At 40.0% G+C, this 63,535-nt stretch overlaps 1 protein-coding gene across 1 annotated transcript; it reads left to right on the top strand.

The window, feature by feature from the left end:
• The first annotated feature begins 9,806 nt into the window (after positions 1–9,806).
• ccndbp1 (cyclin D-type binding-protein 1) lies at positions 9,807–36,464 on the top strand. The gene is made up of 11 exons (XM_060835978.1): positions 9,807–9,961; positions 14,336–14,395; positions 18,149–18,228; positions 18,316–18,397; positions 20,259–20,355; positions 23,115–23,188; positions 25,231–25,307; positions 28,356–28,606; positions 29,237–29,297; positions 30,249–30,295; positions 35,739–36,464. Exons 1-11 carry the CDS (start codon positions 9,844–9,846, stop codon positions 35,845–35,847), a joined length of 1,056 nt encoding a protein of 351 aa, XP_060691961.1. The 5' UTR covers positions 9,807–9,843; the 3' UTR covers positions 35,848–36,464.
• The last annotated feature ends 27,071 nt before the right edge of the window (positions 36,465–63,535 follow it).

Below are 63,535 nucleotides of genomic sequence, written 5' to 3'. Positions count from 1 at the left end.
TGTGCCCGAAACGTCGAATTTCCTGTTCCTTTGATGTTGCCTGACCTGCTGCGCTTTAACCAGCAACACATTTTCAGCTCTGGTTGTTAGATATGTTTCATTACAGTCCAAAGACTTAACTGTTTCATCAATGAGATACTAACCTTTCGTCATAAGGTGAAAAGTGGTAATGTCCACTGAAGATCATAAAATGTCCAATTCACGACTACTTGGATACCAAAATGCAAAAAGACTTGTAAAATTTTCAGGTGTAGATTGATTATTAAAACATAACAATCATGCCTCAGTTGCCAGGCACTGACTACTTCTGTGTGGAAAGTGTTACACCTCCTCGTGACATTCAATAACATTATCAGCCCTAAATTCTGTACCTACAATATTCTGAATGTCTTAGCGAGTTTTGAGGGGAAAAAAAACATATAAATGGAAAGCAGGAATCATGTACAGTGCTTCACCTGAGACCCACTGAAGATGTTACCTAGTAGCGTAACAGAATGTCTGGAAATGAACCTTCCAGCTCAGCGAGCAAACCTACATCCAAATTCTGAATGTCGTCCTTGACTAAAGCTTACCAAGACCAGCCATACTGTGGATACAAGGCATATCAGAGGCTAAGAATTCTGCACAAGTAATGCACCATCTGATTCATCTGAAAGCCTGTTCATGTACATGTGTGATGGACTACCCTCTGCTTGACTGGTTGAGTGCAGCTCCTTGATGCCACCCAGGAATAATAAAAGAGCCAACTTGTATGTCCCCCCACCCACACTTCAGCCACAGTATATAGTAGCTGCAAAGTACATTGGGAAATGTTTTGAAGAATTATCAAACACATGATTCCAGAAAGACAGGTCAGCAAGTGCATTGAAATATCACCTAGAATCTCTCCTCCATATCACCCATAATCTGAAATATATCACCATTGGTTCAAATCCTAAAACTTCTTCCTTAAAATGACTAGTTGTACCAATACCATTTGGGGTTTAGCAGTTGAAGAAGTTGGCTTACCCTCTCCTCATCAAGGACAATTATGAATGGGTAATAAATGCTGAATTTGTCAGCAACACCTATATCCCACAAGTGAATTTAGAAAAAATATTATCAGTCCTTAACAAATTACTGCATATTAGTAAGCAACTCCCAATGTTATCATTTCCCTCACTGTTACACCTACTTCTATGGTGTCAAGTTGCCTGTCTAACTTTAGGTTAATTGAGAAATTCCTCCACTTTAACATCTGGAAATAAAAAAAAACATTGCTTTCAGTTCCTACCAAAAACTCTACTACTTTATTATAGATTTTCTTCCCTTCTCTAGCTCCCTAACCGGAGCTGTGGGCAATCTTGGGATTGAAGCTGGAATTGAACCAAACTACTACTATGATGCTTGTAATCCCTGAACACAGCTACATTTTGGTCACTTCACTCACTTTAAAACATTGTGGCCAAAATGCTGACATCCACCTTTCTGATGTTTAGCCTCAATGATAAAGACTTTCAACTTTCTGTCAAGCCTAGCATGTTGGATTAGACCATATCCATTATATATTTTTTATCTGTTGAAATCAACATTATGGACAGCCTATCGTTGAGACCATGACTATTTTTCTTCTATTTTGAAAAGCAGCTTTTTTTTCCTAAAGAAAGGAAGAGAACAAAAGGTTGATGTTTGCTTTTAGGAACTGACTAAGAAAGAAAATTAATTAATTATTGAAGACACATTTCGGCACTGAGATGTTATGCTCAGCAACTGACAGCTGGTTAAATGTTGAACTGGTCAATCAAGGGAGGACCAACGCTGGCCAGCTAACCACAGAGAATGTTGAAAAAGAGAAAACAAGGAGAGAACTGGCTCTGACGGCTTTTTGGGCAGGAGGCAGTGATGACTTAGAAACTGCAGAACTGGGTTTTTTGATTTTGCTCTCTCTAGTTACTCTCTAGTTATCGACTTATTAAAAGTCCTGAGAAAACAAGTCCAGTCTATAAGAAATCAATAAAATTCTCATTGTTTACATTGACCAGTGACTTCAGAATTCAAGCAAAATCCTACATGCCTTTACTACAACCACTGGATTTCAGGGAGACTTGGTATTCATCATTTAAAATGGTTATCAGACAGAACTTATGAATCTTTTGTTTTAAAGAAAAATCTTGTAACTGTAACTGGTGGTATGTGAGTGGAAGTTGGTAATCAAAGAAGATTGGAGTTAGTTCATAGTTCAACTGTGTTCTGCTAAAGTTACATTTTTTCATAAAAAATTGTTAATTTTTGTTTAATTAAAAATTTGGTGTCGAAGATCAGTTGTTTGTAAAGGAGAACGTGAGGACTGCAGATACTGGAGATCAGAGCTGAAAATGTGTTGCTGGAAAAGCGCAGCAGGTCAGGCAGCATCCAAGGAGCAGGAGAGTCGACATTTCAGGCATGAGCCCTTCTTCAGAAGAAGGGCTCATGCCCGAAACGTCAATTCTCCTGCTCCTTGGATGCTGCCTGACCTGCTGCTCTTTTCCAGCAACACATTTTCAGCTCTGATCTTCAGCATCTGCAGACCTCACTTTATCCACTGTATTCTCTATAGACATGTAGTCTTGAGCTTGAAGAATAAAACTCCTCTTGAATTTAGTTCAAGAGTTTTGACTGTTTAGTTCACCAGAGTGAGTCTTCCAGTATCTTTTTAAACAAAATACTCTTCATTCCCAGCCTTTGAACATTATCAAATAAACTTCCCATTGCAAGGTAGTTCTACGATCACTGACTCTTCACAATATTGTTTCTCCAAATACTGATTGAAAAGGAGTCATATTCTCCTTCCTATGAGAGTAACACATGTTCTTCTTCCCAAAATCTCTTAGTCTAAGTACTTCTGAAGTCTTCAAACATGAAGAATGATAAGATATCCTAACCTGCAGTGTATTTTCAGTAGGTTTTATTCTGGGCTTCTGGCCCCATGACAGCCAGGTCACATGGCTTGTCTCCAAGCAGACTTTGTATTAAGTCAATTACAGAAATCATTGGCAAAACTCAGCAGGTCTGGCAGCATCTGTGTGGAGAAAGCAGAATTAAAGTTTTGAGTCCGGTATCTGTCCATCAGAACTCATATTAAGTTATGTAGGCTTGCCTTGGACATAGTCCTTCAAGGAGAAAGTGAGGACTGCAGATGCTGGAGATCAGAGCTGAAAATGTGTTGCTGGAAAAGCACAGCAGGTCAGGGAGCATCCAAAGAGCAGGAGAATCGACATTTCAGGTATGAGCCCTTCTTCAGGAATCAATCCTAAAATACTTAATTTGTCTTGAATAAATGAGACAATTACTGGCTTATAATGTCTGATGGTCACTACAGATTATAGATGTTGCAGCAATACCTGGCTTGAGGAAGAGTAGAAATGTGTGTTCAATATTTCTGGATAAGGTGTTTAGGAAAGGTAGGGAAGGAAAGAAAGGAGCTTGGTTAGGTAGTGCTAATTAAGGATAATATTATAATGCTATAGAAGAGGATGTCTTTGAGGATCATAGACAGAATCTGGTTGTTTATAGCTAATAAACAATAAAGAAGCCATTAAATTATTTTGTTTATTCTGCTCGTCATGGGATTAATAAAGAAACAAACTTGCATGGGAATTACAAAGAAATGCAACAACTACAAAGTAGTTATAATGGAAAGTATTATTTATGCTAATATATACTAGGTCAGTAGTAGTGTAAATGGAAGAGGGGCAAGGTGTTTATGGCATGCGATCAGGAGAATTTTCTAAACCAGTTCTTACCTGGTGCAAATTAGGTAAAACATATGACTGGATTTTGTTCTGGGAAATTCTATGGCAAGTGGATCAAGTGTCAATGGAGGAACATTTAGGGGAGATTGATCATTGGATTACAAGGATTATAAGGTGTAGATCATTCATGAAAAAGGTCAATCAGCAATCCAAACTAAAAATAATAATTTGGATGGTTAGTCAACTTCAATGGGTTGGAATAGATCTAACCAAGAAAAATTGAAGTAATAGATGATTAGCAGAGTTCTAAAGGAACAATGAGCTTGTCTGTTTGCATTAAGGAAATAGTTCAATTGCAATTGAGGTGCATTCCCACATTGGGCAAAAGGTTGGATAATTGGGAGGATAATGGGGGATTTCTTTGGGAACAGTGACCACAATTCTGTGAGTTTTACAATACTTGTAGATAAAGAAGAGAGTGTCCCTAAGGGAAGAGTGCTAAACTGGGCCAAGGCCAATTATATCAAAATTAGGGTTAGGATTGGACACAGCTATTTGAAGGGAAATCCACATTTGAGATGTGGGAGGCTTTCAAAGATAGATTAACGGCAGTGCAGGATAGGCATGTCATGTTGAAGGAAAAGGATAGGAAGGGCAAGATTCGTGAACCGTGGATGACAGGATAAATTGTATGACTAGCCAAGAGGAAAAAGGGAAGCGTACATAAGGTCTAGGTAGCTGAGAACAGAACAGGCCCTGGAGGAATATCGGAAGAGTAGGACAAGTCTTAAACAACGAATCAAGCGGGCTAAAGGGGGTCATGAAATAGCTTTAACAACAGAATTAAGGAAAATCCCAAAGCATTTTATTCTTATACAAGAAGCAAGCGAGTAACTAGAGAAAGGATTGGTCCACTAAAAGATAATGAAGGAAGGCTGTGTGCCGAACCTGAGAGAATGGGTGAGATTCTGAATGATTGATTTGCATCAGTGTTCACTGAGGAGAGGAACATGATGAATCTTGAGATTAGAGATAGAAGTTTAATTAGTCTGGATCACATTGGCATAAATAGGGAAGATGTGTTGGGTATGCTAGAGGTTATTAAGGTGTACAAATCCCCAGGACCGGATGGGATCTATCCCAGGTTGCTGAGGGAGACGAGAGAGGAAATAGCTGGGGCCCTGACAGATATTTTTGTGGCATCCTTAAATACAAGTGAGGTGCTGGAGGACTGGAAGGTTGCTCATGTTGTCCCCCTGTACAAGAAGGGTAGTAGGGATATTCCGGGTAACTGGTGGTAGGGAAGTTGCTGGAGAGGGTACTGAGGGATAGGATCTATTTATATTTGGAAAGGAATGAGCTTATCGGTGATGGGCAACATGTTTTTGTGCGGGGGAGATCGTGCCTTACCAACTTGATATAGCTCTTCAAGGAAGTGACCAAGTTGTTGATGTCATATACATGGACTTTAGTAAGGCGTTTGATAAGGTTCCCCATTGTAGACTAATGGAGAAAGTGAAGTCACATGGTGTGCAGGGTGTTCTAGCTAGGTGGATAAAAAACTGGTTGATCAACAGGAGACAGAGAGTAGTAGTTGAAGGGAGTTTCTCGAAATGGAGAAAGGTGACCAGTGGTGTTCCACAGGGGTCAATAATGGGGCCACTGTTATTTGTAATACACATAAATGATCTAGAAGATGGCACTGTTGGTATGATCAGCAAGTTTGCAGATGACACAAAGATTGGTGGAGTGGCAGAAAGCAGAAGGGACTGTCAGAGAATACAGGAGGATACAGATAGACTGGAGAGTTGGGCGGAAAAGTGGCAGATGGCTTTCAATCCAGACAAATGTGAGGTGATGAATTTAGACAAGTCTAATTCGAGAGCAAATTATACAATGAACGGAAGAGCCTTGGGAAAAGTTGATGGGCAGAGAGATCTGGGAGTGCAGGTCCACTGTACCCTGAAGGTTGCTGCACAGGTGGATAGAGTGGTCAAGAAGGCATATAGTATGCTTGCCTTCATCGGACAGGATATTTAGTATAAGAGCTGGCAAATCATGTTAAAATTGTGCGAGACATTCGGCTGGATTTAGAATACGTGTACAGTTCGGGGCGCCACATTACCAAAAGGATGTGGACGCTTTGGAGAGGGTGCAGAGAAGGTTTACGAAGATGTTGTCTGAAATGGAAGGTGCTAGCTGGGAAGAGAGGTTGAGTAGGTTAGGTTTATTTTCACTAGAAAAAAGGAGATTGAGGGGGAACATGATTGAGGTTTACAAAATCATGAAGGGTATAGACAGGGTGGATAGGGACAGTCTTTTACCCAGGGTGAAGGATTCAATAATGAGAGGTCAAGCTTTCAAAGTGAGACGTGGAAAGTTTAAGGGGGATACACGCAATAAGTACTTCACACAGAGGGTGGTGGGTGTTTGGAACGCGTTGCCAGCAGAGGTGGTAGAGGCAGGCACGGTAGATTCATTTAAGATGCGTCTGGACAGATGCATGAGTAGGAGGGGAGCAGAGGGATACAGATGCTTAGGAATTGACCGGCAGGTTTAGACAATACATTTGGATCGGCTCAGGCTCGGAGAGCCGAAGGGCCTGTTCCTGGGCTGCAAATTTACTTTGTTCTTTCTTTGTTCTATAATAATAAACATGAAGACAATTTAAGTAGGGTGGTGGAACATGTGGATGTAATGTGCAGAAGTGTAAAGCCACTCAAATATGTAGGAAAATTGAAGAAATGTATGGTAAAATAAAAGGGACAATTCTGAAGGGACCGCAGAAATAGAGAGGTCCTGAGATATATTTGTACAAATCCTTGAACATTACAGTGCATGTTGAAGAGTGATTCATTAAGTATGAGGAATACTAGAATATATAATAGGTTAAGTAAAAAAGTAAGGAAGTTATCATCAATCCGTACGAAACTCTGGTTCAGCCTCAAGTGGAATGTTGTATTCCATCCTATGCACCACACTTTATGAAGGATGTAAGACATTTGATTTGGTGCAAAATGATTCCAGGGATGTAGAATTTTTAGCTATGTGGATAAAATAGAGAAGCTGGGTCTGTACTCCTTGGAGAAGAGATGAAGAAGATTCAACAAAAGTTTTCAAAATCACAAATTGTATGAACCGAACAGAACGGAAAATCTTTAAGATGAAAAGCAAAACACTATTGTGATGAGTTTTGTTTTAATGTAGCAGATGCTTATGACCTGCAATGCAATGTACTTGATTCAGTTGAGACTTGGAAAAGAGAAGCATTTTAGTGTTATGGGGAAAATAAGTTTGAAGTTAAAATGCCAGAGATGGAGAATATGGTAGAGAGAGCTCTGTTGAATGCTGAAGCCAGTGAGGGGGGAGGTAAAGTCAAGATATGTTTTCCCAGTCGAAGTGGTGTCCTTCCTCCTCAGTATGTAAGGATGCTAGTGAGAGATGGTCATGTTGTTTTGTGGCTAGTTGATGTTCATGTATCCCGTAGCTAATTTTCTGAATTGTTTGTCCAATGTAGTGTTTGTTACAGTCCTTGCACAGTATTTTGAAAATAACTTTAGTTTTGTGTATGTCTGTATCGGATCTTTCAAGTTCATTAGCTGCTGTTTTAGTGTGTTGGTGGTTTTGTGGCCAGGTTAATGTTGATTGATGTAAACAGGGCTGTTACATCAAAGGAGACCATTATTTCATCCTCTTCTATCTTACTCTTTTTGATGGTCTTCAGGAATTCTTGGGTGGAGTGAATGGAGTGGCCTGAGTGTTCTACTGAGTGTTTTCATCTTTGGTGTAGCTGGCCAATCTGTAACTTGGTATTCCAGGTAGCAAGACAGTAGGGCTGTGATTTGGTTCTCTAGTTGTGGGGTCGGGTCGATCACCACTTGTTGGTACGTGTTGGTATCTGTAAGTAGTATGTTCGCTTTTTCAATATAGTCTCTTTGATTTAGAATGACTGTCAAACATACTTTGTCTGTAGGTAGGATAAAAAATGAGGTCTGCAGATGCTGGAGATCACAGCTGAAAATGTGTTGCTGGTTAAAGCACAGCAGGTTAGGCAGCATCCAAGGAACTGGAAATTCGACGTTTCGGGCATAAGCCCTTCATCAGGATAACAATGGTTTTATGTTTTTAGTCTTTCCAGTGCTTTCCTTTCTTGTGTACTGAATGTGTTCCCTTCCTTTTTTCTGCTTAATGTTGGTTCCACTGCCTGTCTGATCGTTTGCTGGGTTTATTCTGTGACTTGGTTTTCTTTTAGTGTTGTTTCTAATGCTGCTAAGAAATCTTTTTTGTCCATATCCTGGCAGTTGTAATTTAATCCTCTAAGATGGCTTTTTCAGTGTCTGTTAGGGGTCGGTCAGATAAGTTTTTTTATCCATGCTTCTGTGTTGTCAGTGTTGTTACTTTGTGTAAGTTTGTCTGGTTTTTTTCTATAGGTCTAGTTTTTTTTTCATTTTCTGTGTTGTCGCTGGATAATATCTGCGGCTTGCTTTACTGTGTCCATTCATGGTCTGTTTCATGAGTGAGTAAAGATTTTTGGTGCAAGATTTCCCGGTTGTATTTACCCAGTCTGTTTTGGGCATCATTCATCATTTCTCTAAGCACTCTGCAGCCATTTTGCTCTGATATCCTTTTGGCTCATGGGGTGAAAATGGGAATAAGCAGAATCATTCCCAAAAACTGGAAACAGAAACTTTCTTTCTTTCTCTCTCTCTCCCACCGAACACTATTTGAATGTTTTTTTTATTTCAGATTTTCAGCATTCACTTTTCAATAAATTCTTGGCTACACCCCACACCCTGGACATAACACTGGCCCCATCCTCATCACCTTGCCCGACCCCTAGTCCCTCTCAAGGTGGCAGCGGGATACGATGCTCCACTTGGAGCGCCTCCACTCGCCAGTACCTATTCCTTTTTTTAATCCCCACTGTGCAGTTTAGAACAATACAGCGCAGTACAGGCCCTTCGGCCCTCGATGTTGCGCCGACCAAAGTCTACCTAACCTACACTAGCCCAATAACCTCCATATGCTTATCCAATGCCCGCTTAAATGACCATAAAGAGGGAGAGTTCACCACTGCTACTGGCAGGGCATTCCATGAACTCACTCCCCACCTCACCAAACAACCCAGCCCACCCGGCCCACCTTTTCACTTCCCCTACCTGGAGAAGGGAGTCGAGGGACACAGGTCGCACCCGGGAGCTGAGCGCGTGCGCCGTGAGCCGCAGCGGCAGCAGAGTGAGCGCGAGCCATGTCCCAGAGCGATGTCAGCGGGAGGACTCCTGCTCCCGCATGAGGTGAAGCTAACCCCAGCACGGCGCAACTTGTGGCTGCTGAGTGGCGGTTAGGAGTGGGCTGGAGCTGCAATTTAAACCCACTATATCAATGTTTAAACTGCCTCACATCTCTCCTTCATTCTCAGAAGTAATGTTACTGCTTTCCTTTTAAATCCTCCTTTGCATAATATCACAATATTTTTCTACTTCTGTGAGTTTTATACCTAGGTACTTGAACCGAACATGGCACCATTAAAAGGTAGCCATTGTAAAAACTTTTCACTGTCTTCCTGTAATAGAGTACAAATGACAATTCCTGATGAAGGGCTTTTGCCCGAAACATTGATTTCGCTGCTCATTGGATGCTGCCTGAACTGCTATGCTCTTCCAGCACCACTGATCCAGAATCTGGGTTCCAGCATCTGCAGTCATTGTTTTTACCTCTGTCCTCTCAACTCAGGCCCCGCCCCACACCTGAACAAACACTAGGCCCCGCCCTGAACACTTTGCTCCGCCCCGCGGTCCTGCACTTTCCTCTTTGGCACCGCCCCCATCACCTTGCCCCGCCCCGCGATCCTGCAACCTCCCCTTTGGCACCGCCCCCATCACTTTGCCCCGCCCAGTAGTCCTGCACCCTCCACTACGCTACCGCCCCCATCTTCGTGCCCCGCCCCGCGATCCAGATACCTCCTCTTTGGCACCGCCCCGTCTCCTTGCCCCGCCCCGCGGTTCTGCTCCCTGCACCGAGCCCCCCCCCCCACACATCTGCCTTGCGCCCCCCCTTCCCACAATCCCGTCCACTCCGCCCTAGCCCCGCCCACTCCGCTTGTTTGCCCTGCACGCTCCGCCCCGACGACAAGATGGAGGAGCTGCTTTCGGCTGCGGCTGACAGCATCGACTCGGAGGCGAGCGACGACGTGCGGCTGCCGTTGCGGAACCTGGTGAACGGTCTGAGGGAGGTGGTGTCACAGCTGCGAGGTGAGTTCGAGTGGCTCTGCGAGAGCAGGACTCAGGATCCTCCGATAGGACCCGATCCCGCAGTAAGGGGAGAGGGCTGCGGAGCCCGGGCAGGCCCTGGAGTCGAGGGTCCCTCCACTCTATCCGGACACGTCCAGGGTACTACCCCAGTGATAGTGAAGGGAGCTGTAAAAGGGGGCGAGAACCGGCTGTAGCAGCCCAGAGCCAGTGGAGGTAGCTGGAACAATCTGACATTCAGGTGTAGACACCTAGTTGATGCCTCCAGGCTGGGTTCCAGTACAGTAGAGGGGCTCTTCAGTTGTCTCACTGATCCAACCTCAACCTCAGTGGATTAATTCATCCCTATGCTTCCTCCAGGCTGTTTCTGCAGACCTCCTATCTCCTTTCTGTACCTATCTCTTCCCCCCCAGCTCCAAATCTGAATTAATCAAAAACGCAGTTCATAGAGTCATAGAGATGTACAGCACGGAAACAGACCCTTCGGTCCAACCCAATCTAGTCCCACCTGCCAGCATCTGACCCATATCCCTCCAAACCTCCTATTCATATACCCATCCAGATGCCTTTTAAATTCTGTATTTGTACCAGCGTCCACCACTTCCTCTGGAAGCTCATTGCATATACACGTACCACTCTCTGTGAAAAAGTTGCCCCATTGGCCTGTTTTATATATTTCCCCTCTCACCCAAAACTAAGTCCTCTAGTTCTGGACTCCCCCACCACAGGAAAAAGACTTTGTCTATTTACCCTACCCATGCTCTTCATGACTTTAAAGAACTCTATAACGTCACCCCTTACCTCTGACGCTCAAGCATCCCTTAGAAGTAAATCCAAAAACAGAATCAAAAATTCTGAAACATAAAAACAGAAAATACTCAATGGTACAGCCTTGGTGAGAGGATCAGAGTTACTATGTCAGGTCTAGAATGATTATGAAAAACTACAGACCTGAAATGTTAACTATTTCTTTTCCCACTGTTGCTGCCAACGTGCTGTGTTTGCCAGTATTTTGGTTAATTTTGCATGAAGTTCTAATTGCTGCCTCCTTCCCTGTACTCAATTCATTAGCATCGGCTGCTGATATGTGCCTTGATTTGGTTTTAAATGAACATTCTAATTTTTGTGCCGAAATCGCTTCCGGGCTAAATGCCTCTGTACCTGTCACCTTCTCAAGCCTTTCAATCATAATTATGTGCTTTTCTAACTTTTGCATCATGTGCATTTTCGCAGACCATTGATGGGTTTACCTTAAGTTGGTTAGGTTGAAAATCTGGATCTAACAGTGTTGTGATTGCATCCACAATACATGGACTACAATGGTTTAAGAAGACAGCTTGTGCACATTTAGGGATGGGCAATAAATGCTTAGCCTTGCTGGCAATGCTCGCATCCCTGGAGTGAATCTCAAAAGAAAATCTGGAATTCCCTCCAATACTATGTGCCTCTTTTCCAATTATAAATAGAGATGTATAGCATGGAGACAGACCTTTCGGTCCAATTCATCCATGCCGACCAGATATCCTAAATTAATCTAGTCCCATTTGCCCACACTTGGCCCATGTCCCTCTAAACCCTTCCTATTCATATACCCATCCAGTTGCCTTTCAAATGTTAAAACTCACACAACGCAAGGTTATAGTTCAACAGATTTATTTGGAGGTGTTAGCTTTCAGAGCGCTGCTCCTTCACCAGGTAGACAGCTACCTAATGAAGGAGCAGCACTGCAAAAGCTCGTGCTTCCAAATCAACCTGTTGGACTATATCCTTGTGTTGTGTGATTTTTAACTTTGTCCATCTCAGTCCTTCTTCAGTTCCACCACATCATGGTTCTCAAATGTTATAATTGTACCAGCCTCCACTATTCCTCCAGCAGCTCATTCCATACATGCATCCCTTTGTATGAAAAAGTTGCCCTTTTTAAATCTTTTCCCTTCTCGCCTGAAACCTATGCCTTCTAGATCTAGACTCCCGCATCCCAGGGAAAAGACCTTGTCTATTTACCCTATCCATGCCCCTCATCGTTTTATGAACTTCCATAAGGTCAACCCTCAGTCACTTCTTTAGTCTGCTGATGTTGAATTATTTTGTCAAGTATGTAGATTATTTGTCCCAATATTATCTTAATGACTTAATGTCAAATTTTGTATGATTGCACTTCTCTGAATGTGTTGGGATGCTTTGCTGTGTTGAAGTTTCTACCTAAATGAGAGTTTATGTTATGTGTGCTCTTTTGCATGTGATCTACATTCGATTCCAATGTTCCCAGTTAGCTTTTCTTAGCTGAGAGAGACATACTCCAATGGTTGTCAATGTTGAAGCTTGGAACTGTTAAGATAAATCTTGGAAATTGTATATTTATTCAAGTGGAAAGTGGGATTTGGATCCACGACAATTTTCATTCCCTTTTAGGTAGTCCACGAAATTTTGTCTAAACTAGTGTGTGAAATGAGACTCTATTTGTGTGATTGTGTTTGTGTGGATACCTGAGAATTGGCAAGTGTAGTTCACTGCAATGTGAGGGGACTCCTCTGCAAAGGAAATTATGATGAAATTGGAGCATAGTGGAGTTTGAAACATAAGGAACCCTCTCATGGTTTTATGTAAACCTGGGAAATGGTTGGTTTGAGAATTAATCAAATGGTTTTGTTTTATTGTTAACCTGCCAGGCTTATTGTTGTAGTGAGGAATGGGTGTCTCTATAAATGTGCAAAATGAGTGCTGAAGCAGGCTATTTGATTCTCCCAGCCTACTCTGCCATTCGATAGAATCCCACCTGAAATGTTTGTGTTTTTAACTCAAAACCGTCCCTTTAACCCTGATGATTTTTGTCTAATGTCTAAAAACTGTCTCGACAGTTTGTTTTAAAAAAACTTCAACAACCTCTTCCTCCATCACCTTCTCAATGCTAAAAGAAAAACAATTCTCCTCTGTCTTGAAAGGGCAAGTCCTAATTTTAAACAGTACCCTGTGGCATTAGATTCACACCAAAGAGGAAGCTTTTTTTTCCACATCCAACTTGTCAGAGCCATTTAGAAGATCTTGCAGACTTCAGTCAATTCACCTTTCTCTCTTCTAACCTTCTGTGAAAACAAGCTCGGTTTGTCCAACCTCTTCTCATAAGACAATCTGCTATGTCCACGTTTCAGTTGAGTAGAACTCTGAACCACTTCCTTTGCATTTGCATTGTTAAATAAGGAGAGAAGGGTCATATGGTATTTAAGATGTGGTCTCACCAATGCACTGTGTAACTGAAGTTTATCATCTTTGCTTTTATGTTCAATTCTTCAGATAATAAAGGATTGCATTGCACTAATCATAATTACTTGCTGTACCTGTATACAAACTTTTTATGACTCACTAAAACAGCTAGATGCTGCTTCACCTTGGAACTCTGCAGTTATTTTTCTGTTTTAAATAATATTCTGCATTATTTGATATGTTAAAAGTTTTACCATTTTAAAAACTTTTGAATAAATTTGAGCCTGTCCATCTGCATCTTAAGTTCTTTTGAAATGCTTAGAATTAGATTTTTCTTTTCAAAATCTGTAAAGATACCATGCAATGTTTATTGGTGTGTTGACTACAATCTTGTTTTGCAGCCACACTGCAAATAAAGTATCTACACCTATGACCTGTATTTATTTTGTAGCTTTAATTTTATAGAATTCTGAGGATATTTGATTTTTTTTAAATCCTGAAGATTTAGCTTTACTTCAGCAAATATACTCTTTCCAAAGATTACTGTGTTGAAGGTCAGAGGTCACAGGTCTAAAATAATTGGCCGAAGGTACAGTGGTAAAACCAAGAAAATGTTAGTGGTCAGAATTTTAATTACAAGTACCTTTTTGTTTCTTGCCTTTCCGTTGTCCCATTAACACTGATCTCTGGGATCTAACAGTTAGCTGTTGCATCAGGATTTTATTGAAATCCTACATTTAAAAAAAAAACCTGTTTCATCCATTGCAAGCCTTCAATATGAAATTGAATAAAGACTTGAAGGAGAAGAGCTGTGTAGAAATATGGAGAGTGGAGTCAACCGGATTGCTGTCTGAATGTGCTGGCATAAACTCCAATTTGTCAAATGTCTACTTCCTGTGCTGTACTATTGTCAGGGTTTTATAGATTTTGTTTTATTTTAGTCATATATGTATTCTCTGCAATGGTTGCTGGACTGAGAGCCCTGACTGTTTGTTTATCCCAGTCTACCTTCTCACCTCACTTTCTCAGTTCGAATATAGAGTTCAACTTGTGCTGAACTATTCCAGTTGAAATTTGATAACTCAGCAAAAGTGGCTTTTAATGAGATGCACTTGTTCTCTTAATAATCTGCACAATCAAGCAATGTATTCATGGAAATATTTCTCTTTTTAACAGAGGGAGAATCGTTGTGGAAATCAGAAAATTTTGACTTGCAGCACTTCTGGAAAACTCTAGGTTTGGTTCTTGATCTATAAAGATGTGAGAAGACATTACTGAATGTTGACTGCCTAAGTAAACTGAAAAATGTGTTGCTGGAAAAGTGCAGCAGTTCAGGCAGCCTCAAAGGAGCAGGAGAATCGACGTTTCGGGCATAAGCTGCCTGACCTGCTCCGCAACAACACATTTTTCAGCTTTGATCTCCAGCATCTGCAGTCCTTACTTTCTCCTAGTTGATTTTTGCCTAAGTAAGCTGTAATGCTTATCAGATAGACTAAAATACGTTAAACGTAGATGGGGATGATTTTTCAAGTCATATTTGGATACGTAAAGGAGCTAAGGCCAGGAACTAGAAAATATACAATTTAAGATCTCTACTGTAATATTGACATTAATTTAGGATCATTTTACTTATTTGAATTTTTAGCTTCTGTAAATCGGTATTTGTCATTTGAAGAAATGCTTGTGTTGGGGAAGAAGGATGTTACTATGCATGTTGCAATACGGTAAATTTGCTATCTGTGCATGCACAGGATCAAGAACCAACTGTCAGAAGGTTGCGGTTGAAAAAATATAGAGGAAAGTAGCAAAACTGTTTACGTTTTCATTATCATTTAGAACATTATTAGTACCTTTCCTATCCCAACATTTGTGGCAATGTCACATGCCCTGTGACTGACTAGTATATTGGTAAACCCACTCATACCAATCTTGATAGAACATTTAAGTGCAGCACAGGCCCTTTGGCCCTCAATGCTGCCCTGACCTGTGGAACCAATCTGACGCCTATCCATCCTACACTGTTCCATTTTCATCCATATGTTTATCTAATGACCATTTAAATGCCTTTAAAATTGGCAAGTCTGCTACTGTTATCCCTACCACCAAGTAAAGAAACTACCTCTGACACCTGTCCTATATCTATCTCCCTTCAATTTAAAGCTATGTCCCCTTCTGCTAGCCATCTCCATCCCAGAAAAAGGGCTCTCACCATCCACCCTATCTTACCCTCTGATTATCTTAGATGTCTCAATTAAGTCACCTCTCAACCTTCTTCTCTCTAATGAAAACAGCCTCAAGTCTCTCAGCCTTTCCTCATAAGACCTTCCCTCCATACCAGGCAACATCCTTGTAAATCTCTGAACCCATTCCAAAGCTTCCACATCCTTCCTATAATACGATGACCAGAACTGTACGCTCTACTCCAAGAACAGTCGCACCAGAGTTTTGTACAGCTGCAGCTGACCTCGTGGCTCTGAAACTCAATCCTTCTACCAATAAAAGCTAACACACCATATGCCTTCTTAACAAGCATGTCAACCTGGGTGGCAACTTTCAGGGATCTATGTACATGGACGCAGAGATCTCTCTGCTCATCTACACTACCAAGAATTTTGCTATTAGCCCAGTGCCCTTTATTCCTGTTCTTCCTTGCAAAGTGAATCACCTCATACTTTTCTGCATTAAACTCCATTTGCCACCTCTCAGCTCAGCTCTGCAACTTATCCATGCACCCTCTATAACCTGCAACATCCTTCAGTGTCATCTGCAAATTTACTAACCCATCCTTCTTTGCCCTCATATAGGTCATTTATAAAAATGACAAACAGCAGTGGCCCCAAAACAGATCCTTGTGATACACTACTCGTAACTGAACTCCAGGATGAACATTTCCTATCAACCACCACCTATCAGCTGGTCAATTTCTGATCCAAACCACTAAATCATCCTCAAAATCATGCTTCTGTATTTTGTGCAATACCCTACTGTGGGGAACCTTATCAAATGCCTTACTGAAATCCGTTTACATCACATCAATCACTTTACCCTCATCCACCTGTTTGATCACCATTTCAAACAACTCAATAAGTTTTGTGAGGCAAGATCTACCCTTCACAAAACTGTGTTGACTATCCCCGATTAAGTTATTCCTTTCCAAATGATTATAAATCCTGTCTCTTATAACCTTTTCCAACACTTTATCCACAACCGAAGTAAGGCTCACTAGTCTGTAATTACCAGGAAGATCTCTACTCCCCCTCCTGAACTAGGGGACAACATTTGCTAACCTCCAGTCTTCTGGTACTATTCCTGTAGACGATGACGACATAAAGATAAAAGCCAAAGGCTTGGCAATCTCCTCTGTGGCTTCCCAGAGAATCCTAGAATAAATTTCATCTGCCCAGTGGACTTACCCAATCTCTGTCTTTCCAGAATTGCTAACATCTCTTTGTGAACCTCAAACCCGACTAGTCTAGTTGTCTGTGCCTCAGCATTCTTCTCAGCAACATTGTCTTTTTCCAGTGTGAATGCTAATGAAGAATATTCATTTAGCGCTTCCCCTATCATCTCTGACTCCACGCACAACATCCCACTAATATCCTTGATTGGACCTAATCTTTCTCTTGTCATTCTTTTATTCCTAATACACCTACAATAAGCTTTAGGGTTTTCCATGATTCTACCTGCCAACAACTTCTCATGTCCTCTCTTGACTCTTCGCTCTCTCTTTAGGTCTTTATAGGTCTGTAGGTTACTTGTAATCCTCAAGTGCCCTAACTGAGCCTCCACGTCTCACCCTAACATAAGTTGCCTTCTTCTTTTTAACAAGAGTTTCAACTTCTTTAGTAAATCCCTTGCTCGACCACTTCCTCCCTGTCTGACAGATACATACTTAAAAAGGACACACAGTAGCTGTTCCTTGAATAAGCTCCACATTTCAATGGTGCCCATCCCTTGCACTTACCTTCCTGATCCTATGCATCCTAAGTTTTGCCTATTTGTATCTTAATTGCCTTTCCTCCAGTGGTAACTCTTGCCTTGTGGTATATATGTATCCCTTTCCATCGTTAAAGTAAACATAACCAAATTGTGGTTGCTATCACCAAAGTGCTCATCTACCTCCAAATCTAACACCTTGCCAGGTTCATTATCGAGTACAAAATCCACAGTGGCCTCGGCCCTTGTTGACCAGTCTACATACTGTGTCAGGAAACCACCCTGCACCCATTGGACAAAAACTGACCCATCTAAAGTACTTGATCTATAACATTTCCAGTCAATATTTGGCAAGTTAAAGCCCCCATAGCAACTACCCTGTTACTCTCACTGCTATCCAGAGTTATCTTTGCTGTCCTTTCCTCTACACCTCTGCAACTATTCGGAGGCCTATAGAAAATTCCCAATACGGTGACCACTCCTTTCCTGTTTCTAACCTCAGCCCATACTACCTCAGTAGACAAGTCCTCAAATGTCCTTTCTGCCACCATAATATGTCCTTGACTAACAATGTCACACCTCCTCCTCCTTTACCATCTTCTCTGTTCTTATTGAATAAAGTAAAAGTTTATTCCTGAAAGTAAAACTTACGGTACTTAGGAGGTTGCGTGTTTAGCGTTATTTTGTTGTAATTCCAAAAAGACTTGTGATTGAAGAAAAGAACAATATTCATTCCAACCAATATCTGGCATTATTTTTATTATTTCACAGAATCAAAATTTCTATGAATTCATCGAAACTTTTGCCAATGTGATTGTACTAATGACTTCCATGAGGTTAACTTGTAGCGTTAAAAGCAAATACAATACAATAGGAAAAATTTTGCAGTAGCAATTTAAACTCTGCCGCCTCAATAAATTTTAGATTTCAGCTTATATTAGGCTTGGCTTATTCCACACTTTGTAGTTTCAGTTGTGGTCACTGTAACTACTTCCAGCTTTTATTTTATTTGTTTGAACTATTGCCTAGCTTATCTGAACATGTTTCTTTTAGGTGACTGCTTCAAAGCAATCTCACATGAAGCAACAAAGCTAAGTCTGGCCTTTTCAAAACCACCCTTACCATCTGTACAAGTAAGTATGCAACTTGCACTTCTGATTACAATTCTTGCACATGGTGAAGCAATACTGTATTTAAAGTATTTTTGTTTTCCATATTAGGACTGTCAGAAACTCACTGCAGACTTTCAGAAGAGCACCCTTAATTTAACCACTGTGTACTTCTGGTTACCCAAGAGTCAAGGCAAGTGCTACTGAAGCGCTACACATTTATCATTGGAATGAAAAAGGTTAAAAAGATACCATAGCTGTGAAAAATTAGCAAACATGTTGGATGGATGGTTATTTCTCTGTTGCATGAGATTAAATATGTCAATGACTTGGAATGTTGACCTTGCACAGCTTTAACCTTTTATAAACTGCTATTCCTCATGAACTGCATTTGAACCATAACTCAGTTCTGAAAGACGTTATTCAATTTTATGTTACAACTTGAATGTTTGAGTTGCCTTCTTGTTCTGTGTGGCTGAGTTGAGTGCAAACAACTTTACTTGGCCTTCCAAATAAGCCTACCAAGAGATCTCTGTAGGCAGTTCCAATTATCTGCATGTACTTCCTGTGAAACTGCATCATTTAATACAGTTTTGACCTTTTCAGTCCATGTTGGTGAAATGTAAGGCACCTTGAAATGCTTGTAGTGCTATGACTGTAATTTAACCATCTTAAACCTTGCAGCAATCAAATGGCGTTCCTGGCCAATGAAGATAAAAACAAAGTCACTTTTCTGCATCTTCTCAGTTTTTCATACCCCTCCTCTTAACTCCACCAGCCTTCCACATGCCCTTTTGTTTCCATCCCATAATTTGGAATCTTGTATTCTGTTTGATTTGAACGATTTTGCATGTTTCACAACCCCCTTTCCCATCACCAAAATCATGGATGTTGGTTCCTCGCATTCTTTGGTATTAATTTCAAGTCTTTGTTTTTACCTCCAAAGCTTTCTAGCCATGTCCCACTCTGCCTCAGAAAGCTCCTTTAACATCTTGACCAAGCTCACTGTCACTTCAGAAGGGAAAAGAAAATTACAACGTGTCTGATAATTTATAGGTCCCATTTTTAAAATAAAATCATTAATAGAATATTGTCATCACTTGCCAGGCCAGCATGTTTCACCCATATCTAGTTGTCCTTGAGAAAGTAGTGGTGGTCTGTCACCCTGAATTGCTGCAATAAATTTTGTGTAAGTATCCCCACAATGCCATTGCATCAGACTAAAAAGGAACGGGAGCAGGCTGTTCAGCTCATCAAGCCTGTTCTGCTATTCAGAAGGTTCAACACCCCTCACACCCTGTTCTTTCCATAATCCTCAATTCCACTATTGATCAAGGATCTAACTGTCTGGGCCTTAAATATATTTAAGGACTCTGCATCCACAGCTTTCTGTGGCAAAGAATTAGGAGAAAGTTCTAAGCTTTTGATCTAGTGACATTGAAAGAAAGGCAATATTTTCAAATCAGAATAAGAAGTGATTTTGGAGAGAACTTGTGGATTAGACATAAGTATGTGATATATCTAAACAACAGTCATAAAACTGATGGGCTGAAGTTCTGTTTTGGAAAATATAAGTTGTCACAATTTTATCCTGAAGAATAATTGTCACCAATAAGTGACAACTTTTCAAAGATTCTGGTGTTATCTGTGGACTCAGCATAGCTGCTAATGCACCCATTGTAATCACTTTTCTAGTGTATAATGCTTGGAAGAATGTTTCTGTGGTTATGCTGAAATTTGACAATGGTACATTTGGAAAGGTGATTTTGTATACTTAATGGGAAGTTTCTGTCAGTATTATACTTGACCATTCCTGCAACCATGAATTTCTTAGGATTTTTTTCAACATTTCTATTACGAATATATAATAGAAAGTTTTGCATTTTCTGTATTCTAATATTGTTCTTTTAAAAATTGATTTTGAATATGTTGTTCAAAAAGTATCTGAGTACATTGCGTTTAAGTGTGATATATTTTGTATCGACAAAAATTATGGATAGCAATCATTGATTGTGATGGTCAAGAGAAGGTAATGATTGTCTATTCTACTTCAGGTGTAACTCTACGACGATTAGTTCGAGATGCCACAGTGGACATAGTGGAAGGAGTCATTCAGCTTTTAAATGTGATACTGAGCACACCCCTTCAAAGGTGCAAAATTTCAGTTATGCAATTCATCTGACAATATAAAGCAAACTTGCATTGTTATTTAAAATCCAGTACTTAACAAAGCCTATGATACCTTCAGGAGAACAAGAAATGTTTTGCTCAGATATTCTTTTAAAACTGGTGAACTTTGCTATCTCTCTTTCCATGTTTAATCTTCAACTGTAAGTTTAATTCAGATATACAGTTCTCCATGAACACAATGTTACTATTATTTATAGGTGGCTGTTTACAGAATGGATTGTCAATGCAAAAGCGGCAGACACCCTATCATATGCACTGAACTACTGTTTGGAATGCCTCCAGTAGATCCTCCACACATTGCATTCAAAATCATTAATCTAAGCAAGCATGATAATGTTAGCGTTTTGTTTTTGTCTAACATTAAACAATTTGTGCATTACATGGTGCGAATGTGGTGGTAAAAGGAAAATAGGAAAGTATGTAGTAAATGGTTTGAAGTGAATCTGATTTTGGATTTTGCATTCTGTCACTGTCAGCTTTGTTGTTTTCCCCAAAATTTAAACAAAAAACAGTTTTCTGAAGGGTGAATTTGTGATGGACTCATGTTGAGATGAATAGAAAACTGGCAGAGAGGAAGCAGTAAGAATGAGTGGGTCCTTTTTCAAATTAGTAAGCAGTACCTGTAACTAGTGGGGTGCCACGAGGGTTATACAAATCATTAATATTTATTGTGAATTGCTGGGGTCCCAGCTTTCACAACAGATATTAATGATTTGGATGAAAGAACAAAATGTAACATATCAAAGTTTGCAGATAATACCAAGTTGGGTGGGAGGCTGAACTGTGACGTGGATGCAAAGATCCTTCAGCATGATCTGGACAGGTTGAGCGAGTGGACACATCAGTGGAATGATGCAGTATAATTTGGATAAGTGTGAGATTATTCACTTTAGAAGCAAAAACAAGAAGGCACGTAACTACCTTAATGGCTATACATTGGGCGAGGGGAGTGAGCAGCAGGACCTGGGTATCCTTGTGCACCAGTGGCTGAAGGTAAGCATGCAGGTGCAGCAGGTAGTAAAGAAGGCAAATGGTATGTTGGCCTTCATTGTGAGAGGTTTAGAGTACAGGAGCAGGGATGTGTTGTTGCAGGGCCTTGGTGAGATCATCCAAGAATATTGTGTGCAGTTTCTGTCTCCTTTTCTCGAGGGAGTGCAGCGAAGGTTTACCTGGCTGATCCTGGGGATGAAGGGGCTAATATGAGGAGAGATTGACTGACTCAGTTAGGATTATTTTTCCTGGAGTTCAGATGGGTTGAGGGGGATGGTGGTGGGGGTGGTGCGAAGGATATCTCATAGACACTTTTAGAATAGTCCTGTTGGAATTTTATTAGATCCCTCAAAGTTGCCACCCAGGTTGATATGGTTGTTAAGAAAATGTGTGGTGTATTAGCTCTCATTATCAGGGAGATTGTGTTTTAAGAGACACACGATTATACTACAGCTCTATAGGGTCCTAGTTAGACCACACTTGGAATATTGTGTTCACTTCTGGTCGCCTAATTATCAGAAGGATGTGGAAGCTGCAGAGGAGATGCTGCAGAGGAAATTTATTAGGATGCAGCCTGGACTGGAGGGCATGTCATGTAAAGATGATTTGAGGGAGCTAGGGCTTTTCTCATTGGAGTGAAGAAGGATGAACGGTGACTTGACAGAGGTATACAAGATGTTGAAAGGCGTAGATAGAGTGGATCGGCAGAGACTTATTCCCATGGTGGAAGTATCTATCATAAGGGGGCATAATTTTAATGTTATTAGAGGAAGATTCAAGGGTGATGTCAGAGGTAGGTTCTTAACTCAGAGAGTGGTGTGCGCGTGGAATGCACTACCAGCACGTTAGGGACATTAAGTGATTCTTAGATAGGCACATGGAAGTTAGTACATTGAAGGGTGTATAGGTTAGAGTAATCGAGGGCCAAAAGGCCTTTACTGTGCTGTACTGTTCTATGTTCTATGACTAGACCGCGTAGATGCAGGGGAGATGTTCCTGATGATAGATGTATCCAGAACCAAGGGTCACAGTTTAAGGGTTCAGGATAGACCATTTGGGACAGATATGAGGAGACATTTCTTCACCCAAAGAGTGGTGAGCCTGTAGAGTTCATTACCACGGGAAGCAGTTGATGCCAAAACATTGAGTGTATGCAAGAGGTGCCTAGATTTAGAACTTGCGACAAAAGGAATCAAAGGTTATGGGGAGAAAGCAGCTATTGAGTTGGGCGATCAACCATGATCAGGACAAATGGTGGGGCAGGCTCAAAGGGCTAAATAGCCACCTCCTGCTTCTATCTTCTGTGTTTCTGAGTAATCAGATTTTTGAAATACCTCAAGGTTTCATTTTAAGTTCAAGGATAAGATGAAAAGAGAGAATTAAAATTATGATCTCATTTTCTTTTAGCATGAATATAAATTCAAAGCAAACTTAGTAAAAAGATGACTGCAACTTTTAAGAAAACTTGTAATTGGCAATTCAGAATTTGATCAGTGTGGCCATGTGCTCATGAACTGACAGTGAAACCCACTTGATGAAATTCAGTTTGTCTTGAAGTCTGTTTTGATTTTTCTTTTTAAACTTTAGCACCATTTTAGCCCTGCGTGTTTATGTGCTGAAGAATTATTCTTCATAAGATAATTTTGATCTTAAAGCTTTGGCTATGATTGTACTCTTTTCTTCCCATGTAGATTTGCATGATTTGTATGTGACATTTCTTTTGGCTTCAGTTTATCACAGGGCCAACTGACATCCACAGGGGGAGTTTGGGAAGCTTGTGACAAGTTTTCTAAATTGCCAAAAGGTAATGTAGGTTTCAAAATATGTCATAAATTTCCTCTCTTCCATTTCCCCCTCACTCCTTTCTCCCTTCCCAATTCTCACTAACCCCACCAAAATTCCTTGTTTATCCGCCCTGTTCCCCCCCCCACCCCATTTTGCTCTCCCCACATTCACCTCTCATCTGTTTCTCCCATTCTGCTTTCTCTCCCCCTCTCCCATTCCTCACTCCCATTTCTCTTTTTCAACCACCTGTCGATTCCTCTATAAATATTCGTATTTTGATGTTTTTTGTATCAATAGTTAACCGTGGCTCATATAAAGTTTTGGAGGTGCTTTGGAATTGAAGAATTGGTTACTGAGCCTCTACCACTTCAAACCTTTTTTGCTAAGTGTCATGTATGATTGGATTAGAGTTACTCATGAGATTTGTCATTAACAAAATGTCGAGGTGATATTTTTTCTTTTACGTGTAATACATAGAACACAGAACATTACAATGTAGTACAGGCCTTTCGGCCCTCGATGGTTTCACAGGTTGGTGCGACAATCTGAAGCCCATCTAAGCTACACTATTCCATTCTTGTCCATGTGCCTATCCAATGACTATTTAAATGCCCTTAAAGTTGGTGAGTCTACTACTGTTGCAGGCAGTGCATTCCACGTCTCTACTTCTGAATAAAGAAAAGGGCACAGTGGTTAACACTGCTCTTCACAGCACCAGGGACCCAGGTTCGATTCCAGCCTCCGATGACTGTGCAAACGCCACACAGACATTTTCCCTGTGTCTGCGTGGGTTTCCTCCAGGTGCTCAGGTTTCCTCCAACAATCCAAAGATGTGCAGGTTAGGTGAATTGGCCATGCTAAATTGCCCATAGTATTAAGTGCATTAGTCAGAGGGAAATGGCTCTCGGTGGATTACTCTTCAGAGGGTCGGTGTCTACTTGTTGGGCCGAAGCTTGGTAATCTAATCTAAAAAAAACTACCTCTGGCATCTGTCCTATATCTGTCATCCCTCAATTTAAAACTATATTCCCTCGTGCTAGCCACCTCCATCCAAGGAAACAGGCTGTCACGATCCACCATGGTAACCCTCTGATTATCTCATCTGTCTCAATTGAGTCACCTATTAACCTTCTCTCTAATGAAAACAGCCTCAAGTCCCCCTGCCTTTCCTTGTAAGACATTACCTCTATACCAGGCAATATCCTAGTGAATCTCCCCTGAAACTTTTCCAAAATTTCCACATCCTTCCTATAATGTGGTGACCAGAACTGTATGCAAAACCCCTAGTGTGGCCGCACCAGAGTTTTGTACAGCTGCCGTATGACTTCATGGTTCTGAAACTCAATCCCTTTATCAATAAAAGCTAACACACCATATGCCTTCTTAATAACCTGATCAACCTAGGTGGCAACTTTCAAGGATCTATGCATCTGGACACCGAGATATCTCTGCTCGTCTATACTACCAAGAATTTTACTATTAGCCCAGTACTCTTTTTTTTCATTTATTATTCTTGTTACTCTTTCCTAGGTGAATCACCTCACACTTACCTGCATTAAACTCCATTTGCCACCTCTCAGCCCAGCTCTGCAGCTTACCAATGTCACTCTGTAACCCACAATATATTTTGTCACTATCTGCAACTCACCCAACCTTAATGTCATCCACAAATTTACTATCCCATCCTTCTATGCCCTCATCCAGGTTATTTATAAAAATGGACCCAAAACAGATCCTTGCGCTAGACCACTAGTAACTGAACTCGAGGATGAACACTTCCCATCAACCACCACTCCCTTCTTTCAGCTAGCCAGTTTCTGATATTTACAGAGCAACTTTGATTATCCAAACAGAACAGGTGGGGAGTATTTTGTTCTGATATGATCATAAACATAGGAAGCATTTACTGGAACTTGAGATCTTGTTTAGATAATCCAAAATTTGGATAATTGATGTTCAGGTAACAGAGGTGTTCTGAATTTGCCAAGCATCCCTAGTTACCTTTTCAAATTTTTATAGCAATAATAATGAATGACAGTCTGCCTGCTTTGTACTCAACAGATAACCAGGCAGCTGTTCTATCATTGATGTCTTCTTATGCAGCTATTGTGGAAGATGCTTTGGAAGAAATGGAACAGGTACAAAAGATAGAACATACAAACCAAGACTTAGTGTGTCTGTGAAATATTAGGAGCTTGATCTGCGCAGTATTGGATTCTGTTCTATTAGAAAGATTGTACAATGGTTGCAATGCTGATTTGATTTGAACATGTCAAGAATGAATAACTAATTAAGTCCTAGGAAAAAATGGTCGTTTTTCATTATAACCGAACAGAATGTTAGGAGGAGATGTAGATAACTGCTGACATGGACCAGTTGAGCTGAATAGCTGTGTCCATGTTGTAACTTTAAAGTGTCTCTATAATATTTTAATTTCATTGAGTAATACAGAATGCAGAGAGCATACAACCCTTTAAGAAGGAGGATGAGATCTTTCAGCCCCTCAAACCTGCTCTGCCATTTAATGTGATCATCATGGATTGAATATGCCAAAGTCTTTAATCCACATTGTCCACACAATACTTTACAGCATTTGTTATCACAAATCAATGAACTATTCGTTTAGCCATGCTCAAAGAAGTTTCCACAGCCCTGTGGGACAGAGAATTCCAAAACTTCCTAACCCCCTCGCAACCTGCTCCTAAATGACACCTGCCTTATGTTTAACTCATGGCTCCTAGTTATTGACACCCCACATGGGGAAACGTCACTTACACTTTCTATCTTGTTAAGTATTTGGTAGGTTTCAATGCGATCACCTCTCATTCTTGGAAACTCCAAAGGCTACAGGCTCAGTTGTCCTCATCTGTCTTCATAGGACAGCACTCACCACCCTGGGAAAAAATCTGGTGAATTTCCTTTGAATTCTTTCTATGGCTGTGACACCCTCTCTTGCATAGAGACCGAGTCACCTATAATACTCCAGCTATGATCTGACCAAGCTCCTATGCAAATGAAGCAAGGTTTCACTGCTCCTGTACTCCAATCCTCTTGTATTAAAGGCTAACATTCCATTAGCTTTCCTAATAGCTTGCTGCACCTGCATGTTAGCCTTCACTTTCTTATTCATAAAGACACTCTGGTCTCTTTTAACATCTGCAATTTCCAACCTCTTGCCATTTGAGGTATATGTTAGATGTGCTCCTGTAAAGGAATGTGGGTGACCTTACATTTTTCTATATTATCTTCTATCTGCCATGTTCTTGCCCACTGATTAAATGTGTCCAAACCTTCCTAACGCTGTTTTACATCCTCTTCACAACATAGAATGCTGCTTAGTTTTGTACCATCTGCAAATGTGGAAATATATTTAGATGCTAATCTGTCTGTATTTGTTCTGAATAAAGCTCTCAATTAGTCCTGTATCCCTGCCCTTTTCCTTTGGTCTGTACTCTTCTCTTCTAATGATTAACAAATTCCCTTTGTAAGTCACTATTGAAGCTAGGACTTCACTTCAAATCAAACTGTGCTGTGGAATGCAGTATCTGCACATTGTACCTCTGGCTCTTTTTCCAATTGCCTTCAAAAATGTGTCTTCTAATTACTGACCCTTCAGCCCACTGGATCAGTTTCTCCTTGTATAATCTGTCAAAAGCTATGTGACTGTCTCAACTCATCCTTTCTGTTCAAGTAGCTTTATCTTTGCATTCCCTTTAAAACTACATGATTTTGGTTATGATATTGTTGCTCATTCTTTCCATTGATATGTGTGAAATTGCATGTGACTACGGTTTCTTAATTTACCAGTTTGTTACAATCATCTTCACAGTTTACATTGTGGGGTAGGAAATTTCATCCAAAATAGCACAGAGCGCAGTGCACCTTTTTAAACAAAAATTACCAAAATACTAATAAAAGTGCTTTAAAAAAGTAACTTGTTTAAATGGAGATTCCATTTTAATTTTTTTTTGATGATCCAAATGTCAAAATGCAGTTAAGTATGGTTTGGTGATCTGATTCTATCACCTTATCACACATTTTCCCATTTGTTCTTTACCCAGGTTCCCTAATTTCTATTTGCTTCAAGTCTATCATATTTCCAACTTCTCTCCTTTCTGATGAAAGGTCATTGATTTGAAATTTGAATATTTTTCTCACCACACATGTTGCCTGAGTACTTCTGGCATTTTCTGTTTTTATTTGTCACATGTGCGACATTGGGCAAGGTAATCACATTGGTCAGAGCGGTTCTGTGGCATCTGAAGCGGGGCAAATTAGCTGCTGTCATTTTTATGAAAAATGTGGAAAGCAAATCAATATGTTCTTAAATAGTTTGACCAAAAGAAAATTGAACACTGTGCTTCCCATTTTGACCACTTGGTGGAAATGTAGATCACTGTTCTCATGAAAGGTAGTGGTTGCAAATAGTACCTGATCAGCTGAATATCCTGGCATTTTCTGTTCTTATTTAACCTCTCAATGCTTCAGTTTTATTTTTCATGTGTACATTCAGATGTCTGATTCAGCTTGAAAACTTTTCCAGTTGTGCCACATCACTGCACATTCTTTACTGAGCCTTTGCTTATTGTATAATCTGAGATTAGAGAGAGGTAGAAAAATGAAAACTTGCTAATAATTACAAGGCTTGTCAGTATGTTTTCTTCTCTTTACAAACTAACTGAATGAAGAAGTGGCACCTAAAATGATGATCCCACTTTCAGCTAAAATCAGCCAATAAGGACTTAAACCAGAAGTACAAAGACCACAGGCTAGGAAATCAACTTTCCTCTTCTTTTCTCACACCTAGTGATGGTTGAGGCAGACAAAAAACTTGTTTGTAACTGATTAGCCTGTCACCAGAAGTGGTAACTTGGACATATTCCATATCAAAAATGGTTGCCCCAAGCATGTCGTTGAAAACCATGAACTGGATGCTGGAAGTTTGAAACAAAAATACATTTCTGGAAAATCTCAAACTTTGACAGCATCTGTGGTAAGAAATCAGTGTTAATGTTTTAGGTCCAGTGGCTGACTTCCAAAGAAGTTAAGTTTAAGCTTTCAATGCTGGAACAGAGGCACTGTCTAAGACTGATATTTGTAAGAGCTGACTATACTGAGCCATTTTAAGATAGTGGTAAATAAATTCTCTAGAAGCTGTGTAACAATAAGTTGCATGTATTTGGCAGGCTCAGAACGCAGACAATCCCGATCCATTCAGTGACATTTTTGATGATGCAGATTCTCGAGAAAATCGGGACACTTACTGGTCAGAAGCGGACAAGCAAATCATAGCTCCTTGCTTGGGACTAGTAAAAGCAGCTAAAGCCTGTTTGAAAAAGGTCTCTGGAGCAATGAAAACTCATGGGAAGATAGATAACTTACAACACATAACGCAGTTGGATGATTTGGGTGACATTACCACTGAAATTAGCCCCAGGTGAGTGTGGTATTACTATAAAATGCAAACCTGTCTGCGACAGATCTTTTACATCTGTGGGATAGGCAAATATGGTTGGGTTGGGTTGGGTTTGAACTTGACTTTTATTTTCCTTTTAATCAAATATTAGCTCCTGTGAACAACTCCAGCTTGAGCTATCATTAGGCAATAGTGAGCAGGGATCTACACTATCCAAGCTGCCACCTTTGGTGGAAGATGTTAAAGCAGAGACCCTGATAGTGGACAAGATCCCATGGCATTATTTGAGAAAGTGTAAGGTGATTTCTTGGGCTGCCATGCCCGACATCATTCCTAAAATAACATGGCTAAAAGTGGTTATCGATCATTTAGTTCAATGTGGTTTACAAATTAGCTGACACATTTGCTGGAATAACATTTATTACAGTTCAAAAATACTATTTCATCCATAAATTGCTTTGGACACTACAAAAATAAAAGTTCTTTTTAATGGATTCCTAATAAATTTTACACATTATGTTTCTATGAATATACATTTGGAGACAAGGGAGTCATTGTATTAATCTTGCCTGACTTGAATACCGTACTAACCTTACAAGCCATGACAGGTTTATAGGCGTTGTTGGTAAATGTATTGCTTACCTCTTCTAGTGTTGATGAATTGGTCTTGAGTCTTTACCCTCCAATGGACTACCTGACTGTGCGAACAAATGTGAGTATTTGCCTTGAAAAGCATTCAGCAGTGTTGCACTGTACTATGCTTGTCTTGATTCAAGCACAATGTAGGAATGGCAAGATGGCACTGTTTGTTTCTTTTGTATTTTGTTTAATGGTACGATGGAACTTGATTCCAGGAGCGCACAGTGTAGATTTGTACAGAAATACAAAATTAGAATGTTTTTATCCTCAACTTATTTCCTCGTACTTCATTGGGTGTACAAATAGATTTGTGGTGGAATCTGTTTATTTCTTGTTTCTTTAATTAAGTCATTTCTAGACAATGAGACAATATGCTGTGTGCCTGCTAATAAACACACAGGTTGGCCTCTGTCACCCACCATTTGTCTTTTTTTTCAGTATTTCTCTTTTTTGAAAAAGTGGTTTGTCTCCACTAAATCACTGCAGGGGTGACCTGGATGTGTACTCTGGAAATTTTAGGCATGGCACTATATAGATAGGAAGGAATGCTGATGAACTGATTTAAGCAGCATTTTTTTGTAGCATATCTTGATATATAGCCATGTGTAAGGTCCTGAGGAAAGGTTCTGACCTGAATCATTGACTCCCCTTCTCCTCTGATGCTGCTTGACCTGTTGTGCTTTTTCCAGCTCAACTTTTTATCCATGTGTTAGACATCCAAGCGTCATTAAAACAAAATGTTTGAGTCAGTGGCCTTTGCACCAATCAGACAGGTTGACTCCTTCAGTTTTTTCTTGAAGCGAAAGTTGTGATCAACTAATTTTTTTGATTTCTGCTATTTTCTTCTGGCCTATAGACCACTAAGAGAACTTTCAAACTGCCATGTGTTGGCCACTATTACTGTGCGTGATATATTTGATCACTTCTGCTCACCAGTAGAAAGTCAGAGATTTACTATTTGAATATTGTCAAAATGTTCTTTCTTTAATTATTTCAAAATAATTCAGATATTCTTGTGTTTCAGGCTGCAAATGTTGCTATGGTCTTGAACAAAGTTCTGGAAATAACCAAGTGAGTTAAATGATCTGCTGAGAAAACCTAAAATATTTTCTTTTTGGCATTTCTTGGTTTTTAATTTTTATTTCTAAAACACATTGCAGTGTACATACTGTATACTTTTCTTTTAATATCTGAATACTATCTATCGCACTTTCACATTTGCCTTCAAACATGAGCTATGCTCTAAACAGAGTCACACAGCTTTGGAAACAGACCCGTCGGTCCAACAAGTTCACGCTGACCATGTTCCCAAACTAAACTAGTCCCACCTGCCTGTGTTTGGCCCATATCCCTCCAAGCCTTTCCTATTCACATACTTAGTGAAATGTTGTCTTTTAATATTGTAACTATATCTGCATCTGCCCCTTCCTCTGGCTGTTCATTCTATACTCAAATCACTCTACATCTCTGCAAGGAATAGAGATCTAATGCAAGGTGTAAAGATAAAATTAAATGCTTTCTATGTACATATGAAATATGAATTAGGAGCAGAAGTGAACCATTTGTTCCCTCTCTCCTGCTTTGCTATTCAGTAAGGTTATTGCTGAATTGATTGTAGTCTAAACTCCACATTCTCCTCCTCCCATAATCTTAGACTCATCCATTTGTCAAGAAATTGTCGACCTCTGCCTTAAAAGTATTCAAATCATCCCACCTCCTTCAGTCTGTGGAGTAGAGAGTTCCAAAGACTTGTGACCCTCAGAACAGAACAAGACCTTGTCTTCTCTGTTTTCAATGGAAGAACTTAGTTTAAGAGTGTCCCCCTTGAGTTCTGGAATAGGCAGCATTCCTCTGTTCAATTGTGCACTGTCTGTCACTAGGTGGCGACAGTGTCCCTTGTCTAAATCTTGGCCTAACACCCTCCCATTGATTTGAAAGGGAAATGCGCTTGATCAGTACCTTAGTCTTTCTCCACCATTTGTTGAAATGAATGATCATTAATTTATATACCAGCTCCATTTATTTTGGCGCATTGTGAAATTTCAGACAATATTTTAACAACTTAAACACCAGTATTAAAGTGTCACCTCAACTCACATAACTTTTGGTGTTCTGAGTGTCGATTGTTTTTTTGCTTGATCAAATTACTGATTAAGCAACAATTTACTATTTCTGTGGGTGTGAGATCTGTATCTCAACCACCTGTTAGTAAAATTGTTTGCCAGCCCTTCCCTGAAGGTTTTGGCCCTGATTTTAAAGTTATGCCTTTTTATAACCTACATTCTCCCTGTCAGTGGGAAAAAAAAGCTGGTCTCTATCCAGCCAGTCAAATCACCATTTGATTCTCTATATTCCACAGAGTACAAATTGAGTTTATCTAATCTTGGAACCATGGTAACATGTTAGTGTATCTCTGTCAGGCTTCTTCCAAAGCTAGTATAATTTTTCAACAATGTGATGCGTAGAATTTTACACACTGCTCCAAATGTGATCCAGTAAGGACTTTGTACAGTTGTAGCAAACATTTCTCCTTTATATTCTAGCCTTAGATATAAAGGCCAAACTGCCAAAAAGAATTTTACTTTGTTTTGTTTTGATGATTGCTGTGACAAAATCTTTCTGAACTTTCATTATTCTTTACATGATTTTTAAAAAGTACCCATTCTCCCTTTCTTGTCCAAAATAATTTTGCACAGTAATGCCTACTCACTTCAGCTATATTTAAATTTCCAAATTAATGAATTTATTTTCAAAGTTTGGGAGAAGGTTTATAGCTCGGGTGCTCGTTGTTGTGGTTCTGTTTGCCGAGCTGGGAGTTTTTATTGCAAACGTTTCGTCCCCTTTGTAGGTGACATCCTCAGTGCTTGGGAGCCTCCTGTGAAGCGCTTCTGTCATGTTTCCTTCGGCATTTATAGTGGCTTGTCTCTGCCGCTTCCGGTTGTCAGTTGCTGTCTGCTGCAGTAGCCGGTATATTGGGTTCAGGTCGATGTGTTTGTTGATAGAATCAGTGGATGAGCAAAACCAACGTAGTTTACAAAATCCCATGCAAGGACTGCACAAAATACTACATAGGACAAACAGGAAGACAGCTAACAACCCGCATCCACGAACACCAACTAGCCACGAAACGACACGACCAGCTATCCTTAGTAGCCACACACACAGACGACAAACAACATGAATTCGACTGGGACAACACTACTATTATAGTGCAAGTCAAACAGAGAACATCAAACAGTCCTTGCATGGGATTTTGTAAACTACGTTGGTTTTGCTCATCCACTGATTCTATCAACAAACACATCGACCTGAACCCAATATACCGGCTACTGCAGCAGACAGCAACTGACAACCGGAAGCGGCAGAGACAAGCCACTATAAATGCCGAAGGAAACATGACAGAAGCGCTTCACAGGAGGCTCCCAAGCACTGAGGATGTCACCTACAAAGGGGACGAAACGTTTGCAAAAAAACTCCCAGCTCAGCGAACAGAACCACGCAATGAATTCATTTATTTTCTTTGAGTGTAGAGACTCTCTTGTTTGGGCAAGTGAAGCTAACCTATCCTTATGACTTCCACATATCATTTAGCATAGCATTTTTTTTAAAATTGGGGCCATATGCATCATTTTTATGATCATGTTTGTTATGTGTTGGACTGTAAGATATCGGAGCAGAATCGAGCCATTTGGCCCATGTCTGATATGTTTCTCAACCTCATTCTCCTGCCTTATCCCTGTAACCTTTGATCCCCATGCTAATCAAGAACCCAGCTGTCTCTGTCTTAAATACACTGTATGACTTGCCCTCCACAGTCTTCTGTGGTAATGAGTTCCATACAGTCACCACCCTCTGGCTGAAGAAATCCCTCCTGATTAACTGTTCTAAAGAATCACCCTTGACCCTGAGCTGTACCCTCTGATTCTAGTCACACATACTATTGGAAGCATCTTCTCCATATCCACTTTATCCAGACCCATTGGTATTCTGTAAGTTTGAATGAGAATTCCCTCCCACCACCACCACCCCCCCAATCCTTCTGAACTCTATTGAGTATTGACCCAGAACCCTCAATCGCTCCTCATATGACAAGCACTTAATTCTTCCTGTTTTTCTTTTGAACCTTCTCTGGGCCCTCCAAAGCCAGCATATCTTTCCTGAGATACAGGGTCCAAAATTGCTCACAGTATTCTAAATGCAGTCTGATCAGAATCTTGTGAAGCTTCAGCAGACCATCCTTGTAGTTGTATTGTAGCCCCCTCAAATTGAATGCCAACATTGCATTTGCCTTCCTAACTGCCAACTGGACCTGCTTGTTAATCTTGAGAGAATCCTGAGCCATGACTTCTAAGTCCCTTTGTGCTTCAGATTCGCAAAGCTTTTTCCCATTTAGAAAATAGTCTTTGCCTCTATTCTTCCTACCAAAGTGCATAACCCTCACACTTTCCCACATTGCTTTTCATCTGCCACTTCGTTACTCTCTATCCTAGTCTGTTGAAGTCCTTCTGCAGCCTCCATGCCTCCTCAGCACTTCCTGTCCCTACACCTATCTTTGTGTCATTTGCAAACTTAGCAACCACGCCTTCAGTTCCTTCATCTAGATCCTTAATGTATAACATGAATAGTTGCAGTCCCAACACTGCTCCCTGCAGAACTCCTAGTCACCAGCTGCCATCCTGAAAAAGACCACTTTATCTCTGCTCTCTACTTTCTGCCAGTACCTTGCCCCTAACATCATGGGTTCTTAGCTTACTTAGTGGCCTCCTGCATGGCACTTTGCCAAAGCCTTCTGGAAATCTAAATAAGTTATGTTCAGTGGCTCCTTTACCTATCATGCTTGTTACCTCAAATAATTCTATTGGATTTATCAGACATGGCATCTCTGACAAAACTGTGCTAACTCAGCCCATTTTTACTGTGCCTACTACTTCTGTTCCTACGTAGCATAGTTTAGGGTTCTAGAGTGTAGTGGTAGAGCCAGAGTGGGTGAAAAAGGCAAAGTGAAGATGAAAGAATTTCAGGGACCAGAAAATTTATCTTGTGATTTGGACTCTTCAGCATGTAATCTGCTTAACACATACATGATGAGAAACATTAAACAAAAAAAGTGTGTAGAGATAACACACCATATCAAACAATGAAAGGTTATGAGGTCTCTCTTGTTTCTTCCTGAATTATGTAGTTCCTAATGACTGAAATTCTTGATAAGGTTAGAAGTATGTTATTTTACTTCGGGGGAGTTGGAGATGTGGGGAAGTATGCACTGACAGCCCACATGTTTTAGCTCACTGCTATGTCATTTCACCAGTTTGTTTTTAATATGGTGCAGTAGAGAAGGCTGATTAGGTAAAGTATGAATACCAAACAAAGCAGGACAGATTCTGGCAATTTGAAATTAAAACAAAAATTGATGAAAGAGCAAGAGATGAGGAAGGTTTCAAGTGGAGTTTGGGAGAAGTGGGAATATCTTCATGCTCTTGCAGCAGGCGAGAGAGGGAGAGGCTGTAAGTGGTGGTGGAGGGTAAAACTGCAAGGATGTTGCAAGGTAAGAGAGTTAGCAAGTAGAATGTTTGGGTGAAGGGGGCTGTATGTGAAGGTGAGTGGGGGTGGAGCCTGCAGAAAAGTGTGAGAAAGCTGCAAGGGGAGGGCCACAAGAGTGTGTGTGGAAATTGGAGGGGGGAAATGGGAGGCTGCAAAGAATAGGGGATTAAGGGGAGGCTGATAAAGTGGTGACAGGCTGCCAGAAAGGGGGAGGTGGAGACTGCAAGAGGGAAGGCAGGCAGCAAAGAGAGAACAGTTTTTGAAATGTCAACAAAAAACAGCTCAGAGCAGGAAAATTTGAAATTGCTGAGGTAATGATTTCCTCAAATGGATAAGAATCTCAAAGGCAAGACAGCATATCTTCATAGTTATTATGGAAAAAAAGATATAGTCTATGCTTCTATTGTACTGAACACATAATTCTCAAATATTAAATCTAAGAAGCCTTAAAAAGTGTCAAATTACTATTTAATAATTATATTGTGTGCCCTACTTCATGTATTTGCATAACCAAGTGTCCCTACATACAGTTCTTGACAGTGAATGTAATGTTAAGCCAGGAATTAAAGATACTTATAAATATCCTGTAGACTATGAATCAAACTGTAATTCATTTTAAATTGTTACAGCATAGATTCTGTCTTGTGCGCTTGTAAGTTATTCTGTGAGAAGCTCTGCATATCCATATGTAGCCACTTGCATGCAGAACTCTGCTCAGAGCTGAAGAATTGGATTTCTAAAAAAGAACTAATCTGGGATGAATAGCTTCAGTATAAAAACACCATATGGCAGTACTGTAAATTACTTTTGACTTGAAAATGTTAAATATTCATCATTAATGTGTTTCTACAATGTAATTATCAAACTGTTTTAATTCCCGTTTTTGGAACTGACAAAATAAGCTGTCTGCACACTTTTTTTCTGCATTGTATAATACTGCCATTTCAAGTGCTGTTTTATTTTCTTTGTTTAGATCTAGTCACATGTGCCCTGAATCTGAGAACAGCTGGTTGCAATTTCTAAGTGGAGCAATTGAGCACAATATGGATAAAGTCAAGAATTTAACTCAGAGCAGTACATAAGTTTTCTATGGTGTTGTTTGGTGAAATCATCGACTATAGATTATTTAAGAAGCACACAGCATTGAATAAAAATAGTTGTAAACATTTTAGCAAATGAGTGAGTGTTTCTATATATAAGCCTACAATTTCTCTAGGTGAACATGTATTCTCAAAGCTGTTCACTATTCCTTTCCTTCAAGACACACTGGTCTCCTGACTTACTGATGTACTTGTGTGGATTTCAGCACTCATGTTTGAAAATTGCAGCAACATTTCACCATTAAATTGGATGGCTTTTTTTGGGGGGGAATAGTTGTGGCCTATGATTGTTTTCCTTCCATTGGAATAGAAGTCTCCCTGTTAAGCTAAAAGTTGCTTATGAAATATGTTTAGCACTCTTAGCCAGCTTTCATTACATGTACATTTATTACAAAGAATAAGGAATAATTGAATGCAAGTTGGTATTAATTTTGATTACTCTTTGTGCATATGAAGTAAATTATGGCACTTAATCTTTCATCTGGCTGAAGGGCAGCATTTGGGATACCTAAAAAGCTCTTCAAGTGAAATGATGTTTGCGTCAAAGGCAATTTTTTTGCTTGTTTTGAGTTTAATAAAGTCATTCTGCTCTTTATTAATGATTTGTTCTGGTGTCTTTTGTAAAATAACTGGCATCTGATATGAAATATGTGCTAGTTGACTCCTTTAACCTTGAATTCTGGTTCAGGTCTATTATTTGGTTGGTTACAAGCAATTCATTGATCAATCAGGTCGTTGTAAGTTTGAAGTTGGGCCCTAACACTGTTCTTTCAGGTGTCACGTTGGAAGCATCCCATCATTTGTATGCTTTAACAGTCCTGGTTGACACTCCTTTATTTCTGTGCTTTGTGGCAGGCATCTTTGATCCCTAGCCTTTGCTCTGTACTAACATACTCCTCTCCTTCCCCCTTTGCTCCCAACCCCTTCCAATCCTGTTCTAGTAGAACTCACTGAACAATAAACTGTTGCCTCACTTTTCCCATCTGTACAACCGGCCAATGATTCTGTTTTTGTCTTACTGCTATAATCAGTAGCAATTTTACTTAGGATGAAATGAGTTGTAACTTTCATCTGTAGAGAAAACTATTTGTTTTATGAGCATGATGTTAAACATCTCCAATCTAGTCCAACTCTAGGTAATTCAGACCAGAAATTGCCATAAGATTTCCCTGTTAAAGTATGGTAAAACAGATTAGATTAGACTTAGTGTGGAAACAGGCCCTTCGGCCCAACAAGTCCACACCAACCCCGCCGAAGCGCAACCCACCCATACCCCTACATTTACCCCTTACCTAACACTACGGGCAATTTAGCATGGCCAATTCACCTGACCCGCACATCTTTGGACTGTGGGAGGAAACCGGAGCACCCGGAGGAAACCCACGCAGACACGGGGAGAACGTGCAAACTCCACACAGACAGTCACCTGAGTCGGGAACTGAACCCGGGTCTCAGGCACTGAGAGACAACAGTGCTAACCACTGTGCCAATCTATCTGGAGAACTCTCATTCCCTTAGTCGAGTCCCATTTTGCCTTTACAACATCAAGCCAGGCATATCAGCAATGACTGATCTTAATTATTGTCAGCAAAATCAGATAAATTACATTACAAAAGTAAAAGTACTGCAAATATTGGAAATCTGGAAGTCAAGCCAAATGCTTATTATTTAACTAGCCACATAGCATCTTGGAGAGAGAAATGATGTTCAGATCATTTTACCTTTTTATCAGAATTGGATAAAGTTAGAAATGTATTTGGTTTTAAGCTGGTGAAATGGAGAAGAGTAAGAAGAAAAATGGACTGTGATATGTTTGGAAGACTGGTGAGCATAAGTGGCAAAAGAATGGATAATGTAGTGCTAGAAGAGTGACACTGGAAGAAGAAACAAAATATTTAGAGGTGTGAATAGCAGAATTGTGAACAACTGACATCTGTACAGCACCTAATGAGAAAAACAAAATGCACTGCCCCCCCCCTACTGGGCTTCATTGCATTTCTGACCTTGGACTATCGTGTTCCAATGATAATGAGGTGAAGAATGAAAATGATAAGCAACTAAAAGCTGGGAATCATACTGATAAACAGAATGGCAATGCCTTTGAGTGTTTATCCTGCTAATGTAGAGAAGACAGCATGTGACCAGTCACCACAGTTAAAGTAAAGCAAGTATAAGTAATTTGCTGCTGCCTGAAGAATGGAGCCTTGGAGAATGAGAAGGAAGGTCATAAAAGAGCAGGTGTTTGCAACTTCCTGCATTTGTGGAAAGGTTCTGCCAGAAAAGGAGGCTCTGTCTTGGGTGACTAAGGAGACAACTACCATATCAGTGAGGGAATGGTCCCTCCAGAGTACTGAGAGGGGAGATGATGATGGATGATGTGTTGCATATGAAGGCTGGTGAGGTGGAAGATGAAGAGAAACAAGACTGAAGGGAAAGGAAGGAGTAAGAAGGAAATGGAATGACTTTGGTCAAGGGCCCTCATTTGTGCCCACTGCTCACTCTATTTTATTTCTTTTTGAACTTGTGCTGTTCTCCCATGTGTAACCCTAAGATTTTCATCAAACCTGCTGCCGAGTGGTGCTATTGTTACCTTGAGAACTGACCTTAGCCAAAACACCCAATTAATAAGGATACCGTTTTATTGGTCCTGACTCGCCTACATCTACATCATGATTAGCTAATATACACACATGTATCTCTACAGCGAGGTAGCCATTTAATTCCACTCTCTCAGTCATTTGTCAGAGGCCTGAAATAATTTTTCTGCAAGTATATATATGCTAAGTACTTCCAGTCAATCTCGTTCAGGACTCTGGTGAATGAGTGTGAGTGAAACTAAATGGCTATCTTTCATGGAGCTGGACACAAATTAAGCTGATTAGTTTCCTGATCTGTTTCATTCTATGATTTTATGATCTTATGCAGATGAATAATTTCAATGAATTGAAGACATGATCAAGTGGCACGATGAGGTGTGAATAAGGTACTTTAGCAAAGGAATTTAAAACAACTGAAATCAGGTTATTAATCCCACCTGTAGTCAGTCTTTTTCTCACAGGCTGGAAATGACATGCTAGAGGCATTGGTTCAATTTGAGAAGGGAAAAGTTTAAGGGAGATGTATGAGGAAACCTTTTTACACATAGATTGGTCAGGTGCAATGTGCTGTAAGGGGAAGTGGTAGGAGTAGATATATCAGCAAAATTTAAGTTTGCATTTAGCATCTGTTTGTGTGTTGTACTGTTCTATGCTCTATGTTCTATCACCTTTTCCCACCTCAGTCTTACAAGATCCTCCCATTTTTCTTTCCATAAATATGAGAACATAGAGTCTAATTGACTGAATGTTTATATGTTTGCTAGTCAAAATGTAGATTTGTTTTGAGAACTGCCTAATTGTCGTCCTACCACAACGCTTATCTCTGTCATCTTCAAGTATGCCTACCACTTGACAGTCTTATGTCTCCTTATTCTCTTCTCTACAATGAAACCTTTTCAACATGTTAACGTGATATAACTGATTCTTCCTACAATCTGGTGTATTTACCAGATAAATTATATTACAAGCCTCTTAACGACTTTATGTAGATTGCTGAACTTTGCTTTCAGAGGTACAGTCAGTTCTGCTATGACGTGCCTTTTATTAACACAAATGAGCTGTAATGTGATTGGGTGAATAGGGAATGCTGTTTCTAAAACACAAATATTTAAAGTATGTATTGTCGATAATGCAATTACATCATCAACACTTTAAGTGTTTGTATTGTGCGATTTTTGTATAGCATGGTGTCGCACAGGAATATAACTATTGCGTTCTAGAATAAATGACTAACACCTTGCAAAGGCAACAGTACCAGTGGTTCATCTCTCACTTGAAACATTCTTGTTGCTAAATGCATATCTGCCTATTCTTTTATTCTGTCCTGTGGAATTTTCAAATGTTCCAATGCTACACTATGTGCTCCTGTAGGTCTTTCTATAAACATGAGCACGTAGTCCAACATTGAGGATTCATCTTTTTAGTTCAAGAGCTTCTCCTTAATCAATCTTAATGGACCTCTAGTCTCATGACCGCTAACTTCTCTGTCATCTTCAAGTGCTCTTACCACTTGACAGTCTTATGTCTCCTTATTCTCTTCCCTATGATGAAATCGTTTCAATATGTTAATGTGACATAACCGATACTTTCTACAATCTGATAATCAAATTCAAATGGGCTAAACCGAGTAGATGTATTTCGAGAAACTCTGGTAGAATATAGCAAAAAAAACTATTCCTTTTTCCAATTCTTGTGTATTTGTGACTATTTCTTAATCATGGTTTTGAGATTCTTATGGTACCTGTCTACAGATCCCTGTATTTCCTGATTGATAAAGTTAATGTCATCGTTTTATGCCCAAACTGCTAATGATGTCCTCAAACTTTGGACTTAAAGTTTGAACCCAGATCAGATTGTACCTCAACTGATGGCCCATAATGAATAAAGAAAAACAGTTAAACTTTCTGCCAATACCCTAACTTTAGTTGTCCTTAAAGGAATGGCTTCTGAAAATTGGATTGGAATATTCATAATTGTAAGGACATTGCAGTTTTCAATTATGGTCCTACACAATCCACTAACACTCAACTGAAAGGTTCTTCAAAGTTGCTAAAAGTAACAAAGTTGCTGGTTTAATTGATGTTTTTTGTACGATCTGACATATATGACACATTTTACAGAACCACTTTACACCTTTATGAAGTCCTGGCCATTAAAATATCTGTTTATTGATGCCTGCATTTTCCTTATTTGTATATATCTTACCATAGGAATTTCCTGTGCTATTTGCAATATTTCCTCACAATATCCAGTCAGCACCATTATCTGAAGAGCAACTATCCATTCTTCACTCACAGGTCTGTGAGGATGTCTCCACTTCTTTATCAGAACTGTTTCTAATATAATAATACTCTGAAACTCTTTAGTTTCAGTGTGAACTGTCTGTGCTAATTTACTTAACTCTGAATCTGATTCCTGAGCCTCAATTACCAAAGTTATGCCAAACATTTTGTTTGAACTATCCTCATTCGTAAACAGAGTTTCAGCTCTCCTAACATTTGCTTTTATATTATTCAGAGGTCATACGACACCAGGTTTATTTGAAATCGCAAGCTTTCAGAATGCTGCTCCTTCATCAGGTGAAGTGCTGTATTATTACAATCTGTGCTAATGGATTTTGCTGCTCTGGTTACTGCACATGATGGCAATGTAGCTGGAACTGTTGCATGTTTTCAGCCCCAGTTGGACTTTGTGATTATAGATGAAGCTATAATGTTGACTATTGGTATATCATTCACCAGAAGTAAATCAACTCCATCTTAATTATCCTGTCTAGCATTAGTCCAACTTTGTATAATTGAATCAGGATGTACTTTCCACCTCTCCCATTTACCAGCACTTTGGCTTTCATTGTCAAAACAAAAGTGCTGGTAAATGGGAAACCTAATCTTTCTCCAGTAAGAGAGTTTGCATACTGATATATCTCTTGATTATACCTATGGTTTGGACACTTCCTTTGAAGACATATGGGTTGTATTCCCTTTCGTCAAAAACACTTCATATTTCTCAACCATCCTATGGATTTCCTCTGCACTCATCAGTGTTTACCTCTTAGGTATACATTTTCTTTTTGAGTTTACTTTGGCTTTTTTTTTTATCAGCTCGAACTCTGAAGAGATTTCCTTGTAACTTCCAGTATACTGAACAAGCATGTCCCACCTTATTGAAAAGGAAACACCTCAACTTCTGACTTTCCCCTCGACCCTCAGAACATGCCTTTCTGACCTGAGGAAGGTTTAGTGAATTCTCAGCTACCCATTCTTTACTTTGGCTGCTTTACTTCTTTTCACTCGCCCAATTTCTATCCCTTTTGAATTTGAGCAACAGAAAAAGGTAGTTTTACGGAATAGCTTTTAATTATCATTATTGCTGCCTGTTCATTAGTTGCAACCAGTTAGTTCTTGATGTAGGTTCTTATTATGAAATGCAGTGCATTTGTAAATTCTTCTCAGAGAGCAACCTGTCTCAGTTCTCCATACAGCTTCTAATGTTAAAATTACTTTGCTTAACCCCTTTGAATTTAATGTAGATTTACTCCAGCTTTTTTCTTAAATTCAGGAAGCTTTGCCTATATGCCTTAGCCACTAACTTGTCTTTACAGAGTCACAATCCTGTGAAACTTTTTCTGACTGTGAAGAATGGAACTCGTGCTTTGCTCATGCAGAATAAGTTGACAAGTAATGTCCAGTCGTCTTTTCCCAATTCCTTTGTCTCGCTAATATTTCAAATGACATGAGTCATAGAGTTCTACAGCATGGAAACAGGCCCTTTTGCCCAAACTGGTCCATGCTGACCAAAATGTCCATCCACACTAACCCCATTTCCCTGCACTTGGCCCATATCCTTGTAAACCTTGCTTATCCATGTATTTGTTTAAATGCCTTTTAAACATTGGTAATGTACGTGCCTCAACCACTTCCGCTGGCAGCTCATTCCATATACATACCACCCTCTGTGTTTAAAAAAGATTGCCCCTCAGGTTCCCTTTTATTCTTGCTCCTCTAACCTTAAACTGATGCCCTCTTGTCTTTGATTCCCCAACCCTGGGAAAACGACTCAGTGCATTCACCTTATCCCTACCTCGCATGATCTTATCCACTTCTGTAAGATCTCCCCTTAGTCTCTTACGCTGTAAAGAAAAAAGCCTTAGCTTGTCTGATCTTTTCCTATAACTCAGACCATTGAGTCTTGGCAGCATCCTTGTAAATTTCTTCTGCACTCTTTAGTGTTTAATAATATCCTTCCGAAAGCAAGGTGACCAAAATTGAACACAATGCTTACCTAGCTTATCCAACCCCTTGCTATAACTCAGACCATTGACCTCCAGGCAACATCCTTGTAATTGTTTTCTGTACTCTTTCCAGTGTAATATCATCCTTCCTATAACAAGGTGACCAAAACTGAACACAATACTCTAAGTGTGGCCTCACCAATGTCCTATATAACTGCAACACAACTTCTATACTCAATGCCCTGACTGATGAAGGCCAGTGTGCCAAAAGCTGCCTTCACTGCCCTGTCTGCCTGTGACTCCACTTTCAGAGAACCGTGAACCTGAACTCCAAAGTCCCTCTGTTCCACTACACTCCTTAAGGCCCTACTATTCACCATGAAACTCGTACCTTGATTTGACTTTTCAAAATGCAACATCTCATACTTATCTACATTAAACACCATTTGTCATTTCTCGGCAAACATGAAGATTGCCACATTCTTTTCCTCAAATTGTGATAGGTCCTGTGCAGCCTCAAACATTTCTGAACTTCACATTGTGATTTATATTCTCCACAACAAAGCAAACACCAGCATCTGATGTTTCCTGTTTCATCAGCATAATTTAAGTCTGGCTTTCTCTTCTTTTGGCAATTTTAATTCTAGTTTCTCATTTCTATTTCCTGCTTTTTTAAATCCATTTCTTGTCTTCTTAATTCCATTTCCCTTTCCTTATCTTTCTCTGCATTTCCTTTGCCTTTTTCTGCTATCTCGAGTTCCTTCATTTTCCCTCATGCTCTAGCTATTTTAACCATAACTGAATAACATCTGATTCCAATGTTTCACCATCCAGAGTTACTGACCTCTCGTATTTTCTTTAAATCCAAGTGCCTTGCTAGTATATCAATCATCTCCATTTTCTTAGCTTTGTCAGGCAATGCTGCACCAAGTCAATCAACCTGGATCTTTGGAAGTTCTTAAGATTGGCAAGTAGACTGTACTGATCTGGGCGTGTTGTGGTCTCCTACACCTGTCTTATGGAAGGGAGTGAGTGAGCCTTCTCTGCATTAGCCTGGTCCAGGTCCCTGTCTGCAAAACAAACCACTAGTTTTCCCTTATCTTCCATATCTGGGCAAATGTGCAGTACAGTTCTGGACTGACAGTGTTTGATTTTATGCACAATAACCTTTCAAAGGTGTTGCCAGCACCAGGGATCCTGGGATATTACAGTGGTGCCAAGCACAACAAGTTAGTGAGTAGGAGAACTGGGCTCGCATTAGATTCCCTACAGTATGGAAACAGGCCCTTCGGCACAACAAGTCTATGCCGACCCTCCGAAGAGCAACCCACCCAGACCCACTCCCCCACCCTAAATTTACAAATGCACCTAACACTTTGGGCGATTTAGCATGGCCAAATCACCTGACTTGCATATCTTTGGATTGTGGGACGTAACCGGAGCACCCGGAGGAAACCCACGCAGACATGAGGAGAATATGCAAACTCCCCACAGACAGTCGCCCAAGGTCGGAATTGAACCCAGGTCCCTAGTGCTGTGAGGCTGCAGTGCGAGCCACCGTGCTGCCCTCCAATAGACAAATGGAATGCAAAACGAGCCAGGTATGTAGTTAATAATACAAGTTTGACATGATAACATGAGATAACTTGCTAGCCTCATGGAACGAAACCTTCTGTGAAACTGGACAAAAATCATATTTTTCCCAAATATGGTATGATTCAGTCCCTATATTTCAATGCAGATTTTTACTGATATGATGTAAAGACCTGGAATTTTTTTTAATGTCGTGCCAGACACAAGCCTTTTGCATTGTCACGCTAGATTGTGCAATGAACAAAATGGATACAAACTCTCAGTGACTTGTCGAGACTAGTAACCCGAATGTCTTTTCCTATGTAAAGATGCCTTTCTGTATGCTGTGCAAATATTCGTAGATAATTACTTCACCTGGGAATAAATTCTCAACCACTCCCATGAAGAACAAGCTATCTTCTTATTATGTTGTGGACTGGAATGTCAACAACTAGCAGATAATTTGAAGTTTCATTTTAGTATATCATGCCGCAACATCAAATAAGTGTCTGAAGAATGTGGCAGATGATTGTCGGCAGTTAGCTCTTTTACCAAATTCTTCAGAATTCAACTTTCAAAGTTACTTATATCAAGCTAAGTTTTAACAACAAATCATGTGTCGCCTATTTTAAATTTTTAGCATGATGGTAGCATAATCTGACAATGAAGATTTTTCAAAAATTCATTCATGGGATATAGATAGGTGCACATTTATTGCATGTCCCGAGTTGCCCTTGAGAGGATGGTAGCCAATATCCCCTTAAATTGAATGATCACATGGCCACGCAACCTCTGCAGATGTCGATTGGTGTGCTGACATACTGGTTTCCTCTTGTAGGAAGCATTGCCACGCACAGGCCTCAGAGTTCAACAGAGAAAAAAAATATTAGAGGGAATATTGGTGATAGCTGCATTCTTGAACCACTGCAGTTTGTAGCAAGTAGACACACAATTTTCTTAGGGACTGAGTTCTAGGATTTTGACTTAATGACACTGAAGAAGCGGCAACCTATTTCCAAGTAAGGATGGTGACTGGCTTGTCAAGGAACTTAACCGTGTTCGTGTTCCCATGTAACCACTGCCTTTGCCCTTCTAGATGGAAGAGATCGTAGGTTTGGAAATGCTGTTTAAGGAGTGTTGGGGAATGTCTGCAGTGCATTCTGTGGATGATACACAATATTGCTACTGAACATTGCTGGTGAAAGGCACAATTGTTTGTGATGCCAATCAATCAGTGTGCTTTGTCCTGGATGGTGTCAAGTGTCTTGAGTGTTCTTCAGAGCTGCATTTATCCTGGTAAGTGAGGAATATTCCATCACACTCCTGACTTTTGCCTGGTGGACAGGCTTTGGGGAGTCAGGTCAGTTATTCACTGAAACATTCTTAGTTCTGATCTGTTTTGGTACCCACAGTATTTATATGACTAGTCCAGTTTGGTTTCAGATCAATGGTGGCCTCCAGAATGTTGAAGTGGAAGATAGTGATGATAACACAATGGTGATGGTTGGATATGGTCTATTTGGAGATGTATATTGTGTCTCACTTGTATGGTATGTGTTACTTGCTATTTGTCAGTCCAGGCCAGAATATCATCCAGGTTTTCCTACATTACGACATGATGTGAGAGAGAGCTCCAACACAGAAAAAGACTCTTTAGCAGATTGAATCTGCAATGTTCAAGAACAAATGCATAACTATTCTAATCTGATTGTCCATAGACTTGAAAGGACTGCTTCAATGTCAGAGAGGTTATGAATGGTGCTAATCATTAGCAAATGTCTCCACCTCTGACTTACACTTCAACATAAGGTCATTGATGAAGAATCTGAAGACATTTGAGTCTGTGACGCTAGACTGAGGAACTGCTGCAAAGATGATCTGAACATGAGATGACTAATCAAGGCCAACCTTTAAAAGGCTTGTTGCCACTGTCCCAGTGAAGGCCGGCTGCTCTTTTCATTAGGCAGAAGTGAGGACTGCATATGCTGGTGATTAGAGTTAAGATTAGAATGGTGCTGGAAATGCATAGCAGGTCAGGTAGCATCCGAGGAGCAGGAAAATTGACGTTCTTGTTGAAGGGATCCTGCCTGAAATGTTGATTTTCCTGCTCCTTGGATGCTGCCTGACCTGCTGTGCACTTTTCATCACTTTTTAAAAACTTTACTAAAAATAAATGAGTGTTCAAAGTTTGGGAGAAGATTTGTAGCTCGGGTGCTCATTGTTGTGGTTCTGTTCGCCGAGCTGGGAATTTGTGTTGCAGGTGTTTCGTCCCCTGTCTAGGTGACGTCCTCAGTGCTTGGGAGCCTCCTGTGAAGCACTTCTGTGATATTTCCTCCGGCATTTATAGTGGTTTGTCTCTGCCGCTTCTGGTTGTCAGTTCCAGCTGTCCGCTGCAATGGCCGGTATATTGGGTCCAGGTCGATGTGTTTATTGATTGAATCAATAAGCAGACAGCTGGAACTGACAACTGGAAGCAGCAGAGACAAACCACTATAAATGCCTGAGAAAAGATCACAGAAGCGCTTCACAGGAGGCTCCCAAGCACTGAGGATGTCACCTAGACAGGGGATGAAACGTCTGCAACACAAATTCCCAGCTTGGCGAACAGAACCACAACAAATAAATGAGTGGACAACATGTTGAGTCACTCTAAGTTATTTATTGTGTACTGCAAAAGGGGTCGTCTCTGAAGCAGAAGTGTTGTTGATGGAGAGCCTGTTGCTACCCTTAATTGGAATGAATACCCATTTCCATGTCAATTAATGGCTCACCCATGTGGAAATGTTAACTTCAGTCTATTTCCCACTGCAGGCAGTTTTAAGATCCATAAACAATCTTGATTTCTGTTTCTCAGCTAAATGAGGAAAGCTATGTGTCAAATCTTGTGATCCCAAAATAGTATATTGTTTGTCTTCCATTAATTGTGCTCCACCCAAGCATTCATTTTGCATTGTATGAAACCCTACATGAAGGCAAGCATTTTATTCATTAAAAAAAGCACATGTGGAATATTTACATTTTTAAAATACCAAACAGAAATGCAACAGTTTTTATAGAAGTGGGGTATGTGCTAATAATTCAGCCATATAGATGAAAGCCAGATTGGGCTCTAACTAATTATACACCTCATTTGAAATATGTATTAAGACAAAAAATTGTTAATAATAATACTTGGTGAAATGAATGCTGTATTAAAAAAATACACATGAGAATTTCTTATCAATGTAAATGTATTTCTCTATGATGAAATCCTACGATCTGCCTTTAATGACTTTGCCTAAAAGTGGGAAGAAATTATTCCAATTATTTGACAATTAGTAAACTACATTGTGATTTTAGAAACCCTAATCTTTAAATTACATATATTCATGAAATGGTTTGCAAAAGAGAATGAAGAATGATGCTTGTAGTAGGAGCACTACAGAAAATCTTGCCTTTAGTATGTTTGTATTTATGAAAAATAAATGTGATTAAATTGAGAAATAATAAGTAGAGAACGTGTAATGGAATTTTCTTCAGTTTTTGACTTAGAGCTATTTTTCTTCTATAACTTGCAATCGCGTGTGTTAAACTAGAAAAATTTGCTTAAGTAGGTCGCAGACTCTAAATACAGTTGTCAGAAGCATAATAGGAGAAGTAATGGAATGGACATTGAGCTATTGATATCAATGCAAACTGGTAAGTTAAAGTAAGGCCGAGCAAAACTTTAGTAGCTGTTATGTATGTTGAAAATAGAGAAATTATTGGATATTTTCTAACTAAGGTACAATAACTGATAACAAAATGACAATTAATTAAAATTTAGAAAATTTTTCTTTGCACTGGGTGGCACATTATCACAGCCCTTTGACATTCAACTGGTTTCAATTGAAATACAGAGGAACCTCGATTATCTGAATACCAATCATCCGAATCTCGGCTTATCCAAAGGAAATCTCGGGGTCCCGTTAGAAACATTACATCACAGACGTGTCTCCAACACTGATCGTGTCTTTTGTTTACAGTGATTAAAAGTGAACTCAGCTTACTGAAATGCTGCCAAGAACAGACCTGGACAGATGGGAGCCCAGGCACTGTCTCCAAATGACTGACCTCCCACCCTCCCTCTCTCCCCATACACATTCCCTGGAGTTCTACACAGGTGTGTACTCTTAAACCCCCCCTTCCCCAGATAATCCCTCCAATATTGTCTTGTTACATGGCAAAGGTGGAATTTGTCAAAAAGTTGCAGTAAAGAGGTCTGTATTTATGTGCGCACGTGCACGCTATTTGGAGACTCCCCACCCCCCCAAAAGGCAACAGCAGCAGTCCTGGTGTTGGTGTCCAGTCTGGCTGCCCTGGAGAGAGGTGGTGGTGCACCGGGGTGGGGAGTGCAGAACATTTGGGGGAAGGGAGGTGGTGTTAGATGGGTGTGGGGGAGGGCGGGGGCAGACAGATATGGGGGCAGACAGGGAGCGATGTTGGGCAGGTTTGGGGAGGGTGGGGTGGGGCAGAGCTATGTTGGACAGGTATGGGGGAGCAGGGTGGGGGTAGATGAGGAGCAGTGTTAGAAGTGTTTGGGGGCGGACTGGGGGCAGTTTTTGATGGGTTGGGGGCAGACGAGGGGGCGGTGTTGGGGGGGGGTGGGGTTCGTGCGAGGTGTGCTGCTGCCTCGCCTCCTTAACGGGTAGCAGACTTAACAGAAAACTCCGAGCCCCAGAGGAAAGGCATTGAATCAATTAACAGAGTAATCAATTATCCAAATGAAATAGTGCCCACCCATCTTGTTTGGATAATCGAGGTTCCTTTGTAAGGAAATTGACATCACTGTTTTGGAGTAATGCATAATGTAGTCAGTGAATAGAGTTTGAAATGAAGTTCCAATAAAAATGTAAAAAACTGAATTCTAAGAAAAATTGAATAGTTTTTGCTCCAGTGAAGTGTTGGTCACCAACATCATCTATGCAGTAAATCTGCTATTGGGCATAGCTAAAATTAGATTAGGTTCCCTACAGTGTGAAAACAGGCCCTTCGCCCCAACAAGTTCACACCGACCTTCTGAAGAGTCACCCACCCAGGCCCATTTCCCTCTATGGACAATTTAGCATGGCCAATTCACCTAAGCTACAGGAGGAAACTGGAGCACCTGGAGGAGGAAACCCATGCAGACACGGGGAAGACATGCAAACTCCACATAGGCAGTCACCCAAGGCTGGGATTGAACCTGGGATCCTAGTGCTGTGAGATAGCAGTGCTAACCACTAAGCCACTATGCCACCCCAAAAGATTTATTATGTTTGAGACTGAAGCCACCTAGCCATCCAAACACTGTCTGATTATTAAATCTTATCTCTTCCACTTATCATAAATTATAAATTTAACAAATATAATAACTTGACTAAATTCATAGATTTTACATTATATCTGATTTTGTGTCAGAAATAATTCACTCAGATTTCTTTAATCAAAAAAGAGTAGGTGGTTTATTACAAATAAAGCTTACTGAAACACACATGCAAAAAGTATAAACATAGATATGATCTGTATTCTAAAATTTCAAGCTTAAAATGAGGTAAAATTTTCAGCACTATTCACAAGTTCACAGATACTGTAGCAGTCCATGTCCAGGTGACTATGTTCAGGTTTGGGTTGATATGTGACAAGTAAAATTTGAGATACACAAATGCTAAGCAATGACCATCTCTAAAAGGGAGAGCCCATCCATCTCCCACAAGACATTCAATGTCATTATCATCACAATATCCCGCGCTATCAATATCTTGGGTGTCACTGTTGACCAGAAACTAAACTGGACTAGTTATGTAAATGCAATGGCTATTCAGTCAAGTCAGAGGCTGGGAAGCCTGGAGTGAATGACTCACTGTCTAATTCCCTAAGCCTGTCCTCCAGCTGAAAGACACAAGTCAGGAGTGTGATAGAATACTAAATGAGTGCAGTTCTAATAGTATCAAGAAGTTTAAGAACTTTCAAGAATCTTGACACCATCCATGGCAAAGCAGCTTGCTCAATTGGTGCACATGACAAACATTGACTCCATTCATTGCTGTGCTTAGTATCAACTGCATGCTTATTATCAACAACAAGATAAACTACAAAAATACACCAAGGAGCCTCAGACTGCAGCATCCAATGTAGTACCACTCATAAGTAAAACACAGGAAGACTATCACCTACACACTATCCTCAATGCACTCATTATACAGACTTAGAAATATATCATCATTTGTTCAGTGTCGCTAGGTTGACCTCCATCATTATGGGTGGACCTACACCAAAAAGACTCCATCAGTTCAAGAAGGCAATTGACTACCACGTTCCCAACATCAGCTAGTGATTGGAAATAAATGTTGGCCCACTATTTGCACTCACATCCCTCGAATGAGTTAAAAGAGGTGTGCCAATTTCTGCAGCTATGTTGACAATGATAGCCTACATCTCCACAGCAAAGATCTGTTGCATTGTCATTGCCTTTTCAACTGAATGTTTCAAAAAGATTGTTTACATTTTCATGCCCTGATCAAACAGGCTACTTGCTGTAGAATATTTGTAACTTTGGGCAGTGTCATTTGTCTTTTTCAGTAAAGAGGAAAATCATGTGGATCTCTTGATTCTAATTTGTGACAATGCAGTTGTGTATTCTGGATGTTATTTCAAAAAAAACAAGTGCTCGTTTCTGTATAAATTTACAGCATTACCTATAAGGGTGTGAGAATAGTTCCACGTTTTTCTACCTTGGAAGTTTTTTGGTTACAGCTTGGCTAGTTGGGATATTTGGTGCAGCACACTTAAACCAGTTGTTCAATCATTTAAAAGGAGTTAATTCATTATAAGTTTAGCAAAAAGTGAATTTACCAAAACACAGGTGTATCTTATTTGATTCATACTGTGAGACAAATCCAAATAGCCCTTAGAGAAGCAAAAATAACACCTACCGTGAATTTTCCAATGTGAAAGACAGAAGGAGTGATTTTATGGCTATGGGCATGAGTGGATCTGTCAGAAGTTTATTGCAGATTTCAGCACTATGGTGGCTTTCTTGATAAGTTTGTTAAAGATTTAAAAAAGAATAGACTGAGTTGTATTATAATGCCTTTGACAGTTTGGAAGTTGCATTGACTACTGCATTGCTTTCTGGAGGACTGAATTTTGCCAAACTGCCTCTAAGTGTCAGCAGCATTTATAGATTTATTACAGAGGATGAGATAGTTGCATCTCTCAAAGCTGAATTCCTGCCAGTAGAAATACCCAACTGTGATGAAGAGACTTTAAGATTGGTATTAGTTCCATTCCATTTTGAAATTTATTTATCCAACTAATCTGCAGAGACCATCACCTCTACTGGCCAAAAATGAAACACCAAAATTCGAGACAGTTGAAATTTAAATCACATCAGTTGTGGTTCAAAGAGGCAATATCAAAGCAGATCAAGAGCATGTAGGGTGGAAAACAACTGTCATGATCAAAAATGATTTATATAGAATGTGAGGAGAAACATGCAGATGCTGGAGATCAGAGTCAAATAGTGTGGCGCTGGAAAAGCACAGCCGGCCAGGCAACATCCGACGATCAGGAGCGTCAACGTTTTGGGCAAAAGCCCTTCATCAGGAAGGCCTGAAAAGTCAACTATCCTGCTCCTCAGATGCTGCCTGGCTGACTGTGCTTTTCCAGCACCACATTCTTCGATTCATATATAGAATATGATTCTTATGAGAAGTCCTTGTCCTTTTGATGCTGAATTATTTTTTACTGTTAGAGCCTAAAATCTGTGTAAATAAAACAGAAATAACAATAAGAAGATTACGATAGAAAATGATAATGCCTTTGAAAGACATTATCAATGAACTGACACCTGGGTCACAACCTCCTGGTCTTCCATCGCTCTTCAACAAGGATACCAGCAAGCGAGATATGAGCATGGTATTTATTGACACTGACAACTATGGGGGACAACTGTGCTGGTGTCTGTGAAGTCTGCACGTTAATTATTTGAAAAGGCATTTGAAGAGGCAAGCAGAAACAAAAAGTTCAGTTAATTGAGAGGAAGGTAAGAAATATCAGGGACCAATGGATTGTGCACCTTCCCAGTCTACTGTCTTCTGATTCAGAATTAGAATTAGAATGAGCTTTATTATCAAATGAACACAGTGAAAAGTGTGGAAGCCACCACTTATGGCACCATCTTAGATACAATGGTTCTTAGGTGCAGTTCTCCAGTCACAGTTCTTAGGAAAATAGAGAAATAAAAAGCCCAACATTGCAGATTTATGAATAAATTATAAAATGGAGGGAAAAAAGTTCAGAACAGCCATCTTCCAACCCAGTCCATGCTGGAACCCAGCCTCCAATCTGCAACGGGCCTTGACTCCATACCCCAACAGCTTCACCTCAGAGTTCACAAGGCTGTGAAATCACTTCCGGAATCATTTCAAGACCAGATGTCCACACTGAGGCCATGCCAGGCCAAGAGACCGCTATGTATTGCCAGACGACTGTTGTGTTGGGTGCTGAGAGACTGCCAAGTACCACTAGAAGACCACCACTCTGGGCTGAGGGACTACCACACTGAGCCGCTGGGAGACTGCAATGCCAGGCTGAGAAACTCTATGGCAGGCTGCAACACTGCCATGGCCTGAAAGACTAGCCCATTTGGGAGGCTGCAATGGCAGACTGCTACGCCTTGCCAGGCCACTATGCCAGGCCGAGAGGACAACTTGTTGCATCAGTGCTGAGGCCAGGAGTTCCAAGGCTGGGTGCTGTTAAGCCATGAGGTCAGAGGGAGCCAGGAAACTGGAGGCTAGGATTTCCATGGCTGGCCAGTTGGTCGGACACCATGAGACACTGAGGCCATGAGGTCGGAGGCCGGGCAGAGAGAAGGCAAGAAATGAATGACAAAAGAGAAAAAAAAACAAAGAAACGTTATGGGTGGAGCGGATGAGCTCCATCAGAAGCCTTTTAATCCGCTGCCATCTTAGAGTGATATCAAGAATCCATGTCAAGTAACATTGCAACTTTCATAAACCTTTCCTTCAGAAAACTGGCCAAGATTCTGATCCCAGATTCACATGCTGAAACTTGGAGCTATCTCTTGCAAAATGTGGTGGAATAAAATGTGTAACATTCTAATCTTGAGTTTTCTTGTGGCCATGCCATGTGTCAAACTGAAACTGTGAAAACTTCCCTGTTGTGGACAAAGAATTGCCATGTCGAACCAACTAATCTTTAGAATAATTGTTCAGACCACCAACATTAAAGAACCAAGCTTTCAACTCATCCTAATAGACAAGAATTTCAGTTAATATGGCAGAGACTAAAATGTCTGAGTGGGGCTCCTGAGCTGCACCAGGCAATGCTCAATATAAAGCTAACTGTTGGAGCACATTATTGTGTAATTCTAAGATTCATTATTCTATAAGGCTGAAGGTTGCCACAAAATCAATGATCCAAAGTAGAATGCATAGCTTCTAATGAATAGAATTTATCTGATAGTTCATGTACAATATCTGTTGAGATTAATTAGATACCTACAACTGTGACACTTAAAAAAAGTGAATTCTTGTCAATTCTGATGAGTTGGGAGCTTGGTTCTTTAATGTTGCTGGTCTCCATAATGATTGTAAATGTTAGTTGGTTAGATTTTGCAAATCTGTCCTCAACAGGGAAATGTTAACAGTTTCAGTTTGACACATGGCACAGCCACAAGAAAGTTTGAGATTAGAATGTCTCACACTTTATTCTGCTATATTAACTGGGTGACCAGAACTAGACACAATATTCTAGAAGAGGCCTCACCAACACCCCGTACAACCTTAACATGAATTCCCAAGTCCCATACTCAAAGGACTGAGGGTTAGCATGTGAATTTGGGATCAGGTCTTGGCCAATTTTCTGAAGACACTTTGAAATTTGTAGTGTTACTTGGCATGATAAATGTTTGATTCATTTTCCATATTACTGTAGCTATTTTAACAAGATTTAAAAGTGCACTTTTCTGAAAAAGAGAGAAATGAAATTGGGTCATATGCAAGCCCTTCCTGGTCTCTATAGCCTGATATTTGTTCTAGATGAAACATTGCAGTGCTGACCTGGTTCTTTCTAAACATACAAAGCTATACAACATGCATTGCTATTCTGACATTGTGGTAATTTTGGGTTACTGTTCGTGTGAAAACAGTGCCCAGCAGATCCGTGCTGGTCTCAGCTCACTGCCAGTCAGGAGATGTGCTTATCTTAGAGTTGTGCAGAGTTTGAGCTCAAATGATAATAGGTAATGCATTAAAGTTAGAAAAAAAGTGAGTAGTGTGAATTCAATTCAATTAAAAAAACTAAAAAAGATTAATTAAGGGCTTAGATGACAATTAGCAGTTCCAGATTGCTGTGCATGCAATCTCCTGTTAGCTTGCTTCTTCCTGGACTGTGCAGAAATGTTGGTTAAATGGTTTACAACTGTATTCTTGGCTCATTAACATATCAAACTCTTAAAGTAATGGCTCTCAAAGCAGTACCACAAAACCATTTTTCTCCATAGGGGTTAATGAAGGAGAAAATATTAACTAGAAGTATATTTGGAGGTTATAAACCAGTCTTAAATCAGAATTGGATTAAAAATTGACTTGGTAAATGGAAAAGTAGTAGTGGGAGTAATGAAACAAATTCTTACAGAAGGAATTTATTTTGGTGTAATGACCTGACATGTTCAAGAATATAAACTGAAATGGATAAAAGAAAAGACAAGAGGCTGATACATGTATCCCATAGGCTCAGTCCTTTGAGTATCGGACTTGGGAATTCATGTTGAGGTTGTACATGGCATTGGTGAGGCCTCTTCTAGAATACTGTGTCTAGTTCTGGACACCCAGTTTATAGGAAGGCCATTATCAAGCTGGAGAGGGCTCAGAAGGGATTGACCAGGATATTGTCGGGTATGGAAAGTTTGAGTTATGAAGCAAAGCTCGATAGGCTGGGACGTTTTTCATTGGAGCATATGAGGTTGAGAGGTGACCTTATAGAAGTTTATAAAATAATGAAGGCTATAGATAAAGTTAATGGTAGTTGTCTTTTCCGTAGAATGGGGGATTTCAAGACGGGAGGGCACATTTTTAAGCTGAAAGAAGAAAGATTTAAACAAGATAAGACAGGCAAATGTTTGACACAGAGGGCCATTTTAACATGGAATGAACTTCCTGAGGAAGTGGTGGATGTAGGTACAATTATAACATATAAAAGACACTTGGATAAGTACATGAATAGGAATGTTTTGGAGGGATATGAGCCAGGAGCAGGCAGGTAGGACTAGTTTAATTTAGGATTATGTTTAGCATGGATGAGTTGGACTGAAGGGTCTGTTTCCAATCTGTACAATTCTATGATTCTTTAAATACAACAAACAGATTCTGAATTGAAAGCGTTTTACCAAACAGCCTACTCTGAAATTGAATTTATTTTAGTTTTAGGAATGTGCTGTCAGGTTAAAAATATTGGCCTCACCAAGGAAGGTGGAGCAACCAGTGGAATTAAAGTATTAGTATTAACTTCTGCACTGCCCTGTTCCTGCCTGAAGTCTTTTATGGCCATGTTCAAACTTGCATCACACCCTTATTAACAATTAATCAGAAATAACAACATGGAACCAACAACAAATATGTGTATTGTTATAAAGATGTGGGTGTACTGTACCTTTAAAAGAATAAAAGCTAGCAAGGAGACACAATGTAACATGTGCTCCAGCTACTAGGGTAGCAAGTTGCCTGGAAATGACAAAGCAGATTTGAATTCGGCCAATCAGTTTAAATTATACCCCAAAAAATTACCAAATTCCAATCAAGTTTGAATTGAGTATATTGACAATCTTAAAAGCCAATGACACAATCTGATGTTTTGAGGTATAAGACTGAGGAAAATTGAACAGTTGGGAGGAGAACTGCCACCAGACCAACATCTGTAGACTGCTAGTCAGAACTGTCTGATAGGTACCTGTCTAGAGAAGGAGTTTGCACATAGAAAAACCTCAACACTGTCCTGGGGTGCAAATCTACCTACAAAGATAAAGGGAAGTTTTGGTGGCTGGCTGGTGTTAAAAATTTGAATTTTCCTATAAATCTTATTTGGGAGTTTTATCGGACTAGTATTAGAGAAGGGAAGGAAAGGTAAAGATGGGTTAGAGAAAGGAGGTGTATATAATTGTGAGTTAGTTATTCTCTGTTATACTTTAAGAAATAAAGTTGTTAATATTTAATTTACATAGTTCTTTGTCTCTAGATAAATCTTTTCTGGGTTTCTGGTTTAAACTAAGCAGGAGGGTTTATCCTGTGTCGTAACAGATTTTGGGACTCAGGTCCAGGATTTGAACAGATTTGAATAGATTTGGAGGTAGGAAAAATCCCAGCGATTTAAACACTTACAGGTTAGTGTCCTAGATTTTTAACTAAAACATAGGTGAGACAACTTGTTTAATTTTCGTGACTTGTGATTGATTAAATTAAACATGAGAGAAATGGCTCTTAAAATTGTTAAGGAGTTTCTGGGATTTGACGATATTTCTCAAATTTGCCAAGAAAGTTTAGAAGGAAAAAATAAGGCCATAATTTTCGAATTAGCAAATAAGTTAGATTTGGGTTTAACCAAGGACAAGAATAAAGCTGAAATGGTAAGGGAGTTACTCAAATACTTATGATCCGAGAAACAGACAAATGCAGTCGAGGTAGAAAAACTTAAATTATAATTGAGGAAAATTGAGTTAGAAGACAGACAAAGAGAGAGAGAAGGTTCTTGGCTGAGCAAAGAGAGAGAAGAGAGAGAATTTGAACTTAAGAAGTTGCGACTCAGCAAAGTCAAGTTAACAAGATAGAAATTAAAAGAGAAGGTAGTGATATATATATATAAATGTGTCAAAGCTCTGCCATATTTTGATGTGAAAAATGTTGAAACTTTCTTTATTTCATTTGAAAAGTTGGCTAGGTAGATGGAGTGGTCAGAGGATTTCTGGCTAACGCTAGTTCAGACTAAACTGGTAGACAGAGCTAGTGAGGTATTTATCACACTGTCAGGTGAGGGGTTAAGAGATTATGAAGAGGGTGAAAAGGCTATTTTAAGTGCTTCTGAATTGGTATCAGAAGCATATAGACAGCAGTTCAGAAACAAAAAGAAGGAAGTTTGAAAGAATTAAACATAGTCATTTTCATCGAAGGGTATGTACTTGAAAATAGATAAGATGTTTGAGGCTCTAAGAGAGATAATTCTGCTAAAAACTCACTTCCAGAGATGGTAAGAATTCATGTGGAGAAACAGGAAGCGAGACGGGCAGCAGAATTAGCAGATGAGTGAATGTTGTTGCATAAGACAAGTTTCTGGCCAGAATTTTGTCCTGTGAGGGATAGAAGTTGGGAAAAGGGGAGATCCTACGTGACTAACCCAAGAGTAGAGAGCACTGGTAAGATTTTACCACAAGTTAAAGAAGCCCAAGGGGGTGGACAGGAGGTGAAAGGCCTCAGGTGTTTCCACTCTAATGGAGTGGGACACAGAAACTTACAGTCCTGGTGGTTTCAGAAGGACACTGGGAAAAGATGTTTTCACTGCCAGAAGGTGAGACATGTAAAGACACAGTGCTAGTCATTAAAGAAGGGCACTGTGGGAAAAGATGTGGTAAAAGAAGATAAGCCAGTGCATTAGTGCAAGTTGAAAAGGAAACCCCAAGAAGAAACTCTCCTGTTCCCCTCAGGAGAGTGAACAGCCTAAGCAGGGGCTGGGTATGGAGTTAGTACCTGAATTCTATAAAGGATTTGCTTGTGTGGGTAAAGTTTACACAGAGAGAATAGGGGGAGAAGGACAAGTAGTTATAATTTTGAGAGATCCAGAATCTAACGAGTCGCTAATACTAAGGGATGAGTGAATATTCACTCTTTCTCATCTGTTACCCAAGAGTGTGGTAATTTGAGCAATAGGTGGATAGAAATTTAACATTTCCCTATGTAAGATCAGGTTGGAGTGCCAACTCAAGACTGGGGAATTTACAGTGGGAGTGATTGACAGAGTGTCAGTTCTAATTTGTTCTTGGGAATGATTGGGTAGCATCCAAGGTGGGAGTGACACCCCTTGTTGTGGAGAAGCCCAAGGAAGACCAAGAAACTGAAAATATCCTGGCATATTCCCAAACTGTGTGGTAACTAGATCCCACTATCATAAGTCACATCACAAAACAAAGAGTAAAAAGGTGAAGGAGTTGAGGTTCAGTTAGCAGATACCCTGTTTGACATCATGGTGCAGGAAAAACCTGAACAGGGAGAGGGTCAGACATAAATGTTTAGTCCTGAAAGGCTAAGAGACTTGCAACAGCAAGACAAGATGATAAAAGATATATATGTGGATACACACTCTGAAAGGAGCCAGAGAATATTCCGGAGGGTTATTATCTGAAAGACAGAATCCTAAGGCGGAAATGGAGACCACGGCAGGTTAGTGCAGAGGAGAAATGGGCGGAAGTGCACCAGATTGTGTTGCCGGTAGCATACAGACAGGAAGTGTTACAGGTAGCACATGAACTACCTGTAGGAGGTTACCTAGGAGTACAAAAGACTCAGGCTAAGGTACAAAAACATTTTGATTGGCCTGGAATGCACAAGGATGTGGTTAATTTTTGCCGTACGTGTGGTACATGTCAAATGGTAAGTAAGCCACAGGCGGTAATAAAATCAAAACTTTGTTGCCAATTCCCACATTTGAAGAACCTTTCACACGGGTTATAACGGATTGTGTAGGTCCCCTCCTGAGAACTAAAAGTGGGAACCAATACTTGGCAAAGATAATGGATGTGTCTCCCAGATTTCTGGAGACAATTCCATTACAAAATATCAAGGCAAAAAGGGTAGTAGATGAGTTCGTAGCTTTCTTCACATGGTATGGGCTACCTTGAGAGATTCAGTTGGACCAAATTTTACTGCTAAGCTATTTAAGGAGGTTATGGATAACTTAAGTATACAGCAGATGAAATCCAGTGCTTATCATCCTGAATCCCAGGGAGCTTAAGAAAGATGGCATCTGACCTTGAATATGGTATGTTGAGAGTATACTGTCAGGACTACCCGAATGATTGGGATAATTTGTATTGTCTGCCATTAGAGATGCCCCAAATTAATCTACTCAGTTTACTCCCATCGAGTTAATATTCAGTCATGAAGTGAGAGGCCCTTTGAAATTACTGAAAGAAAAATTGACGCGATCAAAGTCAGAGATCTCACATTTAGATTATGTTTCAGAGGTGAGGGAGAGATTAAATTGAGTAGGTGAGTTAGCTAAATAGCACCTAAAGAGGGCACAGTGTAGAATAAAACAGGTGGCAGATAAAAGCTCTGAGATTCGGACGTTTTCTTGAGGGGATGACGTGTTAGTACTGTTACCAGTGATAGGAGATCCCTTCAAAGCCAGGTTTAGTGGTCCCTATCAAATTAAGAAAAAGTTGAGTTAAGTGAACTATTTAGTAAAGTTCTTATGCCAGATAGAGAAAAAAAAGGTATCGAGTATGTCATGTGAAACCATATTATACTAGAGAGAAAGAACTGGAGAAACTGGTATTAATTACTGCCCCTCAGAGTGAGGAATCAAATCCAGATGTGGTTTTTGATGCGCCACAAAATAGATTAAAAAATGAAGAAGTCCTTGAGGAGTGGGATAGGTTAGTAAACTCTCTGTCTCAGAAGCATAGAACGCAGTTGAAAGATTTGTTACTGCAGTATATGTAAGAATCAGATGGGGAGGACTAATGATATTGTAAATGAAATAGATATAGGAAATACTGCTCTGATAAAACAACACCCATATCAGCTTAATCCTTGCAAAGCCAGATGGGAGAAAGTGAGGACAGCAAATGCTGGAGATCAAAGCTTAAAAATGTGTTGCTGGAAAAGCACAGCAGGTCAGGTAGCATCAAAGGAGCAGGAGAATCGATGTTTCGGGCATAAGCCCTTGAAGAAGGGCTTATGCCCGAAACATCGATTCTCCTGCTCCTTTGATGCTGCCTGACCTGCTGCGCTTTTCCAGCAACACATTTTTAAAGCCAGACAGGTCCAGATGGAGGTGGAGGCTATGCTTGACGTGGACATCATCGAAACAAGCCAAAGCAAGTGGAGTTTACCGATCATCTTAGCTCCCAAAACGGACAGGATTCAACGATTCTGTGTGGCTTATTGGAAGGTCAATGCCATTACAAAATCAGATTCACATCCAATTCCTAGATTGGAGGGCTGTTTCAGGAGAGTCAGACAAGCCAGTTACATCACCAAATTGGATTTAATGCATAGTTACTGTCAGGTACCTTTATCAGAGACGGCGAAATAAATATCTGCATTTGTAACCCCAAATGGACTATATCAGTTTAAAATGATGCCCTTTGGAATGAAGAACACACCTGCCACATTTCAAAGACTCATGAACAGAGTTGTGGCTGGGTTAACAAACTGTGCAGTCTATTTGGGCGATGAAGTGATCTTTAGTAATTCCTGGAAAGATCACATGGTACAGTTGGCAGAGCTTTTTGAATGACTACGAGAAGTAAAACTGGTGATAAACTTAAATAAAACTGAATTTGTGAAAGCAAATATGTATGTCACTAGCAAAGTGTCGGATATGTTGTGTACACTGATCACAATCCACTCACATTCTTTAAAGACAAGAATGTGAAACTATTTTGTTGGAGCCTTATGGTATGGTCTTTTAATTTAAAAATTGTACACGTTGCAGGTTGAAAGAATGTAATAGCAGATGCTTTATTGTGGATTTAACTGATAGAGTATAGATGAGATTTGTCTTTATTTAATGTTTTATATATATAGGTATATGGGAAGAAGTTAAGGTGAACTTACATTAAAGCTATCTGTATCTTGGGGTAATGTGTTTAAAAAGTAGAGAAAAAATGAAGCCATCCTTTCATTATGATAGTTCATTTTTTCTTATGAAAATATGGGTGTTCTGTACCTTTAAGAGAGTAAAAGCTAGCAGTGACAGCACCAAGTGTTTTCAAGAAGACACAATGTAACGTGCTCCAGCTACTGGGGGAGCTAGTTGCCTGGAAGTGACAAATTCAAATTCAGCCAATCAGTTTAAAGTATACCCCAAAATAATACCAAATTCCAATCAAGTTTGAATTGAGTATACTGACAATCTTAAAAGCCAATGACACAATCTGATGCTTTGAGGTATAAGACCGGGGAAAATTGAGCAGTTGGGAGGAGAACTGCCAACAGACTGCTAGTCAGAACTCTCTGAGAGGTACCTGTCTAGAGAAGGGGTTTGCTCAGAGAAAAAAAACCTCAACACGGACCGGGGGAGCCTATATACCGACAAAGATAAAGAGAAGATTCGGCCGCTGGCTGGATTTAAAAATTTGAATTTTCCTGTAAATCTTAATTGGGAGTTTTATCGGACTTGTTTAATAGAAAGGAAGGCAAAGGTAGGTTAGAGAAAGGAGGTGTAAGTAGTTGTTCTCTGTAAATAATTATTCTCTGTTATACTTTAAGAAATAAAGTTGTTAATTTTTAACTTTAAATAATTCTTGGCCTCAAATTTTCAGTTTACTGCACGGGATAAATCGTTTCTGTGTTGTTGGTTTATATTAAGCAGGAGGGTTTACCCATGTTATAGCAGTGTAGGTTCCTTCAAGCCTGAAGTGATCTAGGGTGGTTTGGGATATCCACATTTTTAGTCTAACTAAAGTCATAGAGCCATATAATATTGCTCAGCTATGTCCTGGGTACTCAAAGCAGAACAAATCGAACATGGCCAATTATTGCCCGATCAGTCTACTTTCGATCATCAGTAAAGCAATGGAAAATTTTATCAACACTGATGTTAAGTACAACTTGCTTAGCAATAAACTGCTCATTGATGCTCAGTCTGATTCTGCCAGGGCCACTCGGTTCCTGGACTTATTACAAGACTGGGGGTTCAAACTTGGACAAAACAGCTGAATTCCAGTGGAGAAGTGAGGGTCATTGCCCTTGATACCAAAGATGCATTTGCCTCAGTGTCACATCAAGGATCTCTCACAAAACTGAAGTTAATGTGAATCAGGTGGAAACCCTCTTGTCATACCCGGCACAAAGGAAAATGGTTGTAGTTGTTGGATATGAGTTACTTCAGCTCCAGAACTTCGTACTGAATCCCTTAAAATCAACACTCTGAGGGTTAACATTGACCAGAAACTGAATTGGACTGTACTGGACTGAATCAGCCACATAAATACTGTAGCTACAAGAACAAATCAGAGATTAGGAATACTGCAGACTCTGACTCCCTTAGATCAGTTCATTGTCTATAAGGCACAAGTAAGGAGTGCGATTTAATACTCCGCAATTGTCTGGATGAGTGCAGCTCCAACAACACTTAAGAAGCTTGACACCATTCAGGACAAACTCAGTTAATTGGCATCACATCCACAACATTCACTCTCTCCACTACTGATGCTTGATAGCAGTATTATGTGCCCATTGACAAGATGCTCTGCAGAAACTCACCATAGGTCCTTTGACAGTGCCTTTCAAACCCATCACCACCACCAAGGACATCATCATGAGTTAAAAATACATCAGCGTTCTCTCTGTATCACTAATCAAAAACTTGGAACTCCTTCCCCTACTGGCATTATGGGTCTACCTGCACAAAATGGACATCAATAGCTCAAGAAAGCAGTTCAGCAACACATTCTCAAGGACAGCTAGAGATGGACAATACCAGATAGTCAGCCAGTGACACTCAAATCGAATGAATGAACCTTTAAAAAGTAAACAATATGAAGTGTACTCCATTATTGCAACAATTTTCAGATGACATAAATATGATTTACATTACTACAGATTCTGTGAGAGCCACACTACCTCTTGGTCTGTCTCCTCCAAACTTCTTTATTCTGACCAAGTCCCTAAGATGTCGTCAATGCGACTGGTGCTTTTACTGCACTCAATCAAGTATTAACCCTTGCAGACACTTCGATGTATGTACAACGTGGTGGTTCCATTAACCAACATCCAATCAGTGTTGAAGATCTGTTCAAGGAGTATCTTTGAAAGGCCACAAGTCAACTGAGATTGGAAGAGAATGCACATCAAAACTCCCAAAATATACAGCAAGTGTGATTAACACAGTCCTTAACCTTACTTTGTTCATATGTTTTGTTTGTCCACAAGCATATGTATCAACAGTGCAGTGCTCAGACAGAATACAATAATCAACTTGGTCAATTTCCTCTCTTAAAATGCAAGTAAATACCAGTCCAACACCTAACATA

This window comes from Hemiscyllium ocellatum, chromosome 15 (genome assembly GCF_020745735.1).
Source record: "Hemiscyllium ocellatum isolate sHemOce1 chromosome 15, sHemOce1.pat.X.cur, whole genome shotgun sequence".
NCBI lineage: Eukaryota > Metazoa > Chordata > Chondrichthyes > Orectolobiformes > Hemiscylliidae > Hemiscyllium > Hemiscyllium ocellatum.
The sequence above is the reverse complement of the archived record's forward strand: the minus strand, read 5'-3'. Positions and strand labels throughout refer to the sequence as shown.

What these genes read in the sequence shown, in the direction of transcription:
- ccndbp1 (XM_060835978.1), top strand. Translation starts at nt 9,844, where the DNA reads ATGGAGGAGCTGCTTTCGGCTGCGGCTGACAGCATCGACTCGGAGGCG. An exon ending in GGTGGTGTCACAGCTGCGAG is followed by an intron (nt 9,962 to 14,335) that starts GTGAGTTCGAGT and finishes TCTTTTTAACAG; the next exon opens with AGGGAGAATCGTTGTGGAAA. An exon ending in CTTTGGAAGAAATGGAACAG is followed by an intron (nt 25,308 to 28,355) that starts GTACAAAAGATA and finishes TGTATTTGGCAG; the next exon opens with GCTCAGAACGCAGACAATCC.